This window comes from Phyllobates terribilis, unplaced genomic scaffold, assembly GCF_046119375.1.
Source record: "Phyllobates terribilis strain yellow unplaced genomic scaffold, ASM4611937v1 Scaffold_11__3_contigs__length_659146591, whole genome shotgun sequence".
Taxonomy (NCBI): Eukaryota; Metazoa; Chordata; class Amphibia; order Anura; family Dendrobatidae; genus Phyllobates; species Phyllobates terribilis.
This window is the reverse complement of record NW_027362771.1, coordinates 76,085,644-76,157,732: the sequence shown is the minus strand read 5'-3', so window position 1 is coordinate 76,157,732 and position 72,089 is coordinate 76,085,644.

The window sequence follows — 72,089 nt, the reverse complement described above, 5'->3', positions numbered from 1 at the left end:
CCTATTTTACCTGGACGACGTGATCGTCTATTCGAAGACTTACGAGGACCATCTAAAACACCTGGCAGAGGAGTTTGAAGCCCTGGCAGGCTATGGCCTGAAGGTGAAACCCTCAAAGTGTCACTTGTTGAAACCAAAGGTCCAGTACCTAGGGCACGTGGTGAGTGCAGAAGGAGTAGCCCCCGACCCCGACAAGGTCACAGTAATCAAGAGCTGGCCAAGCCCCTCAAACATCAAAGAAGTGAGGCAGTTCCTCGGGTTGGTAGGCTACTACCAAAGGTTCATCCCCGGGCTCACAAAAATGGCAGCTCCAATGCAGGACCTCCTGATAGGTCAATCCAAGACCAGAAGCCAAAAGCCACCCTTCAAGTGGGACAAGCCGGAAGAGGAGTCCTTCCGCCAGTTGAAGATGGCCCTAACGGGGGATGAGATCCTGGCCTACCCCGATTATGGCCAGCCTTTTATCCTCCACACAGACACCAGCAATGTGGGACTGGGAGCCGTACTGTCACAGAACCAACAGGGCAGAGAAAGGGTGATCGCGTACGCCAGCCGGAAGCTGAGGCCCACTGAAAGAAACCCGGAGAATTACAGCTCCTTCAAGCTAGAATTCTTGGCAGTGGTGTGAGCCGTCACAGAACGGTTTAAGCATTACCTGGCCTCCGCAAAGTTCACTGTGTACATGGACAACAACCCACTGACACACCTGGACAATGCAAGACTAGGTGCCCTAGAACAGCGGTGGATGGCCCGGCTATCCAATTATGACTTCACCATCAAATACCGGGCAGGCAGAACCAACGCCAACGCAGACGCCTATCAAGAATGACCCACCTACCTGAAGGAGAAGAAGACTCGGAAGAGCTTGAGGAAGTAGAGCTCCCTGCGTTCCACCGTTATGGGGCAACTCAGTATTCTCACCAGGTAAGAGACAAAGACCTAACCAACGTCATGTTCAACCCCTTACCCCACCACGGCTGGGCTGAAACGCAAGATAGTGACCCTGCGATTCGCTTGGTGAAAGACATGTTAACCCAGGCAGACGCTAGCCCTGGCCCGGACGCTCCAGAGGAAGCCAAGCAGTTATGGAAGGAGAAAAGCAGGCTATTCCTCTACGAGGGCAAGCTGTGCAGAAGGCTTGTCAACCTCCGGACGCACGAGCTGACCTGGCAGGTAGTGGTCCCAAGACGAGATGCAGCAATGGTCCTGGAGGCCTACCATGACAGAGCGGGACACTTCGGGTGGAAAAAACTGGAGTTCCTACTGAGAGAGCGGTTCTACTGGGTCGGTATGAGAGGGGCCATAGAGAAGTGGAGCAGGGAATGCGCCCATGCCACCTCAGAAGGAAGGACCGTTCCAGCCAGAAGACACCCTTGAGGCCCATCGTCACCAGGCAGCCTCTTGAGCTAGTAGCTCTGGACCATGTGAAGTTGGCTCCAAGCCGGTCCGGCTACGTCTATGCCCTCACGATTGTGGACCATTACTCCTGGTTCCTGGTGGTGGTTACTGTTAAAGACCTGACAGCCCAAACAGCGGCCAGAGCCTTCCAGCAACACTTCTGCCGTCCACACGGGTATCCGGAACAGGTCTTGACAGATCAAGGTCCAGCGTTTGAGGCTGAAGTATTCCAGGAGTTCTGCAACCTCTATGGCTGTAGGAAGATTCGGACAACGCCTTACCACCCGCAAACCAATGGGCTGTGTGAGAAAATGAACAATATCGTCATTGATCTCCTCAATACGTTGCCCCTGGAAGAACGCAGCCTGTGGCCGGAGAAGCTGCCAGACCTGATTGACTTGTACAACCATATCCCGGTGAATGCTACAAATTGCACCCCGGCTTACCTGATGCGAACAAGACCAGGTAAGCAGCCTATAGACCTGGAGATGGGAGTCCTGACACCCGAGGACACCTCACCAGACGCAGACTGGGATACGGAACGGCGGCTACAATACAAGAAAGTACAGGAGAGTGTGGAGAGGAGTCTGGCTCAAGCGAGAGAAAAGCAAGAGAGGCTCTTCAACCAACACGCCAATGCTGGTCCCCTGGAACCTGGTGAGCAGGTCCTGAAGCGGAAGAGAAGGATTCACAAGCTGGACAACCAGTGGGAGAGAGACCCGTACACAGTACTGCAGTCCGACCACAACAACCCAAAGGTATGTGTGATTACCAAGGAAGGAGGAGAAACCACTAGCACCGTCTCCAGAGACCACCTAAAACGGTGCCCCGAGCAGCTACAGAGTCCAAGTGAAGATCAAGATGACCTTGAGCCCGCAGAGGACAAGGAAGACATGATCAGCACAGTTCTCGGAGAGTTCCCCCGGACCTGGACTTGAATAAACGATGCCATAGTGGTACCCGTCCTACACTTCCTTCAGCCTACCCAGCAAGAGCCTACAGGAGAGCAGGAAGAACAAGAAGAACAAGCAGCCCCAGAGGCAGAAGAATCCTTGCCAGCAGCCCAGGAGAGTCAACCCTCTGCTGACAGTGAGCCTGCCGTGCCTGCGGTAAGCCAAATAATCCGCAGACAGGTGCCTGCCCTGCCTGTAAACCCAGCTAGTAGCTGTACCCTTAATACTAGTGAGGAAAGCCAGCTTAGACCACCACCAGACAGTGGGTTACGGAGGTCAACCCGGAGCACTAGGGGTCAAATACCAGCTCGCTGGAAGATCTAAAATGCACAGTGTATATATTTAATGTTTTATGTTTGTACCCTGGTTATTAATACTGTTTCTCCAGTTTTCCTAGATGCAATGGATTGACAAGTTATGGACAGTGAATAACCGGAACTACCATGTAGATAGTTGCACTTGGTGCCCTCTTTCGAAGTTGGCCCCAGAAGAAAAACCTGTCCGGCGTGGCCTCCTTGTGGTCCGAAGTAGGTAGCTCAGCCTTGCCGCCACGCCCAAGGCCAGGAACTTGGGGTTTATATGGACAGGTCCCCACGTCTCTCAAAAACTTCGCCTTATTGGGTGAAATGGACACCCAGTCACGGATCATACTGTGACCCTCTTCTTTTGTTGGTGATATGGACACCCGGTCACAGACCACACTGTGACCTAAAGAACTCAATATGTGGTGTTGTTTGTTATTTCTTTCCCTGTTGTGTTTATGGTCACGCATTTATACCTTGTATTTGTGTTTCTTGTTTAGTTCCGGAGTACTAAAATTTACTAGGGGAGAATGTGTCACCCCAGGCCTGGAAGCCACAAATATTAAAAGCTGTGTCTGAGAGCAGGAGGGAGGTTCCCTGGTCAGGGACCATTAGCATGAGGCACCTCCTGTCCCAGGCCAGTAGGGGGAGCAGGCTGCCCCTATAAAAGCTGGAACTGAGGGCAGGGTTAGAGAGACCAGGTCCACTTCTGAAGCATCCAGAAGGGTTCCCAGAGGAAAGGGACAGGTCAGCAGCAGCTGAGGAGTCCGGGAGGCATAGGAGGAACAGCAAGCCAGGGACAGAGGTGACGAGAGCCGGTCCTGGCTGAGAGATAACTACTAGTGTTGAGCCACCCCCGTAGTGTTTGGGTTCGGTTCGTCGAACACCGGGATGTTCGAGGAACTGTTCGTCGAACTGTTCGTCAACACCTTAGAACACCGTCGAACACCGTTAAAACCAATGGCAGGCAAACAAAAACACATAGGAACACATAGAAAACACCTTCAAAGGTGTCCAAAAGCTGACAAAATGCTCAGAAGACGCTTTCTTTAAAAAAGCCGGCCGGCAATTCAGCAGCGGCATACACCGGTACCCGACAATTTAGACAAGAAGGAATAGAGCATCACACATAGATTAGATAGATAGAAACATGTCAGTCACATATATATGAAGTACAGTGACAGTGTTGCTTACTGTACTTGTCATTTAGTGTAAAGGATTTATTAAAAAAAATAATAGTGTTTTCGTGCACCGTCTCTTTAAAAAAGCCGGCCGGCAATTCAGCAGCGGTACCCGACAATTTAGACATGAAGGAATAGAGCATCACACATAGATTAGATAGATAGAAACATGTCAGTCACATATATATGAAGTACAGTGACAGTGTTGCTTACTGTACTTGTCATTTAGTGTAAAGGATTTATTAAAAAATATAATAGTGTTTTCGTGCACCGTCTCTTTAAAAAAGCCGGCCGGCAATTCAGCAGCGGTACCCGACAATTTACAACAGAAAGAATAGAGCATCACACATAGATTAGATAGATAGAAACATGTCAGTCACATATATAAGAAGTACAGTGACAGTGTTGCTTACTGTACTTGTCATTTAGTGTAAAGGATTTATTAAAAAAAATAATAGTGTTTTCATGCACCGTCTCTTTAAAAAAGCCGGCCGGCAATTCAGCAGCGGTACCCGACAATTTATAACAGACAGAATAGAGCTTCACACATAGATTAGATAGATAGAAACATGTCAGTAACATATATATGAAGTACAGTGACAGTGTTGGTTACTGTACTTGTCATTTAGTATTAAAATAAAGGATTTATTATTAAAAAAAATTGGCGTGGGCTTCCCCGTAATTTTAGTCTCTAGCGGAGGTTAAGCAGACAGCTGGGGCAGATGTTTGAAGCCTGGGAAGGGGGTAATACCCACGGAGCTTCCCAGGCTACTAATATCAGCCCCCAGCTGAATACCTAGCCTTTACTAGCTATTAAAATGGAGGACCCCCCCAAAAAAAATGACGTGGGGTCCCCCCTAATTTAATAGCTAGCAAAGGCTAGGCAGACAGCTGGGGGCTGATATTAATAGCCCAGGAAGGGAGCCATGAATATTGGCCCCCTCCCAGGCTAGAAACACCAGCCGTCAGCCGCCCCAGAAATGGCGCATCCATAGGATGCGCCAATTCTGGCACTTAGCCTCGCTCTTCCACGCTGCCCTGGTGCGGTGGCAGGGGGTAATAGGGTTGGGGTTGATGTCAGCTTATAATGCCAGCTGACATCAAGCCCAGGTTAGTAATGGAGAGGCGTCTATAAGACACCCCCATTACTAACCCCATAGTCAAAGTTAAAAAAAAAAAAAAAACACCCAGAATAAAGTCCTTTAATTGAAATAAAGACACAATTCTTTATTGTTCTAAATTAAACCATACTTACCATCACGCCCATTCCAGCTGAAGCCAACGATCTCCTGCAATAAAAGTAAAATAATAAAGCAACCTCATCCTTACCTTTCCATGGTTCCCAGGACAGCTTCAGCTCTGCTACATCGAGATGACAGGCTGGACCGCAGCAGAACGCTGCCATCCAGCTTGTCATCCCGCGGACACTGAGAAGCGCAGGCATGCTTGCGCTCCTCAGTGTCTGACTGTGACGGCATCCAGATGAGCCGACATTGAACTCGGCTCACCTCAAGTACGTCACTGACAGCGTGGGAAAATTCTCCTGCACTCAGCGCTTCAGCGTGAGAATTTTCCCACGCTGTCAGTGACGTGCATGAGGTGATCCGAGTTCATTGGACATGACCTCGGCTCATCTGGATGCCGTCACAGCCAGACACTGAGTAGCGCAAGCAAGCCTGCGCTTCTCAGTGTCTGCGGGATGACAGGCTGGATGGCAGCGTTCTGCTGCGGTCCAGCCTGTCATCTCGATGTAGCAGAGCTGAAGCTGTCGTGGGAGCCATGGAAAGGTAAGGATGAGGTTGCTTTATTATTTTTCTTTTATTGCAGGAGATCATTGGCTTCAGCTGGAATGGGCGTGACGGTAAGTATGGTTTAATTTAGAACAATAAAGAATTGTGTGTTTATTTCAATTAAAGGACTTTTTTCTGGGTGTTTGTGTTTTTTTTAAATACTTTACTAGAAATTCATAGTGGTCATGTCTAATATTGGCGTGACCCCATGAATTTCGGGCTTAGGGCCAGCTGATAATGCCAAGCTGGCCTTAACCCCTTTATTACCCAGTGAGCCACCGCACCAGGGCCCTGGATGAGTTGGGTACAGCGCCAGAAGATGGCGCTTCTATGAACGCGCCATTTTCCGGGGCGGCTGCGGACTGCAATTTGCAGCGGGTGGGGCCCAGAAAGCTTGGGCCCCCCTGCGCTGCAGATTCCAGCCCCCAGCTGCCTAGTTGTACCTGGCTGGACACAAATATAGGGCGAAGCCCCACGCATTTTTTTTTTAAATTCATGAAATTCATGGAATAATTAAGAAAAAAAGGGCTTCCCTATATTGTTGTGTCCGGCTAGGTACAAATAGGCAGCTGGTGGTTGGGAGCAGCCCGTTCCTGCCTGCTGTACCTGACTGGACACAAATATAGGGCGAAGCCCCACATCAATTTTTTTTTCATTATTTCATGAATTTCCTGAAATAATTTAAAAAAAATTGACGTGGGGCTTCGCACTATATTTGTGTCCAGCCAGGTACAGCAGGCAGGGACGGGCTGCCCCCAACCACCAGCTGCCTATTTGTACCTGGTTGGACACAACAATATAGGGAAGCCCTTTTTTTCTTAATTATTCCATGAATTTCATGAAATAATTAAAAAAAAAAATGCGTGGGGCTTCGCCCTATTTTTGTGCCCAGCCAGGTACAACTAGGCAGCTGGGAGCTGGAATCCGCAGCGCAGGGAGGCCCAAGCTTTCTGGGCCCCACCCGCTGCAAATTGCAGTCCGCAGCCGCCCCAGAAAATGGCGCGTTCATAGAAGCGCCATCTTCTGGCGCTGTACCCAACTCATCCAGGGCCCTGGTGCGGTGGCTCACTGGGTAATAAAGGGGTTAAGGCCAGCTTGGCATTATCAGCTGGCCCTAAGCCCGAAATTCATGGGGTCACGCCAATATTAGACATGACCACCATGAATTTCTAGTAAAGTATTTAAAAAAACACAACACCCAGAATAAAGTCCTTTAATTGAAATAAACACACAATTCTTTATTGTTCTAAATTAAACCATACTTACCGTCACGCCCATTCCAGCTGAAGCCAATGTCTTCTGCAATAAAAGTAAAATAATTAAGCAACCTCATCCTTACCTTTCCATGGTTCCCACGACAGCTTCAGCTCTGCTACATCGAGATGACAGGCTGGACCGCAGCAGAACGCTGCCATCCAGCCTGTCATCCCGCGGACACTCAGAAGCGCAGGCATGCTTGCGCTCCTCAGTGTCTCGCTGTGACGGCATAAAGATGAGACAAGCTCATGTCCAATGAACTCGGCGCACCTCATGCACGTCACTGACAGCGTGGGAGAATTCTCCTGCACTCAGCACTTCAGCGTGAAAATTCTCCCACGCTGTCAGTGACGTACATGAGGTCAGCTGAGTTCATTGGACATGAATGAGCTCACCTCATGCACGTCACTGACAGCGTGGGAATATTCTCACGCTGAAGCGCTGAGTGCAGGAGAATTTTCCCACGCTGTCAGTGACGTGCATGAGGTGAGCTCATTCATGTCCAATGATCTCAGCTCACCTCATGCACGTCACTGACAGCGTGAGCCAGACACTGCAGAGCGCAAGCATGCCTGCGCTTCTCAGTGTCTGCGGGATGACAGGCTGGATGGCAGCGTTCTGCTGCGGTCCAGCCTGTTATCTCGATGTAGCAGAGCTGAAGCTGTCGTGGGAACCATGGAAAGGTAAGGATGAGGTTGCTTTATTATTTTTCTTTTATTGCAGGAGATCGTTGGCTTCAGCTGGAATGGGCGTGACGGTAAGTATGGTTTAATTTAGAACAATAAAGGAATGTGTCTTTATTTCAATTAAAGGACTTTATTCTGGGTGTTTGTGTTTTCTTTTAACTTTGACTATGGGGTTAGTAATGGGGGTGTCTTATAGACGCCTCTCCATTACTAACCTGGGCTTGATGTCAGCTGGCATTATAAGCTGACATCAACCCCAACCCTATTACCCCCTGCCACCGCACCAGGGCAGCGTGGAAGAGCGAGGCTAAGTGCCAGAATTGGCGCATCCTATGGATGCGCCATTTCTGGGGCGGCTGACGGCTGGTGTTTCTAGCCTGGGAGGGGGCCAATATTCATGGCTCCCTTCCTGGGCTATTAATATCAGCCCCCAGCTGTCTGCCTAGCCTTTGCTAGCTATTAAATTAGGGGGGACCCCACGTCATTTTTTTGGGGGGGGTCCTCCATTTTAATAGCTAGTAAAGGCTAGGTATTCAGCTGGGGGCTGATATTAGCAGCCTGGGAAGCTCCGTGGGTATTACCCCCTTCCCAGGCTTCAAACATCTGCCCCAGCTGTCTGCTTAACCTCCGCTAGAGACTAAAATTACTGGGAACCCCACGCCAATTTTTTTTAATAATAAATCCTTTATTTTAACACTAAATGACAAGTACAGTAACCAACACTGTCACTGTACTTCATATATATGTGACTGACATGTTTCTATCTATCTAATCTATGTGTGATTCTCTATTCTTTCTGTTATAAATTGTCGGGTACCGCTGCTGAATTGCCGGCCGGCTTTTTTAAAGAGACGGTGCATGAAAACACTATTATTTTTTTTAATAAATCCTTTGCAGTAAATGACAAGTACAGTAAGCAACACTATCACTGTACTTCATATATATGTGACTGACATGTTTCTATCTACCTAATCTATGTGTGATTCTCTATTCTTTCTGTTATAAATTGTCGGGTACAGATGCTGAATTGCCGGCCGGCTTTTTTAAAGAGACGGTGCACGAAAACACTATTATATTTTTTAATAAATCCTTTACACTAAATGACAAGTACAGTAAGCAGCACTGTCACTGTACTTCGTATATATGTGGCTGACATGTTTCTATCTATCTAATCTATGTGTGATTCTCTATTCTGTCTGTTATAAATTGTCGGGTACAGATGCTGAATTGCCGGCCGGCTTTTTTAAAGAGACGGTGCATGAAAACACTATTATTTTTTTTGATAAATCCTTTACACTAAATGACAAGTACAGTAAGCAACATTGTCACTGTGTTTATTATATATGTGACTGACATGTTTCTATCTATCTAATCTATGTGTGAAGCTCTATTCTTTCGGTTCTAAATTGTCGGGTACCGGTATATGCCGCTGCTGAATTGCCGGCTTTTCATGTTTCACTGTGAGCACTGTTCCCATCGATTTGGGCAATCACTCTAATGCCACAACCACCATGGCTGTGGCATTACAGTGAGTGGCAGACAATCCCTGCATGATTGGTGCTCTAAATAGCGCCAGACATGCAGGACACGCTTTTCGTGCACGAACAGTTATCGAACATAACCTCGAACAGCCGAATTTTTTGCAAATCGTTCGGGTTCGTCGAACAACTCGAACACCACCCAAAACAGCTCGAATTTGAGATTGGCGAACAGTTCTAGTCGAACACCGCTCATCTCTAATAACTACACAACCGGACACTGGGTTCCGAGGCTTTCAGGGTTGCAAGCCCTGCAGCAGATAACCAACCTGCAAGGGATTTCACGTTCCTTGGCCTGAGAAGCCTGGAGGCTTCGCCACACAGAGGGACCGGTACAGCATGAAGAAGCAACAGGTACCTAAGGCCCGAGTCGCAAGCCATACAGGCGTAGTACATGGCCAGCTCAGGGACGTGGGCTATCACACCACGAAAAGGGGGATAGTCAGCAAGGGCAGAGAGAGAACGGTAGGCCTACCCACTCACCCTGACAAGTGGGGCTCGCCCAAATGCTCTCAGAAACCCAGGTCCATTCCTACCCTGTACTCCTGTTGGGTCATTAGTACTAACTACAGTATATATGTTGAGATCTGCTACAAGCACTAAGGAAAGACAGGAGGTCTGTCCCTACAATAGAACTAAGCTAAATCCCTACGATGTAACGGGGAACCTGATCCTGCGATCAGACCCGCTAAAGTCCTCAGCAAGTCTGAACGAAGACCTATAGATGTGAGGAAGGGATCCCTACAAGAACTAGGGACTGGGAGAAAGATGGACACCTCCTAGCAGAAATTGTAGCAGTAAAAGACAAACAAACAACATAGAACATAGAGGTCAAAAGACCTAGCTAAACTGACTGAGAAAGGTAACAAAGCACCTGGCTAGCTTAAGAGTAGAAATTACAATGAAGTCCAGCAAGGCCAGAAGGGCGGAGCAGGATTAAATAGGCAAAAACGGTCATGTGACCAGCATAATAGAAAAAACCTAACAGGAGAGTTCTAACAGTACCCCCTCTTCTATGAGGATCTTCCGGATCCCCTAGGCCCAGTCTTATCAGGAAACCTCTTGTGAAACACTCTGACAAGTCTAGAAGCAGAAACATCATCTGCCATCACCCATGAGTTATCCTCGGGACCGAAACCCTTCCAAGCGACGAGATACTGCAAACTCCCTCTATACCGTCTAGAATTAAGGATGTGGGAAATTTCATATTCCCCATCCTCCACCACCGGAGGAACAGTGGCAGTGGCGTCTCTATCTGATGCATAAGCTTTTTTCAAAAAAGAAACATGAAACACCGGATTAATCTTCCAGGAGGTAGAAACCTCCAGCCTAACAGCAGATTGGTTAACTACCTGAAGCACCTTAAAGGGCCCTACATACTTGGGACCCAGTTTTTTAGAAGGAATCCTCAACTGCAGATTCTTAGAGGACAACCAAACCATGTCACCAACCGTAAACAAAACCTCTTGACGTTTCCTGTCAAAGTACCTCTTAGATTTTTTGTTAGCCTCCTGAAGATTACCACGCACATCCGTCCAAACTCTTTCCAAATCACCGGTAAAACTCTCCTCCTCAGGCACAGTCGATACCAATTTGGAGAATGACCCAAAAGACGGATGTCTCCCAGAATAACAAAAAAAAGGCGAACACCCAGCAAAAGAGGATGTATGGTTGTTAAGAGCAAATTCAGCAAGCGGCAGTAACTCAGACCACCCCTCTTGATTGTCTGCCACAAAGCAACGCAAGAAGTGCTCAACATCCTGGTTCTTCCTTTCTGTCTGGCCATTAGACTCAGGATGATATCCAGATGAAAATGACAAATGAACTCCCAACCTGTCACAAAAGGCACGCCAAAAACGAGCCACGAACTGAGGTCCCCTATCAGAAACAATGTCAGTAGGAACACCATGGAGTCTGACAATCTCCTTGACAAAGGCCTTAGCGAGTGTCTTAGCGCAGGGCAGTTTGATGAAGGGAGCAAAGTGACACATCTTGCTAAAACGGTCCACGACCACCCAGATGACCGTGAAACCCTAAGAGGGGGGAAGGTCAGTAATAAAGTCCATAGCCAGATGTGTCCAAGGTGCACTAGGAACCTCCAGAGGGCAAAGCAACCCCGGAGCAGGAGTATGTGAAGACTTAGATCTAGCACACACAGTACATTGACTAACCCACTTAATGACCTCCTTCTGCCATCCAGGCCACCAAAAACTGCGACCCACAAGTCTCTTGGTCTCAGAAATTCCAGGATGACCTGCCAACCGAGACTCATGACACTCAACAAACAAATCTCTCCTAAAGGTCCTAGGCACAAACAACCTCCCATGGGGAGTGTTAGATGGGGCATTCTCCTGTGCTTTAAGAATCTCATCTTCCAAAACGGAGTCCAATGCAGCAATCACAACACCTTCTTGTAAAATGCTCCCCTAATCCTCAGCACCGACCGTGGGAGAAAAGCTGCGAGACAAAGCATAAGCTTTAACATTCTTGGTACCCGGGATGTAAGTAACGGAAAAATTAAACCGCGAAAAAAAAAGTGCCCACCTAGCCTGACGGGTATTCAAGCGCTTGGCAGCATCAAGATAGATCAGATTTTTATGATCAGTGAAAACCTGAATGGGAAAATCAGCACCTTCCAAGAGATGACGCCAGTGTTCAAATGCGAGTTTAATAGCCAGCAATTCCCGATTACCAATATCGTAATTAAGTTCAGTCTCAGAAAATTATTTTTAAAAAAGGCACAGGGATGTACTCCATCCTTGTTTTCCTGAGACAACACCGCATCGACCCCCACAGAAGAAGCATCAACCTCAACCAAAAACGGCTTAGTCACATCAGGCTGCATAAGGATGGGGGCAGAGCTGAACCTCTCCTTTAGAAACACAAAAGCTTCAATGGCCTCAGTAGTCCACTGAACCGTATTAGAACCTTTCCTGGTGAGATCGGTCAGTGGTTTAACAATAATAGAAAATTTTTTAATGAATTTTCTGTAATAATTGGCGAAACCCAAAAACCTCTGTATCGATTTCAAACCAGTAGGCCTAGGCCATTCCAGCACAGCTTGAACTTTCACCGGGTCCATCTCAAAGCCCTCGCTGGAGATAATGTAGCCAAAAAAACTAATTCTCTGTACAGCGAACTCACATTTCTCCAGCTTAGCAAAAAGCGAATTGTCAATCAATAACTGCAATACCTCACGTACGCTCCGCCAATGAGACTCCAGGTCAGGCGAATAAATCAAAATGTCATCCAAATACACAACCACATTTTTGCCGATCTAAGGTCTAAGGATGTCATTAATAAGATTCTGAAAAAATGCTGGTGCATTGGTAAGACCAAAAAGCATAACCAAATTCTCAAAATGACCCACAGGAGTGTTAAAAGCAGTCTTCCATTCATCACCCTCCTTCACGCGCAACAAATTGTATGCCCCCGGAGATCAATTTTAGAGAACCACTTGGCCCCCACTAACTGGTTAAACAAATCAGGAATCAATGGCAGTGGGTAGGGATTGCGTACAGTAATTTTATTAATCTCGTGAAAGTCCAAACAAGGACGTAAACCGCCGTCCTTTTTTTTAACAAAAAAAATCCAACAGCCACAGGTGACTTAGAGGGTCTGATATGACCGGCGGCCAAGCTCGTCTGTATGTATTCCTCCAAAGCCTTTCTCTCAGGAATAGTCAGAATAAATAAATGACTTTTAGGAAGAGTCGATCCAGGGACAAATTCAATGGTACAATCGTAGTCTCTATGGGGAGGCAAAATTTGCGACTCCTCCTCAGAAAAAACTTTCCAAAAATCCTGAATAGGTACAGGTAATTCCCCTTTATCCACCGCAGCAATGCACCTGTTACAACACTTGTCATAACACTTAGGGCTCCGGGACTTAATTTCATTGGTAGACCAATCCAGTACAGGATTGTGCAATTTTAACCAGGGCAACCCCAAAACTACTGGAGAAGGCAAATTATTTAATACCACCAAATCCAAATTTTCTTGGTGAATACCATTAATAGTGAGGGGAAATTCATAAACCTTGTGAGTAACACATTTCAAGGGAGTGCCATCGACAGAAACCACGGCAATAGGGGATGACAAAGGTTTGGGTTTTAAATTAAGTTTTTCCAAGAATCCCCCATCAATCACATTCAGAGTTGAACCACAATCCACAAATACCCGAAATTCAATTAATTCTTCCTGAGCTACGGTAGTAGCAGAAAGAAATACACCCTTAGTGTTTAAACAGGCTATACGGGCGTAAATGACCTTTTTTTTTTCTTTGTTCATACGAAGCACATAGTTCTTAATGAAATGGTCAGATTTGCCGCAATAGAAGCACAAACCTTCAGAAAACCTGTGGTCTTTTTCCTGAGAGCGGGGTGACATCGCCCCAATCTCCATGGGCTCTCCAGTGTCAGTACAGACCCTCTCAAGACTCGGAGCTGACATAGCAGAGGATTTACTCTCATTAACCCTTGCACGCAGTCTCCTGTCCACCCGTATAGCTAATTGCATTGTCTCCTGCAAGTTTCCAGGTGTAGGATAAGCAATCAGTAGATCCTTAACCCTTTCACCTAGCCCAGCAAGAAACAAACTTTTCAGAGCTGAATCGTTCCACCCCACCTGAGCAGACCACCGACGGAAGTGAGTACAATAACTTTCCACATTAACTGATCCCTGCCTCAAATGTCTCAATTCCGTCTCAGCTGATGAGACACGATCAGGATCATCATACAACAATCCCAAAGCAGGAAAAAAACTATCCACTGATCGAAAGCACGGATCACTAGGTTGGAGAGAAAAGGCCCATCCCTGAGGTTCTTTGTGCAAAAGTGACATTATGAACCCTATGCGCTGTTATTCATCACCAGAGGATCTGGGTCTCAAACAAAAATACAATAAACAAGCATTTTTAAAGGAAAAAAAATCTTGTTGTTCACCCAAAAATAAATCAGGCAATCGTACCTTTGGCTCCACAAAATGCGCTCCAGAACAGCTACTCACGTGTTGTTGGAGCTCGGCCACCTCCAGAGAGAGTCCCTGCAGGCGTTGAGCCAAATCCTGAACCGACACCATGATGGAAACTGGAGGTCTTTCCTTAGAGAAATTTTTTGGGCTGGACTTACTGTTGATATCTGCTACAAGCACTAAGGAAAGACAGGAGATCTGTCCCTACAATAGAACTAAGCTAAATCCCTACGATGTAACGGGGAACCTGATCCTGCGATCAGACCCGCTAAAGTCCTCAGCTAGTCTGAACGAAGACCTAAAGATGTGAGGAAGGGATCCCTACAAGAACTAGAGACTGGGAGAAAGATGGATACCTCCTAGCAGAAATTGTAGCAGTAAAAGACAAACAAACAACATAGAACATAGAGGTCAAAAGACCTAGCTAAACTGACTGAGAAAGGTAACAAAGCACCTGGCTAGCTTAAAAGTAGAAATTACAATGAAGTCCAGCAAGGCCAGAAGGGCGGAGCAGGATTAAATAGGCAAAAACGGTCATGTGACCAGCATAATAGAAAAAACCTAACAGGAGAGTTCTAACAATAGACCCTGGACTGTTTGAAGCAGACTCTGAACTCTGATTATTGCGGCCTGCACCATCACCCCCAGCATCCTATTACACTGCCCTGAGGCTACACTCTTCCCGTGGGGAGTTATCCTATTCCTGTGCTGCATACCAACATCAGCCTCAGCGGTCTGCCTTGCAGCGGCGGTCATCCCTGACCGCAATCCACGGGTGGCGTAGTCGGACATTCAAAACCCTATAAATAGACTGCCACAGCATTTGGTCTGACCACCCTGAGCCACGGGATCGCGTTGCCACTACTACCCCCAACATTGCACTGAAGCCCGGTTCCGGGTGCCCCACGGCCCAGGGGGTGTGTCAGTTTTGGCATAGTCGGCAGGATTGTGACCAACCCGCCACAAACGGGTATTGCGTGCCTGAAAAAGACTGTACACATACCTTAAAAAGAAGTTTCCCGCCTTTCGGAGCCGTTTCCCGCCATCTTCAGTCATCTCCCGCCATCTTCAGTCGTTTCCCGCCATCTTCAGCCGTTTTCCCGCCATCGGACGCCATCTTCAGGACACCGCGCGGGAAGAAGAGGGGCGTGGACGTCCAAACCGCGCGAGACCTGAAGCCCCACCCTACGCACCGACGCTGCGCAAGGTCCTGGAAGGAGAGAGAGCGACGCTGATTTCACCAGGACGCGACGCAAGGTCCTCGCCCGGAGCAGCACCAGCGGAGCCGCGGCCTACAGAAGAATATCGTCGGAAGGTAGGCCACGGTTAACTATGGGGGAGGAAGATGACGGACGCGGAGGGACCTTCTACCACCAGCGTGGCTGCAGCAGAGGTGATGCCGTTCTCCATGCCCTACATCCCCGGAGCGGCCTGGCTGCCCCAATGCTCAGGGGAATCCCATACCTTAACTGACTTTAAGGAAAAACGGCACAGTTTATTTAAGGTTTATCCCCTGACAGAAGAACAGAAAGTGAACATTCTGATGGGGCAGCTAAACGGTACAGCCCAGCGGGAAGTGAAATCATGGTCAGATGAGGAGAAAAGGACTGAAAAGGACATTCTGACCCGGCTGCGGGGTACCTTTGACACCCATACCTCAGCAGAGATCAAAATGCGGTTCTATGGCTGTAAGCAGCGAGCCCAAGATAGTATCAGAGACTATGCCTTGAACCTGCAAGAAGCTCTGGGAGCAATCAAACAAGCTGACCCTGGCAGCGTGCAGGACCCCGATAGACTGTTGACTGACCAGTTCATAGAAGGTCTGCTGTCCAGCGCCCACAGAACCCAGCTGCGTCTCATGGCCCTACAGAACCCCGATCTGACTTTTGCGCAGTTCAAGGATAGGGCCATCCGGGTGCTCCGAGAACCCGCACCAAGTGGCGCTGTAGTTCCCCGGCGCCCTGCCATCACTTACCACCAGGAGGCAGCACCCTGCCCCGCAGACCTTGTGGGGGCTGATGCACAGGCCATAAAATCCATCCCAGCCTGCAAACCTGCTCCATCAGGTCCAAGAGCTAACAAAGAGTGTGGCTGCATTGACCAGGACCGTACAGTCGTTGCAGGTGGATCCGTCAAGACCAATCAAGCTGGCTTCCAGTCCGGAGGATGTCCCCTGGCGTCGACAGAGGAGGACCCCGTCATTCAGAGGGAGGCCCGCCGACCGTTACACTGAGGATGGACAGCCGATTTGCCCCCGCTGCAGTCAGCCAGGACACATAGCAAGGTACTGTACTTTAAATGGGTCCGACCTGGGGCAGAGGGCCAACCCCCAGGCATAAGGTCATCAGGCCCATCTAATTGTTGTGATAAGTACGTGGGGGGACGCCCGGTCTTACCCGTAGTGCTGGATGGTATCCCTATGAGTGCACTACTGGACACCGGGTCTCAAGTGACTACCATCCCCTACGTACTTTTCAAGCGGTACTGGAGTGACGTGGATATAACCCGTTATCCAGACGATGACTTGAGCATCATCGCCAGCAATGGCCAGCCCGTGCCGCAGGTGGGGTTCAGAGAGATGACCATCAAGATTGGTAAGGTTGAACTGCTGGCACAGGGAGTGATCATTGTGGACATTGACCGTCGTGAAAGTCACCCTAAAATAACCTTGGGTACTAATGTGATTGAAAACTGTCTTTCAGAAGTAATTGTGATTTTACAGCAGGTGGCGATGAATGCGAGCTCCAGCCAACAGAGGGTCCTCCAGAAAGAGATTAGAGCCCTGATGAGATGGCAACAGGTAGAACTGTCTGGTGGTGAGATCGGTAGCGTGAGGATGAGCGACCCGTTCCCCATTGCCATGCCTCCCAAAAGTGAAATGATGATCTGGTGTCGGACTGCAATCGGGTTAAGAGGGAGAGACTACCAAGCCATGGTAGAACCCGTGTACTCAGACAGCAGGCCCACCATTTTGACAGCCATGGGGGTGGTTGATGCCCGCCATGGAAGGGTGCCCATCCGGATTGTAAACATCGGGGAAAGGGAAGTACACTTGCCCCGGTACGCTACAATAGCCAAATTGTTTGCGGTCGAACACAATGCTATCAGGGTCGTGGAACCCTTGCCTCCATCTTCCCCGGTGGAGTGTAATGGCTACCAGAAACACAAGGAGGACTGGTGCCAGAAACTCCATGTGGGTGCTGACTCCACTCCCCTGCACCAAAAACAAGGAGTCTACCGGGTGGTTCAGGAGTACGAGAGAATTTTTAGTAAGCACCCGCTAGACTTCGGCCGAGTAAAGGTAGTAGAACACCACATCCTCACGGGGAGCCACCCACCAATAAAAGAGAGACACAGACCTGTACCCCCTTCACATTATCAGAACGCAAAGGACATGTTGAGAGAAATGAAAGAGGCTGGGGTCATTAGAGATAGCTGTAGCCCCTTGGCAGCCCCCTTGGTTCTGGTAGAAAAGAAAGACAGTACCATGAGAATGTGCGTGGACTATAGACAAATCAATCGTATAACCCATAAAGACGCGTACCCGTTACCTAGGATAGAAGAGTCTTTAGCAGCCCTAAAATTAGCTAACTTCTTCTCTACTTTGGACCTTACTGGCGGGTACTGGCAGGTTCCTGTGGCAGAGGCTGACAAGCAGAAGACTGCCTTCACCACCCCGATGGGATTGAGCGAATTCAACTGTATGCCATTCGGGCTCTGCAACATGCCTGGGACCTTCCAGAGGCTGATGGAATGCTGTCTAGGGCACCGAAACTTCGAGACGGTCCTACTTTACCTGGACGACTTGATCGCCTATTCGAAGACCTACGAGGACCATCTAAAACACCTGGCAGAGGTGTTCGAAGCCCTGGAAGGCTATGGTCTGAAGGTGAAACCCTCAAAATGTCACCTGATGAAACCGAAGGTCCAGTACCTAGGGCACGTGGTGAGTGCAGAAGGAGTAGCCCCCGACCCCAACAAGGTCACAGTAATCAAGAGCTGGCCAAGCCCCTCAAGCATCAAAGAAGTGAGGCAGTTCCTCGGATTGGTAGGCTACTACCGAAGATTCATCCCCGGGTTCACAAAGATGGCAGCTCCAATGCAGGACCTCCTGATAGGTCAATCCAAGACCAGAAGCCAAAAGCCACCCTTCAAGTGGGACAAGCCGGAAGAGGAGTCCTTCTGACAGTTGAAGATGGACCTAACGGGGGATGAGATCCTGGCCTACCCCGAATATGGCTAGCCTTTTATCCTCCTCACAGACGCCAGCAATGTGGGGCTGGGAGCCGTACTGTCACAGAACCAACAGGGCAGAGAAAGGGTGATCGCGTACGCCAGCAAGAAGCTGAGGCCCACTGAAAGAAACCCGGAGAATTACAGCTCCTTCAAGCTAGAATTCTTGGCAGTGGTGTGAGCCGTCACAGAACGGTTTAAGCATTACCTGGCCTCCGCAAAGTTCACTGTGTACACGAACAACAACCCGCTGACACACCTGGACAATGCAAGACTAGGTGCCCTAGAACAGCGGTGGATGGCCGGGCTATCCAATTATGACTTCACCATCAAATACCGGGCAGGCAGAACCAACGCCAACGCAGACGCCCTATCAAGAATGCCCCACCTACATGAAGGAGAAGAAGACTCGGAAGAGCTGGAGGAAGTAGAGCTCCCTGCGTTCCACCGGTATGGGGCCACTCAATATTCTCACCGGGTAAGAGACAAAGACCTAATTACCGTCATGTTCAACCCCTTACCCCACCACGGCTTGGTGAAATGCAAGATAGTGACCATGCGATTCGCCTGGTGAAAGACATGTTAACCCAGGTAGACGCTAGCCCTGGCCCGGACGCTCCGGAGGAAGCCAAGCAGTTATGGAAGGAGAAAAGCTGGCTATTCCTCTACGAGGGTAAGCTGTGCAGAAGGATTGTCAACCACCGGACGCACGAGCTGACCTGGCAGGTAGTGGTCCCAAGACGAGATGCAGCAATGGTCCTGGAGGCCTACCATGACAGAGTGGGACACTTCGGGTGGAAGAAACTGGAGTTCCTACTGAGAGAGCGGTTCTACTGGGTCGGTATGAGAGGGGCCATAGAGAAGTGGAGCAGGGACTGTGGCCCATGCCACCTCAGTAGGGAGGACCGTACCAGCCAGAAGACACCCTTGAGGACCATCGTCACCAGGCAGCCTCTTGAGCTAGTAGCTCTGGACCATGTGAAGTTGGCTCCAAGCCGGTCCGGCTACATCTATGCCCTCACGATTGTGGACCATTACTCCCGGTTCCTGGTGGTGGTTCCTGTTAAAGACCTGACAGCCCAAACAGCGGCCAGAGCCTTCCAGCAACACTTCTGCCGTCCACACGGGTATCCGGAACAGGTCTTGACAGATCAAGGTCCAGCGTTTGAGGCTGAAGTATTCCAGGAGTTCTGCAACCTCTACGGCTGTAGGAAGATTTGGACAACGCCTTACCACCCGCAAACCAACGGGCTGTGTGAGAAAATGAACAATATCGTCATTGATCTCCTCAATACGTTGCCCCTGGAAGAACGCAGCCTGTGGCCGGAGAAGCTGCCAGACTTGATAGACTTGTACAACCATATCCCGGTGAATGCTGCAAATTGCACCCCGGCTTACCTGATGCGAGCAAGACCAGATAAGCTGCCTATAGACCTGGAGATGGGAGCCCTGACACCCGAGGACACCTCACCAATGCAGACTGGGATACCGAATGGCGGCTACAGTACACGAAGGTACAGGAGAGTGTGGAGAGGAGTCTGTCTCAAGCGAGAGAAAAGCAAAAGAGGCTCTTCAACCAACACGCCCCTGCTGGTCCCCTGGAACCTGGTGAGCAGGTCCTGAAGCGGAAGAGAAGGCTTCACAAGCTGGACGACCAGTGGGAGAGAGACCCGTACATAGTACTGCAGTCCGACCACAACAACCCGAAGGTATGTGTGATTACCATGGATAGAGGAGAAACCACTAGCACCGTCTCCAGAGACCACCTAAAACGGTGCCCCGAGCAGCTACAGAGTCCAAGTGAAGATCAAGATGACCTTAAGCCCGCAGAGGACAAGGAAGAAATGATCAGCACAGTTCTTGGAGAGTTCCCCCGGACCTGGACTTGAATAAACGATGCCATAGTGGTACCCGTCCTACACTTCCTTCAGCCTACACAGCAAGAGCCTACAGGAGAGCAGGAAGAACAAGAAGAACAAGCAGCCCCAGAGGCAGAAGAACCCTTGCCAGCAGCCCAGGAGAGTCAACCCTCTGCTGACAGTATGCCTGCCATGCCTGCGGTAAGCCAAAGAATCCGCAGACAGCTGCCTACCCTGCCTGTAAACCCAGCTACTAGCTGTACCCTTAATACTAGTGGGGAAAGCCAGGTTAGACCACCACAAGACAGTGGGTTACGGAGGTCAACCCGGAGCACTAGGGGTCAAATACCTGCTCGCTGGAAGATCTAAAATGCACAGTGTATATATTTAATGTTTTATGTTTGTACCCTGGTTATTAATACTGTTTCTCCAGTTTTCCTAGATGCAATGGACTGACAGGTTATGGACAGTGAATAACCGGATCTACCATGTAGATAGTTGCTCTTAGTGCCCTCTTTCGAAGTTGGCCCCAGAAAAAAAACCTGTCCGGCATGGCCTCCTTGTGGTCCAAAGTAGGTAGCTCAGCCTTGCCGCCACGCCCAAGGCCAGGAACTTGGGGTTTATAGGGACAGGTCCCCACATCGCTCAAAAACTTCGCCTTATTGGGTGAACTGGACACCCGGTCACAGATCATACTGTGACCCTCTTCTTTTGTTGGTGATATGGACACCCGGTCACAGACCACACTGTGACCTAAAGAACTCAATATGTGGTGTTTGTTATTTCTTTCCCTGTTGTGTTTATGGTCATGCATTTATACCTTGTATTTGAGTTTCTTGTTTAGTTCCGGAGTACTAAAATTTACTAGGAGGGAATGTGTCACCCCAGGCCTGGATGCCACAAATATTAAAGGCTGTGTCTGAGAGCAGGAGGGAGGTTCCCTGGTCAGGGACCATTAGCATGCAGCACCTCCTGTCCCAGGCCAGTAGTGGGAGCAGGCTGCCCCTATAAAAACTGGAACTGAGGGCAGGGTTAGAGAGACCAGGACCCACTTCTGAAGCATCCGGAAGGGTTCCCAGAGGAAAGGGACAGTTCAGCAGCAGCTGAGGAGTCCGGTAGGCATAGGAGGAACAGCAAGCCAGGGACAGAGGCGACGAGAGCCGGTCCTGGCTGAGAGAGACCTACACAATCGGACACTGGGGTCCGAGGCTGTCAGGGTTGCAAGCCCTGCAGCAGATAACCAACCCGCAAGGGATTTCACGTTCCTTGGCCTGAGAAGCCTGGAGGCTCCGCCACACAGAGGGACCGGTACAGCACGGAGAAGCAACAGGTACCTAAGGCCCGAGTCGCAAGCCATACAGGCGTAGTACACTGCCAGCTCAGGGACGTGGGCTATCACACCACGAAAAGGGGGATAGTCAGCAAGGGCAGAGAGAGAACGGTAGGCCTACCCACTCACCCTGACCAGTGGGGCTCGCCCGAATACTCTCAGACACCCAGGCCCATTCCTACCCTGTACTCCTGTTGGGTCATTAGTACTAACTACAATATAGACCCTGGACTGTTTAAAGCAGACTCTGAACTCTGATTATTGTGGCCTGCACCATCACCCCCAGCATCCTATTACACTGCCCTGAGGCTACACTCTTCCCATGGGGAGTTATCCTATTCCTGTGCTGCATACCAACATCAGCCTCAGCGGTCTGCCTTGCAGCGGCGGTCATCCCTGACCGCAATCCACGGGTGGCATAGTCGGACATTCAAAACACTATAAATAGACTGCCACAGCATTTGGTCTGACCACCCTGAGCCACGGGATCGGGTTGCCACTACTACCCCCAACATTGCACTGAAGCCCGGTTCCGGGTGCCCCACGGCCCAGGGGGTGAGTCACATGCACGTAAACATGCATATTCATATTGGGCATACATATAAAATACGTACATGCTAATACATTATACACGCATTAGAGGGGTGGTCCAAATGTAAAGTAAATTTCTGCCTAAATCCCTACGTGATGCCATAATCTAAACTATTTTCTAATATACTGGCATTAAAAATTCCCTACCGCTCCCTATCTACAGTAACAGCTATTATATTTTTTTCCCTACTTCCTCTCTGATGAGGCTTTGTTTGAGAATCCCTGTGCATGCTAGGATACTCAAAAAAAGCATCATCTGGGGGAAGAGGCTGTGGTCATTGCCGCAACCTCTACCCCCACCTTGAAATGAAGTATCATCAGTGATGCTCCATTCAGGTGCTGGGATAGTCCCTGCTCTGTTCCTGCACTGTCACTGTGTGATGTTCACAATCACAGTGCGCTATATTGCCGGCTCAGATCAGCTGTGATGAGCCAACAACAAGGCGGTGGTGACACAATACCCGACGGTATGCATAGAGTATTGACATCACTTGCGGGGGCAGCGTTGATCTCTGCACTCTGGGTATTGTGTCACCGCTCTGTTGCTTGCTCTTCACTGCTGAACTGAGCCGGCAACACAGAACACGCAGTCATTGTGCACATCGCATGGTGCATAATGTCAGGAACAGTGCAGGCGATAACCCTGTCCCTGAAACGAGCATCACTAATGACGCTTTGTTTCAGGACGGGGGCAGAGGCTGCAGCAGTGACCCCAGCCTCTTCCCCCAGATGACGTTTTGTTTGAGTGGGATTCTCTTACTGGGATTCTCAAACGAAACGTCATGAAAGAGGCCAAGCCTAACCTCACCACCAGAGGCTCTAATGAACACCAGGTAGTCGCTTAGTCAAGCCCCTCCAGGGTAAGCGCAGTGGGTCCACACCCAAAAGCATTACAGAGTATGTGCGCGCAACATCTTTAAAAGCCAGTGGTCCTTTTGCTGAAGTTGCTTTGCGGTTTTGCCATTGTTTTTTGCATTGGTTCTCTGCTATACTTTCAACAAAAAAAGTGAGAGGCTTCCAAATAAAGTCTCTCAAGATATGAACATGTTACTTCTTTTAAACACTTCACAGTTTCCAACCACTGATTTGGTTAAAAGAAGTAAAAAAAATGGAACATGTGCACAGCAATGTTGTCTTTTTCACATTGCTGTGCATTCTCTACATTTTTTTGCAGTAGTTTTGCAGTGCTTTTTCAAATGGATTCCTTAGAAGGATACTGCTCATGCTGAGCTTGTTGTGTGCAACTGACTAAGGCCTCTTTCACGTCTATGCTTCCAGTACATGTGACATCTGTTTTTTTTTTTATTATAACCTATACTGCTGTGCACATGTCCATGCTTTTTTCTGTGTGTCCATGCAAAACACAAGGAGACATATCCATTTTTTTCTTCAGCACGGATGACAAGGGTCAATACTTGTCTATGGGTTCACGAAAAACAAGTACAGCACATGGTTGGCATCAGTGTGCCATCCGTGTGCTGTACACGAGCTGTACGAGTTTAACATTGTAAAGTATAGGAGAAACTTTGCAATTTATTTATTTATTTACCCTTGTCGAAAAAATACTGATGATATACTAATGATAAAAACGGACACACAGATGACACACTGATAGAAAACACTGATGGTACCAATACCGTTTTTTCATGTGCATGTTTAAACATGGCCATGTGAAGGAGGCCTAAAAGACTTTGATTACTCATTTTTAGTTTAGATTCATGTCATGCTTGTGTCTTCAGAAACCTAGTTCACTTGTCACCAGCCATGAAGTATAAACATCAATTAGATTTTAGGACGCAGTAGGGTTGACCACAAGATGTTTCAATTTCTCAGGCTGATTTAACATTCATCACCCCATGCATTAAAATCTCCAGTTTGGTTGCCTGCGTAGGAGGTTCTAAGTACTAGGAAAGCAAGAAGGTCGCAGAAAGCTGCCTTATTTCCATCTAATGGGGTTAAACAAAAGGAAATGTTCTGTTGATAGAACAAAGAAAAATAATCAGAATAAATGTGATCAAGCAGGATCTTTAATGCGGATGCACGCGCTGATTCTGCACACAGAATATCTCTAAGCTTGTTAGGGCTGAGTTCCGAGGTCATTGCTAGATTCATTATTCAATATCACACCATATTCAAATCCCTGAAAAAATCTTTGTTCATGGCTCAATTAGTAGATTGCTTTTCAGCTGTAGCAAATAGGAGAATGCTAACGGGAAAATGTATGTGCACAAGATGCTTGCCTCTGATGTCTTATAATTCTGCTCTTTTCTGCTGACTTACAGTACATTAGTGAGGGCATACTCTGACCCCAGTGCTGACAGTCTGCTTATTAATTATTTCATACATAGCTTAGAAAGTAACAAAGTTTTATATTTCAGCTAAACACTTAATAAGCTATAGACCTGTATTTAGGTAATAGGTTGTATAATGTATATACTTTAGGCTCTGTATACATTTACATTTTTTCGTCTGTATGCCTGAATACCAAAAAACGTATACAGACATTACTCATTTCATTTTATTTTTATATAAACGTGACTTAACAGTGTCACTTTCTTATATGTTTGATAGATATAGGTACTGGTACTGTACACTATTAGAACTATGGTACTTTTAGAATGAGGGCTAATGCCAGATTAAAAAGAAGGGCATTACTTCAAATGTATAAGATGTACATAGGGCTGGGTAAAGTTAGTTGGGAACAAGGAGATAAATCCTGGTGGAGGCCCACCATAATTTAGATTTTTTATTAAAGGTAGCTATACCACAATTATTATCATTATTCTACTGTACTTTAAGGCCACTTTCAGACGTTCAGTATTTGGTCAGTATTTTACATCAGTATTTGTAAGCCAATATCAAGAATGGAACAATCAGAGGAAAAGTATAATAGAAACACATCACCACTTCTGGATTTATCACCCACTCCTGGTTTTGGCTTACAGATAATGAGGTAAAATACTGACCAAATACTCAACGTATGAAGGTGGCCAAGGCCAAAGAAAAATCCAAATTTAATGTAGATCGACACCTAAAAATGTATTCAGACCCCAGACTTAAAAAAAAAATCAGACCTTAGGCTAGAACACAAAACAAATCCAGACTTTAGGTCAGACCCCAATATTACATCAGATCCCAGATTGCTCAATAAATTCAGATCTCATGCCAGACCACCAAATAAATCAGACTGCACATTTGACACTAAAATTAATTCAGCATCCTAAATAAAATCAGATCTCATATCAGAATCTAAAATGAATCCAGTCCTCAAAAGTAATTTACAGTGGACTCCAAACCAGATCTTAAATTTAATTCTGACCGTAGAATTTTTTCAGACAACAGATTAGACCTGTATAATATTTTGCACCACAAGACATACAGTACTTAATAATTAATTCAGACTTTAATCTTCCATTTACTTATCACAAGTTGCTCTTGGCACCTCTTTACCTCCAGACACTGTCACATTAGGTGCTGACACCTTCCAGCTCCAAGACCTTTTGTCCAGTGCTGGTCAGAATCAGGACCAAGTCTAGCCATACCCAGAAGAAAAGAAAAGCAAAGTGATGGAAAACATCGAACGGGTTATTATCAGGAGGTTAACAAAATTAAACTAAGCAGAACTCAACTTTCAAGTGCACTGCTGCTTTATTGTTGAATCTTTGTTAGTACCCTGCTGGTCTCTGGTTATGTTCCAGCAGTGATGAAATGCCTTCTTTGTGCTGCTAGTATGTATGGCACATATACTGGGAACCAACAGAGTATCAACTCTGAAGTGCCAGGAGGAGATTTAAATAAGTTTAATGAGCACATAATAATATTTGGCTTGCCTTATTTCATGCTCTCTCACTGATGATTGCAATGACACTTTTGCTGATGAATTGATTTAAGAACATTTTCCGTTCTTGGAAAGCCCCTTTAACAGTTTAGAATTTGCAGCGGTGACTGGTTCTGTGGGCAGCTCTGAATGCACGTAGGCCTTGTAGATGTGTGGCGCCCCTGCGGGTTCAGTCGCCACAGAGTTACTGCATCTCACCCAGAGGTATGGTGCCCCACTCTCAGGTAAGGATGGGGTACTGCCCGGGACCCACCTGACTCGCCCCCTGGGCCATGGGGCACCCGGAGCCGGGCTTCAGTGCGATGATGGGGGTAGTAGTGGCAACCCGATCCTGTGGCTCAGGGTGGTCAGACCAAATGCTGTGGCAGTCTATTTGTAGAGTTATGAATGTCCGACTACGCCACCCGTGGATTGCGGTCAGGGATGACCGCCGCTGCAAGGCAGACCGCTGAGGCTGATGTTGGTGTGCAGCACAGGGATAGGATAACTCCCCACGGGAAGAGTGTAGCCTCAGGGCAGCGTATGTGAATGCTGTGGGTGATAGTGCAGGCCGCAATAATAAGAGTTCAGAGTCTGCTTCAAACAGTCCAGGGTCTTTATTGTAGATATTACTACTGACCCAACAGGAGTACCAGGTAGGAATGGGCCTGGGTGTCTGAGAGCACTCGGGCGAGCCCCACTGGTCAGGGTGAGTGTGAAGGCCTACCTTTCTCTCTCTGCCCTTGCTGACTATCACCCTTTTCGTGGTGTAATAGCCCACGTCCCTGAGCTGGCAGTGTACTTCGCCTGTATAGCTTGCGACTCGGGCCTTAGGTACCTTTTGCTTCTCCGTGCTGTACTGGACCCTCTGTGTGGCGGAGCCTCCAGGCTTCTTAGGCCAAGGGACCTGAAATCCCTTGCGGGTTGGTTTTCTGCTGCTGGGCTTGCAACCCTGACAGCCTCGGACCCCAATGTCCGGTAGTGTAGTTCTCTCAGCCAGGACCAGCTCTCGTCACCTCTGTCCCTTGCTCGCAGCTTCTCCTCTGCCTCCCGGACTCCTCAGCTACAGCTGAACTGCCCCTCCTTCTCTGGGACTAGTCTCAGTCCTGAGCTAGGTCGTCCAGTTCTCCCTAACCCTACCCTCAGTTCCAGCTTTTTTAGGGGTAGCCAGCTCCCCCTACTGGCCTGGGACAGGAGGTGCTGTATGCTAATTGTCCCTGACCAGGGAACCTCCCTCCTTCTCTCAGACACAGCCTTTAATATTTGTGGCATCCAGGCCTGGGGTGACACATTCCCCCCTAGTAAAATTTAGTACTCCGGGACTAACAGGAAACACAAATACAGGGTATAAACAATAACATATTTACAAGTGCATTTTGTCCTTAAGGTCACGGCGCTTCAGTGACCGGGTGTCCATGTCACACAACTAGGTGTAGTTTTCCACAATGTGGGGATCTGTCACTATAAACCCCAAGTTCCTGGCCTTGGGCGTGGCGGCAAGGTAAAAGCTAACTACTTTGGACCACAAGGGGGCCACGCCGGACAGGTTTTTCTTCCGTGGTCATCTTCGAAAGAGGGCACCAGGTGCAACTATCTACATGGTAGTTCCGGTTATTCACTGTCCATAACCTGTCAGTCCATTTTATCTAGAAAAACTGGAAAAACATTATTAATAAGCAGGGTACAAACATAAAACATTAAATATATTCACTGCGCATTTAGATCTTCCAGCGAGCTGGTATTTGACCCCTAGTGATCCGGGTTGACCTCCGTAACCCACTGTCTGGTGGTGGTCTAACCTGGCTTTCCCCACTAGTATTAAGGGTACAGCTACTAGCTGGGTTTACAGGCATTGCAGGCAGCTGTCTGCGGGTCCTTTGGCTTACCGCAGGCATGGCAGGCTCACTGTCAGCAGAGGGTTGACTCTCTTGGGCTGCTGGCATGGGTTCTTCTGCCTCCGGGGCTGCTTGTTCCTCTTGCTCTTCCTGCTCTCCTGTAGGCTCCTGCTGGGTAAGTTGAAGGAAGTTTAGGACGGGTACCACTATCGCGTCATTTATTCGAGTCCAGGTGCGGGGGAACTCTCCGAGAATGGTGCTGATCATTTCTTCCTTGTCCTCTGCGGGTTCAAGGCCAGCTTGATCTTCACTTGGACTCTGCAGTTGCACGGGGCACCGTTTTAGGTGGTCTCTGGAGACGGTGCTAGTGGTTTCTCCTCCATCCTTGGTAATCACACATACCTTCGGGTTGTCGTGGTTGGACTGCAGTACTGTGTACGGGTCTCTCTCCCACTGGTAGTCCAGCTTGTGAAGCCTTCTCTTCCACTTCAAGACCTGCTCACCAGGTTCCAGGGGGCCAGCAGGAGCATGTTGGTTGAAGAGCCTCTCTTGCTTTTCTCTCGCTTGAGCCAGACTCCTCTCCACACTCTCCTGCACCTTCTTGTACTGTAGCCGCCGTTATGTATCCCAGTCCGCGTCTAGGGAAATGTCCTCGGGTGTCAGGACTCCCATCTCCAGGTCTATCGGCAGCTTACCTGGTCTTGCTCGCATCAGGTAAGCCGGTATGCAATTTGTAGCATTCACCGGGATATGGTTGTACAAGTCAATAAGGTCTGGCAGCTTCTCCGGGCCACAAGCTGCGTTCTTCCAGGGGCAATGTCTTGAGGAGATCAATGACGATATTGTTCATTTTCTCACACAGCCCGTTGGTTTGTAGGTGGTAAGGCGTTGTCTGAATCTTCCTACAGCCGTAGAGGTTGCAGAACTCCTGGAATACTTCAGCCTCAAATGCTGGACCTTGATCTGTCAAGACCTGTTCCGGATACCCGTGTGGACGGCAGAAGTGTTGGTGGAAGGCTCTGGCCGCTGTTTGGGCTGTCAGGGCCTTAACAGGAACCACCACCAGGAACCAGGAGTAATGGTCCACAATCGTGAGGGCATAGATGTAGCCGGACCGGCTTGGAGCCAACTTCACATGGTCCAGAGCAACCAGCTCAAGAGGCTACCTGGTGACGATGGGCCTCATGGATGTCTTCTGGCTGGTATGGTCCTTCCTTCTGAGGTGACATGGGCCGCAGTCCCTGCTCCACTTCTCTATGGCCCCTCTCATACTGATCCAGTAGAACCGCTCTCTCAGTAAGAACTCCAGTTTCTTCCACCCGAAGTGTCCCGCTCTGTCATGGTAGGCCTCCAGGACCATTGCCACTACCTGCCAGGTTAGCTCGTGCGTCCGGTGGTTGACAAGCCTTCTGCACAGCTTACCCTCATAGAGGAATAGCCAGCTTTTCTCCTTCTATAACTGCTTGGCTTCCTCTGGAGCGTCCGGGCCAGGGCTAGCGTCTGTCTGAGTTAACAGGTCTTTCACCAGGCGAACTGCAGGGTCTCTATCTTGCGTTTCAGCCAAGCCATGGTGGGGTAAGGGGTTGAACATGACGGTGGTTAGGTCTTTGTTTCTTACCCGGTGAGAATACTGAGTGGCCCCATACCGGTGGAATGCAGGGAGCTCTACTTCCTCCAGCTCTTCCGAATCCTCTTCTCCTTCGGGTAGTTGAGGCATTCTTGATAGAGCGCATGCGTTGGCGTTGATTCTGCCCGCCCGGTACTTGATTGTGAAGTCATAATTTGATAGCCGGGCCATCCACCGCTGTTCTAGGGCACCTAGTCTTGCATTGTCCAGGTGTGTCAACGGGTTGTTGTCCGTGTACACAGTGAACTTTGCAGAGGCTAGGTAATGCTTAAACCCTTCTGTGACGGCCCACACAACTGCCAAGAATTCTAGCTTGAAGGAGCTGTAATTCTCCGGGTTTCTTTCAGTGGGCCTCAGTTTCCGGCTGGCGTACGCGATCACCCTTTCTCTGCCCTGTTGGTTCTGCGACAGTACGGCTCCCAGCCCCACATTACTGGCGTCTGTGTGGAGAATAAATGGCTGGCCATAATCAGGGTAGGCCAGGATCTCATTCCCCATGAGGGCCATCTTCAACTGTCGGACGGACTCCTCTTCCGGCTTGTCCCACTTGAAGGGTGGCTTTTGGCTTCTGGTCTTAGATTGCCCTATCAGGAGGTCTTGCATTGGAGCTGCCATCTTTGTGAGCCCGGGGATGAACCTTTGGTAGTAGCCTACCAACCTAAGGAATTGCCTCACTTCTTTGATGCTAGAGGGGCTTGGCCAGCTCTTGATTACTGTGACCTTGTCGGGGTCGGGGGCTACTCCCTCAGCACTCACCATGTGCCCTAGGTACTGTACCTTCGGTTTTAACAGGTGACACTTTGAGGGTTTCACCTTCAGGCCATGGCCTTCCAGGGCTTCGAACACCTCGGCCAGGTGCTTTAGATGGTCCTCGTAGGTCTTCGAATACACAATAACATCATCCAGGTAGAGTAGGACCGTCTCAAAGTTTCGGTGCCCTAGACATCATTCCATCAGCCTCTGGAAGGTCCCGGGTGCGTTGCAGAGCCCGAATGGCATACAGTTGAATTCACTTAATCCCATCGGGGTGGTGAAGGCAGTCTTCTCCTTGTCAGCCTCTGCCACAGGAACCTGCCAATACCCGCTAGTAAGGTCCAAAGTAGAGAAGAAGTTAGCTGATTTTAGGGCTGCTAAAGGCTCCTCTATCCTAGGTAACGGGTACGCGTCTTTATGGGTGATACGGTTGACCTTTCTATAGTCCACGCACATTCTCATGGTACCGTCTTTCTTTTTTACCAAAACTAAGGGAGCTGCCCAGGGGCTACAGCTATCTCTAATGACCCCAGCTTCTTTCATTTCTCTCAGCATGCCCTTTGCGTTCTGATAATGTGCAGGGGGTACAGGTCTGTGTCTCTCTTTTATTGGTGGGTGGCTCACCGTGGGATATGGTGTTCTACTCCCTTTACTCGGCCGAAGTCTAGCGGGTGCTTACTAAAGATTCTCTCGTACTCTTGAACCACCCGGTAGACTCCTTGTTTTTGGTGCAGGGGAGTAGACTCAGCACCCACATGGAGTTTCTGGCACCAGTCCTCCTTGTGTTTCTGGGAGCCATTACCCTCCACCGGGGGAGATGAAGGCAAGGGTTCCACGACCCTGATAGCATTGTGTTCGACGGCAAACAATTTGGCTTGTGTAACGTACCGGGGCAAGTGTACTTCCCTTTGCCCAATGTTTAAGATCCGGACAGGCACCCTTCCATCGTGGACATCAACCACCCCCCGGGCTGTCAAAATGGTGGGCCTGCTGTCTGAGTACACGGGTTCTACCATGGCTTGGTAGTCTCTGCCTCTTAACCCGATTGCAGTCCAACACCAGATCATCATTTCGCTATTGGGAGGCAAGGCAATGGGGAACGGGTCGATCATCCTCACGTTACCGATCTCACCAACAGACAATTCTACCTGTTGCCGTCTCATCAGGGCTCTTATCTCTTTCTGGAGGACCCTCTGTTGGCTGGAGCTCGCATTCATCGCCACCTGCTGCAAATTTGCAATTGTGTCACCCTGGCCTGGATGCCACAAAATGTAATAAAGCTGTGTCTGAGAGCAAGGGGGAGGTTCTCTAGTCAGGGGAACATTAGCATGCAATGCCTCCTGTCTCAGGCCAGTAGGGGGAGCTGGCTGCCCCTATAAAAGCTGGTACTGGGGGCAGGGTTAGGGAGAACTGGATGGCCTGTCTCAGCACTGAGACGTGTCCCAGAGTGGAGCAGGGACAGACAGTTGCACTGCACCTAAGAGGAAGTGTGGCAGGAGGAGAGCCACAAGCCAGAGACAAGAGGCGAAGCAAGCCTGTCTTGGCAGATAAGAGACTGACTTTACCAGACTTTGGTGTCTGAGGCTGAGAGGATTCTACATCCCCCAGCAGAGAACCAGTCCGCAAGGGACTGTATATTCCTTGGCCTAAGAAGCCTGGAGGCCCTGCCACAACCGAAGGGACCAGTAAAGCCGTACAAGGCTGGGAGCAGAAAGGAACCCACGTCGCAGGCCATACAGGCGAGAATACACGGAAAGCTCGGAAACGTGGGCTGTTACCCTATCAGGAGGAGATAGCCAGAAGGAGCGCAGAAAGCACGGTAGGCCTACACCCTCACCCTGACCAGGGCCAATTTCCCCGTTGCTCTCAGACATCCAGGTCCCCTCCTAGCTGGGACTGTTTATGGGTCAGTTTACCTGTTTCAGTAAAGACCCTGGACTGCAACCTATTGTCTGTGTGCTCCTTCGCGTCTCCAGCACTACCGGCACTGGGACCCTCACTACCATCACTCCCACCATCCACTATACTGCCCTGGGGCCGCACTCTTCCCGTGGGGAGTCACACTACCCTAGCTGCACACCTCATCAGCCCCAGCGGTCTGCATGCAGCGGCGGTTCCTAATAACCGCAAATCCACGGGTGGCGTAGTCGGACATAAACATCAGCACATAACGGACTACCACTGGCCTGACCACCCTGAGCCACGGAACCGGGTTGCCACTACTACTCCCACCGTTTCCCTAATTGCCCGGATCCGAGTGCCCCACGGCCCAGGGGGCGAGTCACAATTACTTCTGAAAGACAATTTTCAATCACGTTAGTACCCAAAGTTATTTTAGGGTGACTTTCACGACGGTCAATGTCCACAATGATTACTCCCTGTGCCGGCAGTTCTACCTTACCAATCTTGATGGTCATCTCTCTGAACCCCACCTGCGGCACGGGTTGGCCATTGCTGGCGATGATGCTTAAGTCATCGTCTGGATAACGAGTTATATCAGCGTCACTCCAATACCGCTTGAAAAGTACGTAGGGGATAGTAGTCACTTGAGACCCGGTGTCCTGCAGTGCACTCATGGAGATTACGTCCAGCACTACGGGTAAGACCAGGCGTCCCCCCACGTACTTATCGTGCCAATCAGATGGGCCTGGTGACCTTATGCCTGGGGGTTGGCCCTCTGCCCCTGGTCGGACCCATTTAAAGTACAGTACCTGGCTATGCGTCCTGGCTGGCTGCAACGGTGGCAAATCGGCTGTCAATCCTCAGTGTAATGGTCGGCGGGCCTCCCTCTGAAAGAAGGGATCATCCTCTGTCGACGCCACGGGACATCCTCTGGGCTGGAAGCCAGCTTGATTGGTCCTGACGGTTCCATCTGCAACGACTGTACGGTCCTGGTCAACGCAGCCACACTCTTTGTTAGTTCTTGGACCTGATGGTGCAGGTTTGCAGGCTTTGATAGATTTAGGGCCTGTGAATCAGCCCCCACAAGGTAGGGCGCCGCCCCCTGGTGGTAAGTGATGGCAGGGCGCCGGGAAGCTACAGCGCCACCTGGTACAGGTTCTCGGAGCACCCGGATGGCCCTATCTTTGATCTGTGCAAACATCAAATCGGGGTTCTGTAGGGCCATGAGGCGCAGCTGGGTTCTGTGGGCGCTGGACAGCAGACCTTCTATGAACTGGTCAGTCAACAGTTTATCGGCGTCCTGCCCGCTGCCAGGGTCAGCTTGTTTGATTGCTCCCAGAGCTTCTTGCAGGTTCAAGGCATAGTCTCTGATACTATCTTGGGCTCGCTGCTTACAGCCATAGAACCGCATTTTGATTTCTGCTGAGGTACGGGTGTCAAAGGTGTCCCGCAGACGGGTCAGAACCCCCTTTACAGTCCTTTTCTCCTCAGCTGTCCAAGACTTTACCTCCCGCTGGGCCGCACCAGTTAACTGCCCTATTAGTATGCTTACTTTCTGTTCTTCTGTCAGGGGATAAACCTTGAATAAGCTATACAGTCTTTCTTTAAAGTCGCCCAAGGTATGCGACTCGCCAGCATACTGTGGCAGCCAGGCCGCTCCGGGGATATAGGGCATGGAAAACGGCATCACAGCTGCAGCGGCTACGCTGGTGGTAGAGGGTCCCTCCGCGTCTGACATCTGCCCCCCCCCCCTAGTTAACCGTGGCCTACCTTCCGACGATCCTCTTCTGTAGGCTGCGGCTCCGCTCGCGATGCTCTGGGTGTGGACCTTGCGTCGCGGGGAGATGACGTCAGCGTCGCTCTCTCTCCTTCCACGACTTTGTGCAGCGCCTCAGCGTAGGGCGGAGCTTCAAGTCTCGTGCATTTTTGACGTCCACGACCCTCTTCTTCCCGCGCGGCGTCCAGAAGATGGCGTCCGATGGCGGGAAAACGGCTGAAGATGGCGGCAAACGGCTCCGGATGGCGGGAAATCTCTTTTTAAGGTACGCATACAGTCTTTTCAGGCGCGCAATACCCATTTGTGGCGGGTTGGTCACAATCCTGCCGACTACGCTGACTCGCCCCCTGGGCCGTGGGGCACCCGGAACCGGGCTTCAGTGCGATGATGGGGGTAGTAGTGGCAACCCGATCCCGTGGCTCAGGGGGTCAGACCAAATGCTGTGGCAGTCTATTTGTAGAGTTATGAATGTCCGACTACGCCACCCGTGGATTGCTGTCAGGGATGACCGCCGCTGCAAGTCAGACCGCTGAGGCTGATGTTGGTGTGCAGCACAGGGATAGGATAACTCCCCACGGGAAGAGTGTAGCCTCAGGGCAGCGTTTGTGAATGCTGGGGGTGATAGTGCAGGCCGCAATAATAAGAGTTCAGAGTCCGCTTCAAACAGTCCAGGGTCTTTATTGTAGGTATTACTACTGATCCAACAGGAGTACCGGGTAGGAATGGGCCTGGGTGTCTGAGAGCACTCGGGCGAGCCCCACTGGTCAGGGTGAGTGTGAAGGCCTAACGTTCTCTCTCTGCCCTTGCTGACTATCCCCCTTTTCGTGGTGTAATAGCCCACGTCCCTGAGCTGGCCATGTACTTCGCCTGTATGGCTTGCGACTCGGGCCTTAGGTACCTTTTGCTTCTCCGTGCTGTACTGGTCCCTTTGTGTGGCAGAGCCTCCAGGCTTCTTAGGCCAAGGGACCTGAAATCCCTCGCGGGTTGGTTCTCTGCTGCTGGGCTTGCAACCCTGACAGCCTCGGACCCCAATGTCCGGTAGTGTAGTTCTCTCAGCCAGGACCAGCTCTCGTCGCCTCTGTTCCTGGCTCGCAGCTTCTCCTCTGCCTCCCGGACTCCTCGGCTACAGCTGAACTGTCCCTCCTTCTCTGAGACTAGTCTCAGTCCTAAGCTAGGTCGTCCAGTTCTCCCTAACCCTGCCATCAGTTCCAGCTTTTATAGGGGCAGCCAGCTCCCCCTACTCGCCTGGGACAGGAGGTGCTGTATGCTAATTGTCCCTGACCAGGGAACCTCCCTCCTGCTCTCAGACACAGCCTTTAATATTTGTGGCATCTAGGCCTGGGGTGACACACACCCACCTGCATCCAACACTACACCAGCAGGAGGGGCAAGATGCATGCGTACAGTGCTGAGCCCTGTCCCTGGTTGGAAGGAGGGGAACCAAGAGAGGGGGAACCATGTAGTGTGTGTGGGTGGAGGAAATAGATCAGGGGAGCACCTTCAGTAGGAGTATAAGAAGGGAACCATCTTGAAGGAGTCAGGTCAGTCTGAGGAGAGAGTCAGAAGACAGAGAGAGTGTTGGGAGCAGGAGCTCTGTAGGAGCTCTGCTCAGGAGGAGAGGAGGAAGGAGCGGGCCTAATCTGAGAGACCCAGGAGGACAGACTGAGAGAGGACAGGAGCAGAGGGAAGGCTCCAGGAACAGAGGGGATCCCAGGGGCACGGCGAGTGCGGAAGCCACCCGTGCGCCCGAATCTACACGGACGTGGAGGGATCAGGCCGTAGAGGGGACCGGCCCCTAAACTAGTGGAGAAGAATCAGGCTCAGCTAGATAACCGGAGACTACTGTACTTTCAAGGTGCAGCTGCCCACTACCACAATTATATCACCGAAAAGGTGGCCGCATAGGGTCCAGGGGACTGCAGGTCGCCCGACAAGATCTGAGGCTACCGGCTTGGGACACTGATTGTGAGGCACAGGAAGACGACCGAGGAAGGAACATAGAACGGGGTCCTGTTTAAGTACTACTGAAATACCTGAGAGCTGCTGAACCCCTTCCCTGGTGAACGCAGGATGACGTGGGTGGCTATAAGCTGGGAGTTGTAATCAGGAGCAGCGTGATAACTGTGAGTAAAATCTGAAGACTGCACCCCACTGTGTCCTAGAATTATTGCTGCGCCATCACCAACCCTACACTACACAGCAACATCTACCTCATCGCATCACTATATCCTGCCCTGGGGCTAAGCTCTGCCTGTGGAGAGCTGAACCAACCCTGCTGCGTCACCATCAGCTCCAGAAGATATGCATCGCAGTGGCAGCCCCATATAGCCGCATACGACAGGTGGCATCACGAACATTATCTATAAAAACTTTATTCCCCTTTTACTTTTCCCCTTTTATTGACCACCCTGGGTCACGGACCGGGTCACTGCCACTGTGACATCCCCCAGCATCGACCGGCCTGGCTACCGAGTACCCCACTGCCCAAGGGGCGCGTCAGATGGGTATTTGAGTTGTCTGCTATTTTATACATTATTATGGTCTGTAAAAAATCCAACATATAACAGCCAGTAGTGGACCGCCTTTGGTCCATATTCCTAATGAGAGGCACTATGGTTTCTATAGCACATGTGAACAGGCATAATTTGGTTTTCTACACAGACACTTATCACATTGCATACCTGACACACACTACAAAGATACACTATACACAACTACCATTTTTAATCCTTCTCCATTGAAGGACATGGGTGCAGGACTTTGCTCAAGTAACTGTCGTGTCACTTACGCTGTGTGCTCACAATGAGTTTTTGATGCTGCGTATTTTCGCTCTGTCAAAAATGTAGTATCTTACAGTTGTAGCAAAGTAGATGGGATGTATAGAAATCTCATGCCCACTGTGCTATATTTCCTTTCATGTGAGGATTTTTCCCATAGACTTACAATACAAGCCAAATGCCAGAAAATATTAAAAACAAAGAAGCTTTTAAATCCTTTCCCCCATAGGACATACTCATATGACCTAGATGGGATCCTCGCACCCCACATGGGCTCCAGAGCTGAGCCCGCATGTTACCGGGCACACGACAGATGATTTGTACCCCTAACAACCGCGGGTGGAATCGCGATCCACCCGCAGCTGTCAAATAGTTAAATGTCGCTGTCAATCTCTGACTGCAGCATTTAACATGGCCATGACGGAAGGAAGTCATAAGTCCCGCCCATCGATGCCCGTGTCACTTGACCGCAGGTCGCCGATGGGTTGGCATGACAACCTGGGGTCTGCAGGAGACTCCTGCGGCTGTCATTGCTGGGATGATAAGAGCGCCCTATGGCCGGTGCTCATAGCAAGTGAGCATTTCTGCTACACACAGGCGATCTGATGATAGCCTGTGTGTAACACAGGCGATCAGGTAATCGCAGCTTCTAGTCTCCCATGGAGACTATTGAAGCAAGTGAAAAATAAAAAAAATGTTTTTAAAAATATTAAAAAAATATAAAAGTTCAAATCATGCCCCTTTCACTCCATTCAAAATAAAAAAATAAAAAAGTAAATATACACATGTTTGGTATCGCCACATTCAGAATCACCCAGTCTATCAATATATAAAAACAATTAATTGGATTGGTAAACGGCATAATGAGAAAATGAATCAAAATGCCAGAATTACGTTAATTAATTAATAAAATGCAATAACAGGCGATCAAAAGATTGTACCTACCCAAAAATGATATCAATAAAAACATCAGCTCAGCGCGCAAAAAATAAGCCCTCACACAGCTATATTGGCTGAAAAATAAGAAAAAAGTTATAGCTCTGGGAAGAAGGGGAGCAAAATACAAAAGTGCAAAAATGGAAAATGGCCCGGGGGTGAAGGGGTTAAAACATGACATACCAAAAAAAAGACAAAAACTGCAGCATCAAAAACTAGATAAAAACGCATTTAACCCCTTAACAACCCTTGCCGTATTAGTACGCACATTTGCGTACTCCCCGTTCAGTGAGTGCTCCGACGCTGAGCCCGCACTGAACCGAGCACATGTCAGCTGATTCTTACAGCTGACATATGCCCGCAACAGCCGCGGGTGGAATCGCGATCCACCCGCGGCTGTTAACATGTTAAATGCCGCTGTCAATCTCCGACAGCGGCATTTAACGCGCGCTTCCGGGTAGCGCGTCATAAGCCCCGCCCATCGGCGACCTCGTCACGTGATCGCGGGTCATCGATGGGTGGGCATGACAACCCAGGGTCTGTGGTTGTCATGATCTGGTCGCTATGAGCGCCACCTAGTGGTCGGCGCTCATAGCACAGGACCATTTCTGCTGCATGCAGGGGACCTGCTCGTCCCCTGTATGTAGCAGAGCCGATCGGACAGTTGCTGCTTCTAGTCTCCTATGGAGACTATTGAAGCATGCAGTAAGTGAAAAAAAAAAGTTTTTAAAAATATAAAAAAAAATAAAAAAATATAAAAGTTTAAATCACCCCCCTTTCGCCCCATTCAAAATAAAATATATATATAAAAAAAACCTACATAGACATATTTGGTATCGCCGCATTCAGAATCACCCGATCTATCAATATAAAAAAAGAATTAATCCGATTGGTAAACGGCGTAACGAGAAAAAAATTTTAAACGCCAGAATTACGTTTTTTGGTCGCCGCGAAATTGCAATAAAATGCAATAACGGGCGATCAAAACATCGGATCTACCCCAAAATATTATCAATAAAAATGTCAGCCCATCGCGCAAAAACATTCCCTCACCCAGCCCCAGATCACGAAAAATGGAGACGCTACAGGTCTCGGAAAATGGCGCTATTTTTTTTTTTTTTTTACCAAATTTTGGAATTTTTTTTCACCACTTAAATATAAAAGAACCTATACATGTTTGGTGTCTATAAACTCGTAATGACCTGTAGAATAAGAATGGCAGGTCAGTTTTAGCATTCAGTGAACATGGTAAAAAAAATAAATAAAAAACAACTGTGGTATTGCACTTTTTTTGCAATTTTACCGCACTTGGAATTTTTTTCCCGTTTTCCCGTACACGATATGGTAAAACTAGTAATGGCGTTGAAAAGTACAACTCGTCCCGCAAAAAATAAGCCCTCACATGGCCATATTGACTAAAAAATAAAAACGCTATGGCTCTGGGAACAAGGGGAGCAAAAAACGAAAATGCAAAAATGGAAAATGCTCCAGGGTTTAAGGGGTTAAAAAAACTCACAGAAAAGCACAATGAAAAAAGGCAAATAACCTAAATTACTTAATAGGGGCAGACATGGTGAAGAAATTCTGCAACATCAAAAACTCACCAAAGCACATTGTGGGAACGTAGTCTAAAGGTCCTGCACCCCTTCTAGCTGCTGTTTTGCCATGGTTTTGGTCAAATTGTAGCAAAGATGCTATACATTTCTTTTATTTGGGAAAAAATTTGTGGCAATACCATAATGTATACAAAACATTTTAAACTCTTGTTTCTGTCCTAGGGGAAGCCCCTTAAGTTCCTCTGAGTGGTGAAGGACCACCCATTATTGCCTGCCTTATATTCCAGCTATCCTTGGACTATTGCATCTTATTTCACTCATGTGCAATATTTCGATAATGCCAGCAGTGTCTGTGATAGTTGTCTGAAGTTGATATCCAATGCATGTGCTGACTTAGGACAACAGTCCATTCACAGAACAAAGGGGGAATATGAATAGACACCATATAAACATCATTGGTGCTGGTGATCAGCGGTCCGGGTTACTGTAGCCAAGCATAGATTTTAGAAAACATAGAAATACAGGTTGATCATTTGAATGAGTCACGGCTCTTCTATCTCTAGACAGCAGCTCTCCAATCTGATTAATGGAAACAGAGGGCGTTCCCATGGCCTAATATGGTACACAGGTAGGTGTTGTCTCCACCAGAGAACCTCATTAAAACTATTCTTCACACAAATTAATGCCAATTCATTGATGAAGTTAAGGTACAGAGTTACAGATTTCACTGCCCAGAAGTTTGAGCAAACTTCAAAGCACAACAAGCACTTTACCAATATTACCCATATACAGTATATATTATCATAATTACAACATATCTCTATGATCACCCCCCAAAGATAAGATATAGTAAAATTTCTCTGTAAATTATTATGTTTTTGCGGGTGATACTAATTCTTCATAAATTGGACTTTGGAAGACAAATGATCATTAGTGATCTTATTAGTGTTCTATCATATGATTACTTTTTTCAGAGATAAAAGTAAAGGATTGGAGTCTCCAAGACATGAAAATATTCTTTGCTGAAATGCTGCACACACTGTATTTTTCATCTCCACACTGCGGGCATGCTAGCAGCAATTTTATGGTTAGTTGCCTTCATATCAACGAGAGACTACAAATTCTAATGCTACAGACAATTTATGCAACTGTGTGAGCAAGCAATCATAGCATGCAATCTATGTAATTAGCAGTTCTATTAAATTAAATGTTTTATGCAGTTATTTTACAGTTGGATTATTACTCTTATTTTCACCTATCATTTCTTAGACTCAAGATTTTGTCTAAATTGTACTTTCAATTTAAATATAAAATGTAGAATTTGCTCCTCACTGGTAGATAGCACATACATTATAAGCCACCATGTTATCATTTTTGGTTGTCCTACCTTGGTTCTTCCTATTAGTTAGTCCAAAATTCACTAAAACTTATCAATTAAGGTTACTTTTACTATTGAATAACAGCAAGCAGAGATTAAAAATTCTGTAACTTTTAATTTTAGCAAGAAAATGTTTTAATCAGTTTCCAACGTAGGACATATTACTTACGTTGTATGTAGCTGCTGATAGTAAAGTCCGCACCATACCCGGCTGGATAACAGAAAGAACCAAAGCAAGTTCTGATTTGCTGCTCTTTAAGAATTTAGATGCCACTGTCAATCACTGATTGCAGCATTTAAATAGACTAGTTGATGGTGTGCACATGCACCAATGTCCATCGTACTCCCATAACACAATCGCTGGGTACTGATGGGTTGCCATAACAGCCAGGGGCCTATTGAAGATCTCTGTTGCATTCATTTTGGACAAGTACTTGAGAAAAGTGGTGTGTCACTCGAAACTTCGTCTGAAACTGCTTACGCTCCTTTGATTGCTATCTGTGGCATACTACCACTGTTAAGATGGCAGTGAACCACTAAATAGTGTTGAATGGATGATATGACCAGGAGACTACATAATTAAAGACATATTCCCCAGCGATCGGGAAGTTATTTCCTATCCCTTGTATAAAAGATACAGTAGCTTCCAAACTAGAGAATGTCCCTTTAAATGAAAAAAGAAGAATACAGTGTATCTCAGTTCGTATGAATTATCTATATGGACTTGACTATTAAACTATAATAAACCATGCATGTTTGGTATCTGTTTAATTGTACTGATCTGGAGAATCATATTGCCAGGTCAGTTTTACCATATAGTAAACATGGTAAATAAAAAACCCAAATGACACTTTTTCTGCAATTTCAACGCACTTGGAATTTTTTTCCCACGTTCCAGTGCATCACTTGATAAAATAAATGGAGTCATTCAAAAGTAAAACTTGTCCTGTACAAAACAAGTCCTCTTGTGGATATGTAGATCGAAAAATAGAAATGTTATTGCTCTTGGAAGAAAAAGAGTAAACAACAAAAAAAAACAGAAAATGACTATGGCGTGAAGGGGGTTAAGAAGGACCCACAAGTTTTCAACACGTTTTGGTCAGGTGATGAGGAAGGTCATGTCATTATTCTTTTATCAGTGAGGCCTTTATGTCACAGGTGTGTCAGACAGTCGCTCTGAAGTTGGTTGCAGGAGATCTCTACATTTGGCATTACAGACATCTTCTTAGCGGCTATCTCTAGGACCTAGCGGCTACCTCCCTCTGGATAATTAAAACCCTGCCTGGGTGTATAAATACCTGCTGTGTTTCAGAGGGAGGTACCGGCGATATTCATTTCTACCTGTGAAAGCTTTAGCAAGAGCAGTACTTTGTCTTCTCTAGAGCTTAAGGACATGTGCGCATTTGTCTGGAGTTAGTCTAAAGCTAAGCAATTTCCTCCTGTTTGTCTACCCTTGTTTTCTATAGAGTTTAGTGCAGATCAACTAGTGCTCATCTCCTCCCTTCCCTAGCCTTAGTCATACACCAGGAAAAGAGAGGGCAAGGTACGTGTGTGGCGATTGGTGAAGACCCAATACAGGAAAGTTAGGGGAGACAGGGTGACACTAGGAACCTAGGAGATCTCCACTTTCCCCCCTTTCCCTAGAGTCTGGGCTCCCTTTCCCTCATCCCTTTGTGTTGCATTAAGTCTTTCCCACACCTTGCGTGACATTTTACTGGCTAGCCAAGCAGTGGAGCACTTTGATGCATGCAATGAAGTTTTGTCCAGCATAAAAATCATGGTTTTCTCGAAAAATGCAGACTTTATCCTGTAGACTACTGCTTGAAGAAACAGTTTAAATAAACTAAAAACTGGCAGTATGTTTGGGAGTTGATTTAGATTCCATCTTTAACTCAAAAAAAGATCCAACTAGCTCATCTTTAATAATACCAGCTCATTGAAGTACACCACCTCCACCTTGCTGGCATCTGACTCGAAATGAAGGTCTGTTCCCGTTACTCATCTATCCACGGGCCCATCCATTGAGCCTGTAATGAGTCATTCTTATCTCATCATTCCATAAAAGCTTTGAAAAATCTGTCTTTAGATATTTCTTGGCCTAGACTTGACATTCTAACTTATGTGTCTTCTTTAATCTTATGTTAGCCTTCCTTACCTTGGTCATATCTCTGATCACTGAACACTTTGTACTTACCTCCAGGGAGGCTCCAGTTCTGGAATATGACAGCACTGGAGGATAATGGCTTCCTGGTCACTTCATGTGTGATTCTGCTCAAATCTTTGGCAGTTAATATGCGTTTTTCTCAAAAGATGTTTTGCGTACTTGTTGACCATTTACAAAACTTTTGATGGTTCTGTGATCATGTCCCAGTATCATAGAAATTTCAAGAGTGCTGCATCCCTCTGTAAGACTTAATTTTTTTTTTACTTTTCAGTCAGTTATATCTCTGAGGAAAATAAGATGCCTAATAGTTATGTACACCTTGATAAACTGTGTTGATATCCTTAGACCACACCCTCCCTCATTGCACAAATGCACATCACCTGATATGCTTCATCCAATAGGCATTCAAGTTTATATAGTTTGGAGTTGGAAAATATTCATACAAATGATGATATGGTCAAAATTCTCACTTATCTAATAATTGTGCACACAATGTATCATAAAGGGGCCACGTAGCAAAGACTAACCTGATGGGACAATTCCAAAACTCTGTGCTTTGTAACAGTGAAATTACCTTGGATAAAAGAGCCCTGCACAATCTTCACCAAATGGGAAGGAAGCATTTTAGACGGTGTAATGGTTGCCATCTTCCATGCAACTCAAGTCTTCCCTGCATCCCTTCATTCTTCATGGTGCGTGACTCAATCCTGCCAACTACGGCAAGCGTAACATGGCATGTGGTGGTACCTGTAGGCGAGATACTCGTCTTTTACGCCCTGGCACATTACATGAAAGTGGGGGTCCTGGCTGGTTGTGTGGACTTAGTCAATGGGAGTGCTATGCCCTTGCAAACCAATGACTTTATTTGGCCAGGACCAGATGTTGAGGACTTCAATGAGAAAGACCACCAGTCAGCAAAAATAAACTTTTACTGAACGAAAACTTGGTGGGGATTATGTAAAAAAGATAGCAGGTACACACCTTCATGAACGTTTCCTTTACAATACAGAATATTTTCACACACAGTCTCAGTTCCTTTCTCTTAACTCTACTAGTTCACCTGCCTTCATCAAAATCCAGCTCAGTGCTGCAGCCCAGTTAGTGAGAGTCCTATTCTCAACATGCGGTTCCGCATTCGCTTCCCTCTCAAGGCGACTGGTTTGCCAATATAGCCGGTACTTAGCTTCTCTGCTTCTGATACCTTGGAACTACCGATCGCGGGACTCTCCTCCTGGGCTCTCTGTACTCTCCTGGCCCGTTACCTCTCTGAGTTATAAACTAAGGGGCGTATTGCTAGGGGTCCTATCCCAGGACCCATCTGCGGTATATTACTATGTCCTTTGGTCACTTCTCTCTCTCGCTACTCAGGATCACGCTATCCTCTGATTCGGTCTCCACTCATGTTAGGGACACCTACGTCACGCAGCTCTGCTGACTGGTCAGACATTAGGTTTGCTTCTGTGACACGCTAGGCTCTATCTGACGTCCTGACAGGAAACTGTATGTGTCCCTTCACCTTATTCCCTCCCACTCTGGACTAGTCCTAAACATAAACCATAACTATCCCTACTGTCGGTCAAACTACAACACTGTTACTAATAACACATACAATAATACACATTGCACATCAAGGTACATTTATAACTATACACGTGTCTTCAAGGAGAACATGGGCAGTACTTCCATCTCCTTACACATGTACAAGGAATACATTTTAATATCAGATTTCCTTCCTTTGTGGTATTAATCTAGACTCCTAAAAATGACAGTAAAATTACAATATTATTGATTAGGTATTACTAATCTAATGTTCACAATATGAACATACAGTTTAATCTCTCCAATTAACTAATAATGTCTTTAGTGTGGATGAAGGAAATAATAATTTAATAATTTTCAGGAAATGTGCTTCAATTATATTTTGTTTTATATTACCATTAATGCACTTGATATTTTCTTTAAGCTTTTGCATATATTTCAAGACAGCTTAACATACTTGTATTCCATGTAACTAATTTAATTAGGGAATTCTGCAAATAGAGAAGTAATTAAATCCTTTATATAAAATTCAGGATAAAACACCCATTTTATAAGATATACTGCTTTATGATTACTAGTTTCTTTAATTTCATTCCTTCTTGATTGCAGGTTGAACAGGTGAAGTATATCCTGAACATAAAAGCATAATCAGTACCCATAGTTTTTTATGTAATATTTGAGTAAGACAGGAAATATAGAGACACAGTTAAGGATTAAGAAGTTGCAGGCATATACAAAGGAAGCTGTAGGCTTAAAGGGGTTGTCTGGTCCAAATCGATAAGACTGCAGTCACTCTGTTTGACTGCAGACTTATGAATCCTCCCCATACACTTGTATGGAATGACGCTGAATAGCGTTGAGCCACCCCCGTAGTGTTCGAGTTCGGTTCGGTTCGTCGAACACCAGTATGTTCGCCGAACTGTTCGTCGAACTGTTCGTCGAACACCTTCGAACACCGTTAAAACCAATGGCAGGCAAACAAAAACACATAGAAACACATAGAAAACACATAGAAAACACTTCAAAGGTGTCCAAAAGCTGACAAACTGCTCAGAAGACACAACTAACACATGGAAAAGTGACAAGTACATATAGTCATGCGAAAAGAAAAGAGGTGGAGGAGTAAAAGGAGGAGGAGACACAGATATAGGCATGTCATGCCCTTCTAAAACCAAAAAAGTGCGAAGCCGTCACGGCCAGTCCGTTCCTGCCCGTGCGACCTCCGTGTCGCCGGGTTTGTGCCAGAGCTGCGGTGGACCCTGACGGCCAGCCCCCCTCTGCCAATACTGGTGCCTGTCCGCTGGTGGGTCGAGCGAGCCCCCCTGCGGTGGAGGCAGGTCTAATCTTTTTAATTTAAATTGTCTCTCTAATTTGAATGAGTACACTTTAAATCCTTTTACAAGGATCTATTGGAGGGCAAGTCTCATGCCAGCAGCCGCGGTAATTCCAGCTCCAGTAGCGTCCACTAAAGCTGCTGCAGTTAAAAAGCTTTTATAAGGATCGAGCTCGGCGGTCCACCGCAAGGCGTCCTACCGCCAGTCCCAGCCCCTGTGCCTTGTGGTGCCTCCCCGATGCTCTTCACTGAGTGTCCCGGGGGCCCTAAGCATTTCCTTTGAAAAAATTAAGTGTCCAAACTACAGGTGGTGTAGATTATTTAACAGCTGGGTTAATCCGCTGACTAGCAGACACTGCTACTAGGCCCAAAGTATTGCTTGGGTTAGATGCAGTTAAACATTTGTAATTAGATACTTTCGCTGGATGCTGAGAAAGCATTCCATAGAGTCTCCTGGCACACCATATACTATTCTCTTAAAAAGCTTGGGAAAGGGGACCCTTTTATAGCCAAAAGCATGGCCCTGTATCATCCGTCAGCTAGGCTGAAGATAAATGGAACATTATCATCACCTTTCATAATCACCAATGGGACAAGGCAGGGATGTCCTCTGTCCCCTCTCTTATATATCCTAGTGATGGAGCACCTGCTCTCATCAATTCACGATAACCCCAATATTAGGGGGATTGAGGTGGGAGGCACCGAGTACAAGTGCTCTGCATTTGCTGATGATGTCCTAGCATATATCACTCAACCACATATATCCATCACTGCTGTTATGGCTGAAATAGATCACTTTGGTACATGGTCAAATTTTAAAATCAATGCAGCGAAATCTGAGGCCCTCGATGTCTCCCTCCCCAAATCCATATAGGATTCCATCCAGTCCAACTTTCCCTTTGCCTTGCCCTCACAGGGTATCAAATACTTATGAATTCGTATTCAAAGAGACCTCTCCCATCTATTTTATCTTAATTTTGGGCCCTTTATTGAACAACTCCATAGAGATCTTACTTCTTGGACGGTGAAGGATTTTTCCTGGTTCGGCAGAATAAATATACTAAAAATGAACGTCCTACCTAAACTCTTATACCTCTTCCAAACCATTCCCGTGGTAATCCCCTCAAATTTTTGGAAAAGGGTACGCAGTAGCTTTTGCAGATTTATCTGGGAAAGTGGGCGTCCACGCATTCGGGGGGACGTTCTGATCAGACACAAACAAAAGGGGGGCCTTAGCCTTCCGGATTGTAGAAGGTATTACATGGCAGCAGTACACTCTAGAATCCTGGACTTCTTCCATCATTCGGAGGGGAAATTGTGGGTCAAAATAGCTCAATCCATTTGTCCTAAAGCTCTTACCACTCTCCCATTTAATTGTCCCCTCTCTTGGCCTCATGTCATATAGTACTTAAGCCACTGCTTTGGCTTTGAGATCCCAAAAAAAAAGGCTTATCCTCAATCGACCCCCAGGGCCCCTTGCTCCCGATTTCAGATAATCCAGATTTCCCACCAGGACTATCTGCAAATAGATTTCTCGGTTCAAATAAATCCCATCCGATATTATTTTCTCATGTCATCTCCAATATTTCGCTGCTCCCCCTCAATGACTTGTTACAGGCAAGAGCCACTTCCCCGAAGGCTAATTTTGAATATAGCCAGTTACAACACTTCTATTCAACTCTGAAGAAGCGCACACATCTTCATAGAGATCTCACAAACTTTGAAAAATTGAGCTTATCATTGTCACCCCCTACACACTCCATCTCCCTACTGTATAATCTCCTCATTGTCCAGGTAACTGACAATAGGCCAGGATTCTGCGGTGCATGGGAAAGGGAACTGGGGAAGTCCTTCTCTGACTCACAATGGGATAAATGTTTCTTCCTAACACATAAAACCTCAATAGGGTCCAAAGCTCAGGAAACCTCCTTCAAAATTATCTCTAGATGGTACCGGGTACCAGCAGTCCTTCATAGATGGTATCCAGTGGTCTCAGATAGATGTTGGAGATGTGGGGAGGGGGAAGGGACAATGTCACACACATGGTGGGCATGCCCTATAATAAATACATTTTGGGCAAAGGTGGTTCCCATGATTGAGAAAATAACTGGTTTGACTATCCCTAATATGCCAGAAGCCCTCCTTTTATCAATGTTACCAATAAGTAAACGTAGTTATAAAAGGTCATCAATAGGCTACCTAATACAGGCGGCTAAGAATGTCATTCCACGACACTGGAAAAGCAGAGACCCACCCACTGTGGAGGAATGGTTCGCGGAGATCTCCCTCCTTAATAGGATGGAGCATCTGATTGCCATCTCACCGGCTGATGTTGATAGATACTGTGTGATTTGGAGGGATTGGATTGATTTGCAAAACTCTGACGCCTACCATCTAGCCCCCAACTAAAGTTATCCGTGATGTCGGCACAACAATGATCATAATCGCACTCTATTGATTGGTGGTCTGCCATGGTCCGCTCCCTCTCTCTCTATCTTTCATATGGAAAAATACATGCTTGATCTGGATATTGATGGAAAACCCTCCCTGTACACCCCAATGTACTGTCGTTATGCATAGATTTATAGTTATACTACCCCTTTTACTATGTATATTGTATTTTCTTGTACTTTTTCAACACAAAAATAAAAAAAACTTGAATTTGAAAAAAAAATTGTAATTAGATTTACAGGCGGTGGCTACTCCGCTGACTAGCAAACACTGAAGCTTTGGAGCAGACCTCTGATTCCCAGGCTATAGTATGAGTAAACAACTCTTCAGACTCAACCATCTGTGTTACCCCAAGCCATAGTGTATGTAGTTTCTTACAGTTAAAAGGGGGGGTGAGACCCGACCCACCTGGAATTGACGATGGCAACGTCATGTAAAACACAGCAAGGGGACTCCAAAAAGAGTATCCATTTTTTCCAAAAATTTGGGGCACAGACACCACTTAAGTGGCATCAATTGCCCCAGAGTTGCTTAAAACGGTTGGTGAGGTGATTTTAACAAATCCTCAAGCTTTTACTCTCCCCAGGATGACACAGGGGTAGAAAGGTCCTTGCGGATCCATGATTTGTTCATCTTTATGAACGTGAGTCTGTCTACATTGTCAGTGGACAGCCGCGTGTGCTTATCTGTCAGCACACCACCAGCAGCGCTGAACACACGTTCAGAGAGAACAAAAATTATTATTAATTTGAAAGCTGGTGGAGCTTAGTATAGATAGCCTAATAGAATGAGTACCACACACTGCTACTATGCCCAAAATTATTTTCCAGACAAGATGCAGCTAAAAATTATAATTAATTTGAAAGCTGGTGGAGCTTAGTATAGATGGCCTAATAGTATGAGTACCACACACTGCTACAGGCCCAAAATTATTTTCCAGGCAAGATGCAGCTAAAAATTATTAGTAATTTGAAAGCTGGTGGAGCTTAGTATAGATGGCCTAATAGAATGAGTACCACACACTGCTACAGGCCCAAAATTATTTTCCAGGCAAGATGCAGCTAAAAATTATTAGTAATTTGAGAGCTGGTGGAGCTTAGTATAGATGGCCTTATAGAATGAGTACCACACACTGCTACAGGCCCAAAATTATTTTCCGGGCTAGATGCAGGTAAAAATTATTATTAATTTGAAAGCTTAAAACGGTTGGTGAGGTGATTTTAACAAATCCTCAAGCTTTTACTCTCCCCAAGATGACACAGTGGTAGAAAAGTCCTTGCGGATCCATGATTTCTTCATCTTTATGAACGTGAGTCTGTCTACATTGTCAGTGGACAGCCGCGTGCGCTTATCTGTCAGTGCTGAACACACGTTCAGAGAGAACACTGGCTGTGGGGCATGACAAGATCTCCAAGGCGCGAGTGGCGAGCTCCGGCCATTTATCCAGATTGGAAGCCCAAAAAGAGCAAGGATCCAGTGACACAGTCATGGCTTCGATGTTCACTTGGAGATACTCCTGTACCATCGTCTCTAAGCGTTGACTATGTGTCTGACTTCTTGTCTCCTCTGGCCTTGCAAAGGATGGGTAATTGATGTTACCAACAGATACTGTGTTTCTGTTACGTTTTGAGTGCTGAACACTCGACGGTCCCACGGTTGGCAAGTTAGAACTGTGAGATTCACTACGTGCACCACTGGTGTTTTGTGGAAAAGCACATGTAAGATTCTGCAACAGTCTCTGCTGATACTCCTGCATGCGTGAATCCCTTTCTATGGCAGGAATTATTTCGGCAAATTTACTTTTGTACCGGGGATCTAAGAGTGTGGCTACCCAGTAGTCAGGATTATTTCGAATTCTGACAATTCAAGGGTCATGTTGCAGGTAGGGCAGCAAGAAGGCACTCATGTGTCTTGTGCATCCAGGAGCACCAAGTCACTGTTGTGTTGGTGGTGAGGTAAGAATCATGCTTCCTTCCTCTGCCCTATCCCCCCAACCTCGCACAACAGAAATGTGATCAAGGTCTCCCTCATCTGAGTTCGTCCTCCACTCCTTCCTGGGCTCCTGCACCTTCCTCACTAGTTTGGCTGCTACCATGCGCCCTGGTTAATACCTCTCCCCCACCCTCGCATGCCTGCCGCCTTGGTGCTGCCGACCGTCTGGACCTTGCAGATGTTAGCCCTTCCACATACAACTCCTCCTCCTCTACTTCCTCCACCTCCTCTTGTCCCACCACCTGACTCCGAATTCTGTTTAACATGTGCTCCAGCATGTAAATCACCGGAATAGTCATGCAGATAATGGCATCGTCAGCACTAAACATCTTCGTCGCCATTTCAAAACTGTGCAGAAGACTGCATAGGTCCCTGATCTGAGACCACTCCTCCAGCGTGATTTGCCCCAACTCTGGATCTCGTTGGCCCAGGCTATAAGTCAGAACGTATTGCACCAGGGCTTGTCGGTGCTGCCACAGTCGCTGCAACATGTGCAGAGTTGAATTCCACTGTGTTGACACATCGTATTTTAGCCGGTGAAGTGGCAGGCCCAAAGACTTCTGTAGAGATGTAAGTCGCTGAGATGCGGGATGCGAACGGTGGAAGTGAGAATACAGCGACTGTGCCCTCTGCAGAAGGCCATCTAGTCCCGGATAGTGGGCTAAAAATTGCTGGACAACCATGTTCAACACGTGAGCCATACAAGGCACGTGTGTGACATTGCCCCGGCGAAGGGCCGCACCCAGGTTTGCAGCATTGTCGCACATGGCCTTCCCTGGTTGCAGGTCCAGTGGAGACAACCATTCATGAAACTGGTTCTCCAGAGCTGACCACAACTCCTCAGCTGTGTGACTCACATTTCCCAGACATTTCAAAGTAAAAACCGCCTGATGACGTTGAGCCCTGCTGCCAGCTTAGTAAGGAGGTGTGCAGGATCCCTTCTGCGAAGTTAGAAAGCGGGTGGCATGACCAGACAGGCTTTGGGTGCAGGTGGAGGACCGAGAGGAGGTTGAGGAGGCAGAAGCAGTGGAGGAACTTCGAGATAAAGAGGATTGACGCACCACTCATGGGGACGGCAAGACTTGGACAGCAGCCCCTTGTCCTGCTGTCACCATAGTTACCCAGTGCCCAGTCAGCGACATGTAACTCCCCTGTCCATGCCTACTCGTCCAAGTGTCTGTGGTGAAATGCACCCTGTCACACACAGAGTTTCTCAAAGAAGCGGTGATGTTGTGTGCGACATGCTGGTGGAGCGCAGGCACACCTTTCTTTGAGAAGTAGTGCCGACTGGGCATCTGGTTCTGGGGCACTGCGACGGACATAAGGTCTCGAAAATCCTCTGTGTCCACCTTGCGGAAAGGCAGCATTTCTGTAGCCAAGAGCTTGCAGATGGTGAAATTCAACCTCTTAGCTTTCTCATGGCTAGGAGGAAATGGTCTTTTACTTTTCCCATCTGAGGGACCGAGGGCTGGCTGTTGTGCTTAGACGGGGTTGAGAAGGGTGTCTCCGGCAAACTGCCGGTCTGTGAGGAAGATGCAGGCGGAAAAGTTAGGTTGCCTTGATCCAAAGGTGGTGTTCTCGATGTCAGAAAGCGCTCAACACCAGCTGGTGTTTCCACTTCCAAATGAAATGATGACCAGCCAATCACACTAGCTGTTGCGGGTAAAGAGATGGCAGGTCTGCATCCCAAAACAGGTGTGACTGCTGACCCCCAGTCACAGAGGATGAAGAGGCCGCGGATGCACAAGATGGGGCAGACGGTGGTTGGCCCGGCCCGCTAGGCCGCATTGTAGCACAGTGAGCTTCCCACTGCAACTTATGCTTCATATCCATGTGTCGGTTCATGCATGAAGTACTCAAACTATGGATTTTTTGGGCTTTACTTAGCTTTTGGTGACAAATGTTACAGATAACACGAGTTGGGTCATCCTTATCAATCTGAAAAAATGCCCAGGCTATGCAAGGCTTAAAACCCATGCGACCTGAAGAGCCACCACGACTTGTAGTCAGAGGCAGAGTTGTGTTTGAGGATGCAGTTGTTGACATGCTTCCAGTACTACGTCTCTGTCCAGGAAGGCGCATCCTGACCTCATTGTCACTAGCATCCTCCTCCACCTCCTCTGCTGACCTCATCTCTGGGCTGACTGTGGGTTGACAGTAAGTGGGATCTGCAACCTCGTCATCATCACCCTGTGTGTTCTCACACCCGTCGTCCTCAAAGCCAACCTCTTCCTGCCCTGACAAAAAACTCAAGTTGTCGCTCCAATCAGGTATTTGAGTCTCATCATCGTCTTCCTCATTGTCTCCACCAACAGGAGTTACAGTTTGGGAACGAGGGTCTACATTATGCTCAGAACCTTCTTCATCTGGTCCTGGATCCGACTCATAAAGATTCTGGGCATCAGTGCAGATCATTTCCTCGTCTTGATTCACAGAAGCTCTGGAGCCGACCTCTGATTCCCAGGCTATAGTATGAGTAAACAGCTCTGCAGACTCAACCATCTGTTCTACCCCATACTCAGACGGGCAGCTGGAGACTTGGGAGCTGTGAGGAAGCAAGTGCGATTGGGGTGACACCTCTGAGGACTGGAGTATTTGTGATGTTGAAGTTGAGGTGGAGGAGAGCCCACTTAAAGGAGAACTTGATATCCGTTGAAGCACCTGCTGTTTTTGTGCCTCATCTGGAATTTGTAGCGATGGGCGTGGCCGTAAGAAAGGGATCGTATCACATTGTCCACTAAAAGAAGTAGACATCTTAGTTTGGCTGGAAGATGGTCTTTCTTCTGCAGATGTAACTGTTGCTTTAACACCTACCCCACGGACACAACCTTTTTTTCCCTTCCCAACATGCCTATTCCCCTTTCCACCAGCAGCTGGCCTTTTGCCACTCATTTTGGTGGTTAACTAATTGACAACTCTGGAGTTGTTTGCACAAAAAACGATGGATGGAAACTGAGCAGAGCTGATTGGCCAAATTGTGGTACTAGCCGAAAAGGATTGGCTGGGTTAGAAGCAGTAAAACAATTTTATTAGATACACAGGTGGTGGAGCTTGATATAGATGGCCTAATAGAATGAGTACCACACACTGCTACTGACTCGCCCCCTGGGCCGTGGGGCACGCGGAACCGGGCGATAGGGAGACGCTGGGAGTAGTAGTGGCGGCCCGATCCCGCGGCTCAGGGTGGTCAGACCAATGGCTGTCTGCTACGTGCTTCTGATAATGTCCGACTACGCCACCCGTGGATTGCGGTTATTAGGAACCGCCGCTGCAAGGCAGTCCGCTGGGGCTGATGATGAATGCAGCTGGAATGGTGTGACTCCCCACGGGAAGAGTGCAGCCCCAGGGCAGTGTAGTGGATGGTGGGAGTGATGGTGGTGAAAGTCCCAGTACCGGTAGTGCTGGAGGCGCGAAGGAGCACACAGACAGCAAGTTACAGTCCAGGGTCTTTACTCACAGTTCATTTGTTCCGGGTCACTTCTGTCAGCAGTGACCGCCCGAGCCGTGCTGCGTCCACCAGGTGTGGGGCTCGGTCAACTCCCAGGCAGTTCAGGAGCATGGCACAGGACCCCCTTTTATCCTTTCTCTGGCCTGCCTCACCAGTGACCCACTTTTGTCCAGCTGCCGCGGACTTGTGCGGTTAAACGTGGGCCCCGTCCTCCGCTGTCCTATATGGTGCCTTCCTAGCAGGTTTGATGAGGTGTCGCACCAATAGATGATCACGACGACCGGTCTTTGGCTGAGGGTAGTTTCTCCTCCACCAACTTGGGATCCGGTACCCTTAATCTGCCTGACCCTTCACCCTGGATTCTCGTGGGTTCTTAGGGTCCCTTCCACCTTCTTGTTCCTGAGCCCTTCTGTTTCTCTGTGTCTTCTTCTCCCTCTCCGTTCCTTCCTGTTCCTTTCTGTTCCGTTCTCTTGGAGCTGAGATGAGCCAAAATCTCAGCTCCCCTTCACCTCCTCCTCGGCCTCTCACTAGGCCCTCCTGGAGTAGAGCTCCTACCGAGCCTCTACTCCCTGTCTTCTCCTCTGACTGAACTGACCAAGATCTAAGATGGTGCCCACCTTTTATACCTCCCTCTGACCATGAGCCCAGGTGACCAGCAACCAATGGGCTCCTTCCTATGCTCAGGAACCAACCCCTATCTGCCCCTACAGCACTGGGTGTTCCACCCCCTCCCCACTCCAGGCAGGGACATAGTGGGTCGTGCCTGCACTTCTGTCTAGTGGGAGCACCGTTGAGCTGTCCCTCGGAAATGGGGTGTGTGTGCTGTATGCAGCTAACTGAGCCGTGGTCCATACTCCATCCTTACCTGGGAGTGGAATATCACACCTCTGGCAGAGGTGCAATACCCCTGTAGCGGCCGAACCCTCGGGGCGCTACACTACTATGCCCAAAATTATTTTCCAGGCAAGATGCAGCTAAAAATTATTAGTAATTTGAAAGGTGGTAGAGCTTAGTATAGATGGCCTAATAGAATGAGTACCACACACTGCTACTATGCCCAAAATAATTTTCCAGGCAAGATGCAGCTAAAAATTATTAGTAATTTGAAAGCTGGTGGAGCTTAGTATAGATGGCCTAATAGAATGAGTACCGCACACTGCAACTATGCCCAAAATTATTTTCCAGGCAAGATACAGCTAAAAATTATTTGTAATTTTAAAGCTGGTGGAGCTTAGTATAGATGGCCTAATAGAATGAGTACCACACACTGCAACTATGCCCAAAATTATTTTCCAGGCAAGATACAGCTAAAAATTATTTGTAATTTTAAAGCTGGTGGAGCTTAGTATAGATGGCCTAATAGAATGAGTACCACACACTGCTACTATGCCCAAAATTATTTTCCAGGCAAGATGCAGCTAAAAATTATTAGTAATTTGAAAGCTGGTGGAGCTTAGTATAGATGGCCTAATAGAATGAGTACCACACACTGCTACTATGCCCAAAATTATTTTCCAGGCAAGATGCAGCTAAAAGTTATTAGTAATTTGAAAGCTGGTGGAGCTTAGTATAGATGGACTAATAGAATGAGTACCACACACTGCTAATTTGCCCAAAATGTTTTACTTGTCTAGGTGCAGTAAAAAAATTGTATTACATACACAGGTGGTGTAGCTTGCAACACAGATAGGCTACTACACTGACTAACACACACTGCAAGAAGCCCAAATGGATTTGCTTATCTAGATTTAGCCAAATGCTGTGAAAAACACTTGCACAGCACTAAAACAGACCTGCCTGGCAAAAAGTGATAGGAACTGATGTAACCTAGCCCTCAAAAGGGCTGGAATTACAACTAGTCACTACTCCCAACCTATCTGTCTATTTAAGAGCACAGACCTGCCTGCTAAAAGTGCTAGGTACTGCTGTAACCTAGCCCTCAAAAGGGCCGCAATTACAAACTAGTCCCTACTCCCTAAACCTTTCTGTCTATTTAAGAGAAAATTTGCTTGCAATTCACAGTTACACAATATAGCCCTAACAGCAGCAGCAGTGCCGTCTAACACTCAACTGCAGCAGTGAGAAAATGGTGGCGACGGGGAAAATGGCTGGATCTTATAGGGCAAGGACATGTGACATACACAGCCAATGACACATGCCTTTGCTTGTGTGAAAAAAAGCACTTCGCTCCGTGTGTGTGCTGCTGATAGGCTGACAGACTGCACCTCCCCACTGTAAATGCGAGAAAGAGAAAGAAAAATGGAGATCTTCATTATTTCTGCAGAGATCCATCCCCTGCCCCTCCCCCCCGCCCCGCTGTACACTCAAACTGTGTATTAACATTGATTATCAGCATTACTGTGAAAAAATCTAGTTACGATTTTGGTGCACGAACAGTTATCGAACATAACCTCGAACAGCCGGATTTTTTTCAAATCGTTCGGGTTCGTCGAACGGCTCGAACACCGCCCAAAACAGCTCGAATTTGAAATTGGCGAACAGTTCGATTCGAACACCGCTCATCTCTAATGCTGAACTCACTGGATGGGTTCTGGCTCGGAGTATGTATAACATATACATACCCTCCGGTCCCGGCTCAGAAACCGGCAAATCCTCGCAGACCACAGTGTGTACACAGGGAGGACTCATAAGTCTCCAATCACACAGAGTGACTGCAGACTTATCAATTTGGACCTGACAACCCCTTTAAGGCATCCATTTCAAATAGAATATTGAACAGAAACAGGAACACAGAAAGAGATATAGGTAGCCAGGCATGAGAATTGAGATATAATGGAACTGTAGTCAATTTACAACACTCAATGTAAAATTCAGAATATAGATTATATTTGTAAGAATGCCTACAGTAGTTTAGTTTAAAATCTCCACACATTACAATATTTTTTGCATAAAATTGACTTTTCTGGGTTATTGTAACTATTTTTAAAATTCATTCAAGACATAATTAGAGATGAGCGTTGTTCTACTCGAACTGTTCGCCAATCTCAAATTCGAGCTGTTTTGGGCGGTGTTCGAGCCGGTCGGCGAACACGAACAATTTGAGAAAAATTCGGCTGTTCGAGGTTATGTTCGATAACTGTTCGTGCACCAAAATCATAACTGGATTTTTTCTCAGTAATGATGAAAATTAATGTTAATACGCAGTTTGAGTGTACAGCGGGGCGGGGGGAGGGGCAGGGGATGGATCTCTGCAGGAACAATGAAGATCTCCATTTTTTTTTCTCTTTCCCGCATTTGCAGTGGGGAGGTGCAATCTGTCAGCCTATCAGCAGCGCACACACGGAGCGAAGTGCTTTTTTTCACACAAGCAAGGGCATGTGTGATTGGCAGTGTATGTCACATGTCCTTGCCCTATAAGACCAAGCCATTTTCCCCGTCGCCACCATTTTCTCACTGCTGCAGCTGCGTGTTAGACGGCACCGCTGTTGCTGTGTGCGCTATACCTTGTTAATTTCAAGCCAATTTTCGCACAAATATACAGATAGCTTGGGAGTAGGGAATAGTTGTGATTGCAGTCCTTTTAAGGACTAGGTTACAGCATTTCCTACGACTTTTATCAGGGAGGTCTGTGCTCTTAAATAGATCGGTTGTGGGAGTAAAGACTAATTGTAATTGCAGTCCTTTTCAGGACTAGGTTACATGAGTTCCTATCAGTTTTTGCCAGGCAGGTCTGTGCCAGTGCTGTGCAAGTTTTTTTCACAGCATTTGGCTGAATCTAGCAAAGCTAATCCTTTTTGGCCTATTGCAGAGTGTGTTAGTCAGTGGAGTAGCCTATCTGTGTTGCAAGATATACCACCTGTGTATAGAGTACCAATTTTTTTACTGCACCTAGTGAAGTAAAATCTTTTGGGCATAGCATCATTCTATTAGTCCATCTATACTGACCTCCATCAGGTTGCAAACTGAATATCATTTTTTTCTGCATCTAGCTCTGAAAAAATATTTGGGCTTCTAGCACTGTGTGGGACTTGGTGTATTAGTCCATCTATACTGACCTCCATCAGGTTGCAAATTAAAAATAATTTTTTTCTGCATCTAGCTCTGAAAAAATATTTGGGCTTCTAGCAGTGTGTGGGACTTGGTCTATTAGTCTATCTATACTGACCTCCATCAGGTTGCAAATTAAAAATAATTTTTTTCTTCATTTAGCTCTGAAAAAATATTTGGGCTTCTAGCAGTGTGTGGGACTTGTTCTATTAGTCCTTCTATACTGACCTCCAGCAGGTTGCAAATTGAATATAATTTTTTTCTGCATATAGCTCTGAAAAAATATTTGGGCTTCTAGCGGTGTGTGGGACTTGGTCTATTAGTCCATCTATACTGACCTCCATCAGGTTGCAAATTAAAAATAATTTTTTTCTGCATCTAGCTCTGAAAAAATATTTGGGCTTCTAGCGGTGTGTGGGACTTGGTCTATTAGTCCATCTATACTGACCTCCATCAGGTTGCAAATTAAAAATATTTTTTTTCTGCATCTAGCTCTGAAAAAATATTTGGGCTTCTAGCAGTGTGTGGGACTTGGTCTATTAGTCCATCTATACTGACCTCCATCAGGTTGCAAATTGAATAAAAAAATTTTCTGCATCTAGCTCTGAAAAAATATTTGGGCTTCTAGCGGTGTGTGGGACTTGGTCTATTAGTCCATCTATACTGACCTCCATCAGGTTGCAAATTAAAAATAATTTTTTTCTGCATCTAGCTCTGAAAAAATATTTGGGCTTCTAGCAGTGTGTGGGACTTGGTCTATTAATCTATCTATACTGACCTCCATCAGGTTGCAAATTAAAAATAATTTTTTTCTTCATTTAGCTCTGAAAAAATATTTGGGCTTCTAGCAGTGTGTGGGACTTGTTCTATTAGTCCTTCTATACTGACCTCCAGCAGGTTGCAAATTGAATATAATTTTTTTCTGCATCTAGCTCTGAAAAAATATTTGGGCTTCTAGCGGTGTGTGGGACTTGGTCTATTAGTCCATCTATACTGACCTCCATCAGGTTGCAAATTAAAAATAATTTTTTTCTGCATCTAGCTCTGAAAAAATATTTGGGCTTCTAGCGGTGTGTGGGACTTGGTCTATTAGTCCATCTATACTGACCTCCATCAGGTTGCAAATTAAAAATAATTTTTTTCTGCATCTAGCTCTGAAAAAATATTTGGGCTTCTAGCAGTGTGTGGGACTTGGTCTATTAGTCCATCTATACTGACCTCCATCAGGTTGCAAATTGAATAAAAAAAATTTCTGCATCTAGCTCTGAAAAAATATTTGGGCTTCTAGCGGTGTGTGGGACTTGGTCTATTAGTCCATCTATACTGACCTCCATCAGGTTGCAAATTAAAAATATTTTTTTCTGCATCTAGCTCTGAAAAAATATTTGGGCTTCTAGGGGTGTGTGGGACTTGGTCTATTAGTCCATCTATACTGACCTCCATCAGGTTGCAAATTAAATATAATTTTTTTCTGCATCTAGCTCTGAAAAAATATTTGGGCTTCTAGCGGTGTGTGGGACTTGGTCTATTAGTCCATCTATACTGACCTCCATCAGGTTGCAAATTAAAAATAATTTTTTTCTGCATCTAGCTCTGAAAAAATATTTGGGCTTCTAGCAGTGTGTGGGACTTGGTCTATTAGTCCATCTATACTGACCTCCATCAGGTTGCAAATTTAATAAAAAAATTTTCTGCATCTAGCTCTGAAAAAATATTTGGGCTTCTAGCGGTGTGTGGGACTTGGTCTATTAGTCCATCTATACTGACCTCCATCAGGTTGCAAATTAAAAATAATTTTTTTCTGCATCTAGCTCTGAAAAAATATTTGGGCTTCTAGCGGTGTGTGGGACTTGGTCTATTAGTCCATCTATACTGACCTCCATCAGGTTGCAAATTAAAAATAATTTTTTTCTGCATCTAGCTCTGAAAAAATATTTGGGCTTCTAGCAGTGTGTGGGACTTGGTCTATTAGTCCATCTATACTGACCTCCATCAGGTTGCAAATTGAATAAAAAAAATTTCTGCATCTAGCTCTAAAAAAATATTTGGGCTTCTAGCGGTGTGTGGGACTTGGTCTATTAGTCCATCTATACTGACCTCCATCAGGTTGCAAATTAAAAATAATTTTTTTCTGCATCTAACCCAGCCAATAGTTTTGGCCTAATACCACAGTTTGGCCACTCAGCTCTGCTCGGTTACCATCCATTGTTTTTTTGTGCAAACAACTCCAGAGTTGTGAATTAGTTAACCACCAAAATGAGTGGAAAAAGGCCTGCTGCTGGTGGAAAGGGGAATAGGCGTGTTGGGAAGGGGAAAAAAGGTTGTGTCCGTGGGGTAGGTGCAGAAGAAAGACCATCTTCCAGCCAAACTAAAATGTCTACTTCTTTTAGCGGACAATGTGATAAGATCCCTTTCTTACGGCCACGCCAATCGCTACAAATTCCAGATGAGGCACAAAAACAGCAGGTGCTTCAACGGATATCAAGTGCTCCTTTAAGTGGGCTCTCCTCCACATCAACTTCAACATCACAAATACTCCAGTCCTCAAAGGTGTCACCCAAATCGCACTTGCTTCCTCACAGCTCCCAAATCTCCAGCTGCCCGTCTGAGTATGAGGTAGAACAGATGGTTGAGTCTGCAGAGCTGTTTACTCATACTATAGCCTGGGAATCAGAGGTCGACTCCAGCGCTTCTGTGAATCCAGACGAGGAAATGATCTGCACTGATGCCCAGAATCTTTATGAGTCGGATCCAGGACCAGACGCAGAAGGTTCTGACCATAATGTAGACCCTCATTCCCAAACTGTAACTCCTGTTGGTGGAGACAATGAGGAAGACGATGATAAGACTCAAATACCTGATTGGAGCGACAACTTTAGTTTTTTGTCAGGGCAGGAACAGGTTGGCTCTGAGGACGACAGGTGTGATAACGCACAGGGTGATGATGATGAGGTCGGAGATCCCACTTACTGTCAACCCACAGTCAGCCAAGAGATGAGGTCAGCAGAGGAGGTGGAGGAAGATGCTAGTGACGACGAGGTCAGGTTGCGCCTTCCTGGACAGAGACGTAGTACTGGAAGCACGTCAACAACTGCATCCTCAAACACAACTCTGCCTCTCACCACAAGTTGTGGTGGCTCTTCAGGTCGCATGGGTGCTAAGCCTTGCATAGCCTGGGCATTTTTTCAGATCGATAAAGATGACCCAACTCGTGTTATCTGTAACATTTGTCAGCAAAAGCTAAGTAGAGGCCAAAAAATACATAGTTTGAGTACTTCATGCATGAACCGGCACATGGACATGAAGCATAAGTTGCAGTGGGAAGCTCAGTGTGCTACAATGCGGTCTAGCCGGCCGGGCCAACCACCGTCTGCCATATCTTGTGCATCCGCAGCCTCTTCATCCTCTGTGACTGGGGGGACAGCAGTCACACCTGTTTTGGGGCGCAGACCTGCCACCTCTTTACCCGCAACAGCCAGCGTGATTGGCAGGTCATCATTTTCTTTGGAGGTGGTAACACCAGCTGGTCTTGAGCGCTGTCCGACATCGATAGCACCACCTTTGGATCAAGGCAACCTAACATGTCCGCCTGCATCTTCCTCACAGACCGGCAGTTTGCCGGGGACACCCTTATCAACCCCGTCTAAGCACAATAGCCAGCCCTCGGTCCCTCAGATGTGGACAAGTAAAAGACCATTTCCTCCTAGCCATGAGAAAGCTAAGAGGTTGAATTTCACCATCTGCAAGCTCTTGGCTACAGAAATGCTGCCTTTCCGCCTGGTGGACACAGAGGATTTTCGAGACCTTATGTCCGTCGCAGTGCCCCAGTACCAGATGCCCAGTCGGCACTACTTCTCAAAGAAAGGTGTGCCTGCGCTCCACCAGCATGTCGCACACAACATCACCGCTTCTTTGAGAAACTCTGTGTGTGACAGGGTGCATTTCACCACAGACACTTGGACGAGTAGGCATGGACAGGGGCGTTACATGTCGCTGACTGGGCACTGGGTAACTATGGTGACAGCAGGACAAGGGGCTGCTGTCCAAGTCTTGCCGTCCCCACGAGTTGTGCGTCAATCCTCTTTATGTCATTTTTCCTCCACTGCTTCTGCCTCCTCAACCTCCTCTCGGTCTTCCACCTGCACCCAAAGCCTGTCTGGTCATGCCACAAGCTTTCTAACTGCGCAGAAGGGATCCTGCACACCTCCTTACTATGCTGGCAGTAGGGCTCAACGTCATCAGGCGGTTTTTACATTGAAATGTCTGGGAAATGTGAGTCACACAGCTGAGGAGTTGTGGTCAGCTCTGGAGAACCAATTTCATGAATGGTTGTCTCCACTGGACCTGAAACCAGGGAAGGCCGTGTGCGACAATGCTGCAAACCTGGGTGCGGCCCTTCGCCGGGGCAATGTCACACACGTGCCTTGTATGGCTCACGTGTTGAACCTGGTTGTCCAGCAATTTTTAGCCCACTATCCCAGACTAGATGGCCTTCTGCAGAGGGCACGGTCGCTGTGTGCTCACTTCCGCCGTTCGCATCCCGCAGCTCAGCGACTTACATCTCTACAGAAGTCGTTGGGCCTGCCACTTCACTGGCTAAAATGCGATGTGCCTACCCGGTGGAATTCAACTCTGCACATGTTGCAGCGACTGTGGCAGCACCGACAAGCCCTGGTACAATACGTTCTGACGTATAGCCTGGGCCAACGAGATTCAGAGGTGGGGCAAATCACGCTGGAGGAGTGGTCTCAGATCAGGGACCTATGCACCCTTCTGCACAGTTTTGAAATGGCGACGAAGATGTTTAGTGCTGACGATGCCATTATTAGCATGACTATTCCGGTGATTTACATGCTGGAGCACATGTTAAACAGAATTCGGAGTCAGGTGGTGGCACAAGAGGAGGTGGAGGAAGTAGAGGAGGAGGAGTTGTATGCGGAAGGGCTAACATCTGCAAGGTCCAGAAGGTCGGCAGCACCAAGGCGGCAGGCATGTGAGGGTGGGGGAGATGGTTTTACCAGGGCGCATGGTAGCAGCCAAACTAGTGAGGAAGGTGCAGGAGCCCAGGAAGAAGTGGAGGACGAACTGATGGAAGACTCATCAGATGAGGGAGACCTTGATCACATTTCTGTTGTGCGAGGTTGGGGGGAGAGGACAGAGGAAGGAAGCATGATTGTTACCTCGCCACCAACACAACAGGGACTTGGTGCTCCTGGATGCGCAACACACATGAGTGCCTTCTTGCTGCACTACCTGCAACATGACCCTCGAATTGTGAGAATTAGAAATAATCCTGACTACTGGGTTGCCACACTGTTAGATCCCCGGTACAAAAGTAAATTTGCAGAAATTATTCCTGCCATAGAAAGGGATGCACGCATGCAGGAGTATCAGCAGAGACTGTTGCAGAATCTTACATGTGCTTTTCCACAAAATACCAGTGGTGCACGTAGTGAATCTCACAGTTCCAACTTGCCAACCGTGGGACCGTCAAGTGTTCAGCACTCAAACCATAACAGAACCACAGTATCTGCTGGTAACATCAATTTTGCGGAATCATTTCACCACTTTTTTAGCCCATCCTTTGCAAGGCCACAGGAGACAAGAAGTCTGACACATAGTCAACGCCTAGAGACGATGGTACAGGAGTATCTCCAAGTAAACATTAAAGCCACGACTGTGTCACTGGACCCTTGCTCTTTTTGGGCTTCCAATCTGGATAAATGGCCGGAGCTAGCCACTTACGCCTTGGAGATCTTGTCATGCCCCGCAGCCAGCGTTCTGTCTGAACGTGTGTTCAGCGCTGCTGGTGCTGTGCTGACAGATAAGCGCACGCGGCTCTCCACTGATAATGTAGACAGACTCACGTTCATAAAGATGAACAAATCATGGATCCGAAACGACTTTTCTACCCCTGTGTCATCCTGGGGAGAGTGAAAGCTTGATGATTGGTTAAAATCACCCTACCAACCGTTTTAAGCTTTCAAATTACTAATCATGTTTATCTGTATCTTGACTGGAAAATAATTTGGGCTTTGTAGCAGTGTGCAGCACTGATCCTATTAGGCCATCTATAATAAGCTTCACCAGATTTAAAATTAAAAATAATTTTTAGCTGCATCTAGCCCGGAAAATAATTTTGGGGCTCCGAGATGCGCAAGACACATAAGTGCCTTCTTGCTGCACTACCTGCAGCATGACCCTCATATTGTCAGAATTCGAAGTAATCATGACTACTGGGTTGCCACACTCTTAGATCCCCCAAACTTTTCAATCAACCTTTTCATTTTAATAAAGACCAAAAAAATGGTCATTTTTGAAATTATAAGCATTAGCAGGTTGTTAGAAACTGAAATCAAACAGTTTTCAACTCAAAACTTTATTCTAGGTGATGTTACATTTTCACATAGGACCCCTTGTTCGAAAGGAGCTTCTGAACTCTCTCGTCCATTGAATTTGTCAGGTTTTGGATGGTTTCTGCTTCAATTGTTTTGCATGAGGACAGAATACCCTCCCAGAGCTGTTGCTTAGATGTGAACTGCCTCCCGCCATCATAGACACTCCTTTTAATGATGCTCCAAAGGTTCTGAATGGGGTAGAGGTCAGGGGAGCATGGGGGTCACACCATAAGTTTGTCCCCTTTTATGCCCATATCAGCCAGAGATGCAGATGTTTTATGTGCAGCATGAGATGGTGCATTATCATGCAGAAAAATGATCTTGCTGTGAAATACACGGTTCTTCTTCTTGAACCATGGCAGGAAGTGCTGTTTGAGAAAATCCACATACATTATGGAGTTCATCTTTAGCGCCTTCAGGGATCCTAAAGGGGCCGACAATCTCTCTCCCCATGATTCCAGCCCAAAACATTACTCCACCTCCTCCTTGTTGGCGCTGTAGCCGTGTTTGCGTGGGGTGTCCATCAACCAGCCATCCTCCACTCCATTCATCTGGACCATCGAGCGCTGCACGGCACTCATCCGTGAACAAAACAGTTTTGAAATCAGTCTTCATGTAATGTTTGGCCCACTGGAGCCGTTTCTGCTTGTGTGAAGTGGATAGAGGAGGTCGACAGGATGGCGTATGCACAGCTGCAAACCTCTGAAGGACCCTGCATCTTGTTGTTCGGGGGACGTTGGAGGCACAAGCAGCTTCAAAAACTTGTCTGCTGCTATGACAAGGCTTTTTTGCCGCTGCTCTTTCAACCTGACGTAATTGCCTGTAGGAAAGAGTCCTCAATTTGCCCTTATCAGCACGCACACGTGTGTACTGTGAATCAGCTACATACTTCTTGATTGCCAAGACACTTCATCCTGATCATCGCACAATGTTGATTGTAGTCATGCCTTGACCTAAACACTCCACAATTTGTTGCTTCTCAGCAGCCGACACATCCTTTTTCTTTCCCATTTTGGCAGAAAATGTAGGCTGCTTAATAATGTGAGAGAGCCTTCTTAAGTAGTCTTGCCTTTCATTGGACACACCTGCCAAACTAATTAGCACAGGTGTCTGCAATTGCTTACAGTGATATAAAGAGCCCTGACACACATCGCCATCAATGAGTTTAACTGACAAACAAACAAATTCTTCCCTTATCACTCCTAAACACTTTTTGCATAATAATTTGGAACGCGGTGTACATGTGCTTTTCCACAAAACACCAGTGGTTCACGTAGTGAATCTTACAGTTCTAACTTGCCAACCGTGGTCTGTATGGAATTGTTCAATAAAGGGCCCAAAATTAAGATAACATAGATGGGAGAGGTCTCTATGAATAGGAATTCCTAAGTATTTGATACCCTGTGAGGGCCAGGCAAAGGGAAAGTTGGACTGGATGGAATCCTATATGGATTTAGGGAGGGAGACATCGAGGGCCGCAGACTTCGCTGCATTGATTTTAAAATTTTACCATGTAACAAAGTGATCTATTTCAGCCATAACAGCAGGGATGGATATATGTGATTGAGTGATATATACTAGGACATCATCAGCAAATAGAGAGCACTTGTACTCGGTGCCTCCCACCTCAATCCACCTAATATTGGGGTTATGGCGAATTGATGAGAGCAGGTGCTCCGTCACTAGGATGTATAAGAGAGGGGACAGAGGACATCCCTGCCTTGTCCCATTGGTGATTGTGAAAGGTGATGAAAATGTTCTGACGCACCCCCTGGGCCTTGGGACACCCGGAGCCGGACCCATTTTGGTGGATGCTGGTGGTTGTAGTCTTCGTGGCGGCGATCCGGTTCCGTGGCTCAGGGCGGTCAAACCAGTGGCGGAACTATTTATGTGGTTTTGATGTTTAAATGTCCGACTACGCCACCCGTGGATTGCGGTCAGAGTGAACCGCCGCTACAGGGCAGACCGCTGAGGCTGGTGTTGTGGGTGCAGCAGAGCGTAGCATAACTCCCCACGGAAGGAGTATAGCCTCAGGGCAGTGTATGCGGAGGATGGGGGTGATGGTGCAGGGCAGCAGCAGTAGCGACACGGAGTCAGTGATGCAGTTCAGGGCCTTTACTCACAGTTCTTATTATCCAGACCACGTCTGCAGGTAACGGCTGCCCACGTCGTACTGTGCTCACCACGTGAGGGGCTCAGACAACTCCCAGATAACTTTGGAGCGCTTCACAGGACCCCCTTTGTGTGTCCTTTGTCTGGCCTTTCTTACCAACACTTCTGTCCGGCTGCCTCGGGCCTCCTCTTGGTAAACTTGGCGCCAGATTCCCTGACCCTATGTGGTGCCTTCCTAGCGGGTGGAGCAAGGGGCTGCGCCACATAAAATGTCAGAGCCTCCGGTTTCTAGCTGAGGGTCGTTTCCTGCCTCCACTAGTTCGGGGACCGGTCTCCCCCTTTGGCCTGACCCCTCCACGCAGGTGGATTCGGGCGTGCGGTGGCGACTCGCCCGTCCGCACCCCTGGGATCCCTTCATTCCTCGTTCCTGGAGCCTTCTCTGCTCCTCTTCCTTCCTTCTCCCTCTTGCAGGCCTGGGCCTCTGTTACTAGGCCCGCCTCCGGAGCAGAGCTCATGCAGAGCCCCTGCTCCCTGCCACTTCTGCTCAGACTTCTCTGCACTGAACTAAGATGGTGCCCACCTTTTATACTCCCTTCTCAATGCACCCAGGAACTGCTTCCTCCCTGCTCCTGCACTGCAGGGTTCCCCTTCCTCAGTGTTCCCTCCCCCCACTCCAGCCAGGGACAGGGACTGTCGTGCCCATCTCAGGGGCATATTGGTCGCCCTGCCCCACGGCAATGTGGTGTAATGCATGCAGGTGTCGGGTCCTGATCCACACTCCATCCTTATCTGAGAGTGAGATATCACACCTCTGGGTGAGGTGCAATACGTCTGTAGCAACCGAGCCCTCGGTGCTACAGTTCCATTTATCTTCAGCCTAGGTGACGTATTGTGATACAGGGCCGTGATTTTGGCTATAAAAGGGTCCCCTAGACCCCTACCCCAAGCTTTTTAAGAGAATCATATATGGCGTGCCAGGAGACTCTATGGAATGCTTTCTCAGCATCCAACGAGAGTATCTACTTACAAATTTTTAACTGCATCTAGCCCAGGAAATACTTTGTGCCTAGTAGCAGTGTCTGCTAGTCAGCGGATTATCCCGGCTGTTAAGCAAGCTACACCACCTGTAGTTTGGACACTTAATTTTTTCAAAGGAAATGCTTCGGGACCACGGGATACTTAGTGAAGACCATCAGGAGGCACCCCAAGGCATAGGGGCTGGGACTGGCACTAGGATGCCTTGCGGTGGACAGCCGAGCTCGATCCTTATAAAAGCTTTTTAACTGCAGCAGCTTTAGTGGACGCTACTGGAGCTGGAATTACGTGGCTGCTGGCATGAGACTTGCCCTCCAATAGATCCTTGTAAATGGATTTAAAGTGTATTCATTCAAATTAGAGGGACAATTTAAATTAAAAAGCTTAGAGCTGCCTCCACCACAGGGGGGCTCTCTCGACCCACCAGCGGACAGGCACCAGTATTGGGAGAGGGGGGCTGGCCGTCAGGGTTCACCGCGGCTCTGGCACAAACCCGGCGACACGGAGGTGGCACGGGCAGGAGCGGACTGGCCGTCTCGGCTTCTCACTTTTTGGATTTTAGAAGGGCATGATATGCCTATATCTGTGTCTCCCCCTCCTTTTACTCCTCCACCTCTTTTCTTTTCGCATGACTATATGTACTTGTCACTTTTCCATGTGTTAGTTGTGTCTTCTGAGCAGTTTGTCAGCTTTTGGACACCTTTGAAGGTGTTTTCTATGTGTTTCTATGTGTTTTTGTTTGCCTGCCATTGGTTTTAACGGTGTTCGAAGGTGTTCGACGAACAGTTCGACGAACAGTTCGGCGAACACACGGGTGTTCGACGAACCGAACCGAACTCGAACACTACGGGGGTGGCTCAACACTAGACATAATGCCAGAGACAGTCCTGATCTGTAACATTTTGGTTTGGCTGGAACAGGGACAGACTGTGACTGAATTTAAAAGTCCACAGGACCGTGCTGACCCCATCCACCTTCTTCAGATAAGTGATCTCTAATTCTCTATTACAAATATTACTTTACCTTTAGGAAATCAAGATTTATTAAAAGACCAAATATTACCAATAATGATTAAGATTATACCGCTATAGCATAACTACATAATACCACCACATAGTGACAGAATAATGCCATCATATTGAACATTAAAGAAGTTGTACACCCTTGAGTAAATTGTTTGGCTGAATCCTACTGGTGGGTAGTACACCGTACTACCGTGCTGCCCAATTATTAGGCAACTTGTATTTTTGATGATTTATTTTATTATTGAACAACTACAGTTCTGTCGATCAATCCTAAAGGTTAATAAACCTGAAATCTAAATGTTTAAGAAAGTAAAAGTGAGGATTTGTCTTTCTCAGGAGAATATCTATGTGTGCGGAATTATTATGTAACTAAATGAAAAACGTACATATTCTCATTTCAATTGATTATTTTAGTCTGTTAAAGTGAGAAGAATAACCAAACAACTCAAAATGTACAAAATTACCGTATTTTTTGGACTATAAGACTCACTGGACCATAAGATGCACCTAAGTATTAGAAGAGGAAAATAGAAAAAAAAAATTAAGCAAAAAATGGTCATGATACACTGTTAAGGGGGAGGGAGTCTGATGCTAACACTGTTTTAGGGGTAATGTCCCCCAATTCTGTACTAATATCCCACATCCTGGCATATGTGGCCCCCATCCCCATCCTGGTATGCATGGCCCCCCCTCATCCCTTATCCTTGTATGCATGGCAAAGTTCATATGTTAATGCTCATTTCACGATTACTTTGCCATGTAAAAAGCAAAAACGCTCATTGATCTGTGAAATAGTTTTTTGTGCAGCAAAAAATATTATCCTGTGTAGATCATTCACGCTGCTGAGCAGCCTATGAGCACTGAGCGAACTAGTGTAGATCGCTCAATGTGCATCATTTACTTTGGTTTGCATTCTAGGGGGACAGCGGAATTAGATTGTGAGTTGCATTGGGGATTGGACCAGAAGTGATCAGTGATAAAAACTGTAGAGCGCAGCAGTATATGTTGGCGCCATGCAGTGCACAAAATGCTAATGTAGACGTCATACTGACACCGATGTACTCACACATCAGTAGACAGTCCATACACAATACAGCTGTCCAGTGAGAGTGGCACTGGTCTTTGACAATGGGGCTGATCATTTCAAAACAAACTATTGATGACCATAGCACAGTGAATGGCTTCTACCTGTGATCTATGCAGAAGATGTCACCCACAGAATAGAGGGACTGAGCTATGGCAGGATGACTGCAAATACCCAGCCAGGTGGTGGGAATTATGAAACATTAAATGGTTAATATGATGTGCTGTGCCTCGATTCACACAACGTGGTATCAGCTGTGTTCAGCAAAGAGGACACACACTGGCCTTGTATGCTGCAGCCAAGCCTCTTCACATTTCCCAGCACCCACCTTCTCGCAGTTATCACCGGAAAGCGCAGTGCTGGGCGGAGCTGCTGGCTGATCCAGAGCTCCATGTTGCGGCTGCGCCATCAGGAAGGACATCGATAGCGTGGGGCGTGGGCGTGGGGAGCAGTGAATATCCATTTTCTTTAGCAGTGGGGACAGTGTAGGCTCCGCCGCTCCCCCAAACCACCCATCAGCCACAGTTATAGATATATATATATATGTGTGTAAATAATAGATTCGAACTATAAGACGCACCCCCCACTTTCCTCCAAAATTTAGGAGGAAAAAAGTGCGTCTTATAGTCCGAAAAATACGGTAAATTTCTGACTTTTAGAAAAAAAAAATTATCAGTGACCAATGTAGAACCTTTCATTGATACGTTTTTGAAAGGTTTGGCTCCATGGGAAAACTGTATGCTGTCCCCACATGTCTTGCCAGTACACATTTCTTACTGGAATAACTGAATTACAGTCATAAATTCTTCTCTAACGCCATAGTGCCCCCTGATATCAGTTCAATTTAATCTGTTATCCTTACATATACACTGCAATTATATAATATATTATAAATTGTGATGAGCGAGTACCGTAATATTCGAAATCGCTATACTCGTAACGAGTACTTTGTAATAATTGCGTATTCGTTCCGAATAGCTAGTACAATGTAAGTCAATGGGAATGCGAGTAATTTTCTGCTAGACTCTACAAAGGGGCCTGGGGGCCTGAGGAAAAGGCTGAAATGGATGGGAAAGTAATGAAACAGAATGGGAAGAGCCTGGAGAATGTGCCTGCAAGCATTTCTGACTCACATATGGTTTCTGGGAATAAGTTTGTCGCAGTATTATGCCACTATTATGACACACAAAAACAACTACCAAACCTTACCTAAATTGCATTTAACAGGCCAAAACGGTTAAGAAACAGTTTTTCCTGCATAATCACTTGTATATAAGGCTAAATAAACCAGAGAAACCAAAAAAATATCCCTTTTAGCGTTTGTTCACACATACTGTTGTGGCTTTTTTTCGCCTTTTACAATTGGGAGTGCCCTGACTTATACATTTTGTAGGTCCCTCTGTCATACATCATTTTTAGTTTGCTATTCCCCAGCACTTTACAAGCACAGCTAGAACGTCCCGGTAGGTATGTTGATCTTTGACCTGAGAGGCCTCAAGTGGCTCTGTAACATGAGTTTTGGAGGGACAGCTGTTACTTAGACATTTGGGCGGTCCCTCCATCATTGACACTCAGATAGTAGAATACATATTCCATAGCAGTTTACAATGTGCCCATTGTAGCTATAGGCTTGACCCTCTTCCTCCTCCTCCACCACCATGTGATACAGCAGCCCTAAATTCAAATGCTCAGAGGGCCAGCAGTAGGCAGGAAAGCTGAGTTTTGTGAGAGCCCTCGTGTGGCCCTGTAACACACATTTTGAAGTGCCCTCGTCTAGAAATTTTGGAGGTGCCTCTTGTTTACATTTGAGAGTGCCCTCACTTATTCAAATTGTTGGACCCTCACTCTATTTAACTCATTTAAGGGCAGAGACTACAGACAAAAAGGCCAAGAGACATGGAGTACTAGAAGGTAGCAGTGAGTGCGGCCTGCGATTCTCAAGTATGGCTGAACTCTGTGAACCGGAAAAATAAAGCTGCACCAGTCAACTGGAAGACGAGATCAAATATATCACTTGTGCAAGTCAATGGACAAAGGATATATGGTGCGCCCCCCTCCAGGATGGGTTGGAGAAGCTTGTCCAAATGGCTCAAAGATTTTGATTGTCAATATTCCCCAGATTATATAGCAAGAGAAGACTTTATTATACTGTACTACTTGGTCCAGTGCAGAATGTGCATCGTATTTCCAAAAATTACTCCTGGGGGCTGTGTCATAGGTGCAGGAAGATTCCATGACAAGGGCCTCCCTAGACAAACATTATCTACGATGGAGTACTGTTGTAGTTGTGGCCCTCAATTCAAGCTTTCAGATGGCCATCAATGGTCAGTGTAAACTTCTATTGAATATGTATCCCCTATCTCAGTCATAATGTGGCACAAGCCAGGCATGTTTTTTTTGCCAAACAGGGTGACTGACTGTACATTTCTATTGAATATGTATCCCCTATCTTAGTCACAATGTGGCTCAACCTGTGACAAGGGTCTCCAATGACAAATATTTGTTTGGTAGGACCACTGTACATTCCAGATTTGTCCACTGTACAATGTGCATAGGGTTTGTAAAAATTAGCTCTATGGACTGAGTCATGGTTGACGCAGGAAGCGACCATCCCATAGGCCTCCAATCACAAATAGTAGTTAGGCTGGAGTAGGAATACTGTTATATTTTGTCCACTGCACAATGTGCATAGGGTCATGGTTGACTCACTATTTTGGCTGTGACAGCTAGCTTGGCTTGTGCCATCAACATCTGAAAATCTGTCAACAAAACTAAAAAATGCCAAAAAAGCCTTTGTTAAGGGATGTGGACGTGGTGTTGTCAGTGGTGCGCGAGAAGGCACTCAGTCTGTGTCAGGTCAGAAGAAGCTTGATGCATCCACTATGTTCCTGGAAAAATTTCCCGGTCTGGAACAAAAACGTGTGTGGAAGGCAGAAGAGCGAGAGCAGATTCGGTCTTGGATAGCAGACAAGGCCTCTACGCATTTGTCAAGCAGCAACAAATCTTCCACGACCACACAGTTTACTGTGGATATACAGAAGGCTGGCCCATCCA